Source organism: Meriones unguiculatus, assembly GCF_030254825.1.
Source record: "Meriones unguiculatus strain TT.TT164.6M chromosome 13 unlocalized genomic scaffold, Bangor_MerUng_6.1 Chr13_unordered_Scaffold_44, whole genome shotgun sequence".
NCBI classification, from domain to species: Eukaryota; Metazoa; Chordata; class Mammalia; order Rodentia; family Muridae; genus Meriones; species Meriones unguiculatus.
Window position 1 is genome coordinate 799,796 of NW_026843651.1, and position 63,412 is coordinate 863,207.

General features: G+C 37.8%; 2 protein-coding genes across 2 annotated transcripts in view; both read right to left on the reverse strand.

Annotated features, from left to right (window-relative positions):
- Positions 1-6,003, reverse strand: part of LOC132651257 (vomeronasal type-2 receptor 116-like) — a 26,028-nt gene extending 20,025 nt beyond the window's left edge. Inside the window, exon 1 of the mRNA XM_060376496.1 lies at positions 5,780-6,003. Coding sequence (XP_060232479.1) covers positions 5,780-6,003 — 224 coding nt within the window. The remainder of the gene's footprint in view (positions 1-5,779) is intronic.
- A 22,570-nt stretch (positions 6,004-28,573) lies between these two features.
- On the reverse strand, positions 28,574-46,871 carry LOC132651254 (vomeronasal type-2 receptor 116-like; the record flags this gene model as incomplete). Its single annotated transcript, XM_060376495.1, has 5 exons — positions 28,574-29,460; positions 37,890-38,013; positions 39,668-39,895; positions 44,530-45,374; positions 46,610-46,871. Coding segments are annotated over 5 exons (2,346 nt in total), but the record flags the coding sequence as incomplete, so codon positions are not given.
- Between the last annotated feature and the right edge of the window lie 16,541 nt (positions 46,872-63,412).

A 63,412-nucleotide genomic window follows, 5' to 3' on the forward strand; every position in this document is an offset into this window, starting at 1 on the left:
ACTGAGATGTTATGAGTACTTGATACACTTGTGGAGGACTCTGATTCAGTCATAGTAGCCACTTTTTGGATTACCATACCATTTAACACCAGTTCTAGGGGTCCTCCTCTCCCCTCTGCACACACCAAGCATACCTGTGGTACACAAAAAAACAAGTAGGCAAAACACTCATAAACACAAAATAAAAATACAAAAATTTTTTATAAAAATGTAAAAAGTAATAACTTATAGAAAAGTGCTTCTATAAGTTTTCAGACTAAATAGTTAATTTGAGTTTCCTGGGTAAGGTAAGGCAGTGAAGGAAAAGAAGTTAAACTAGCATAAAAAAAGGAGGAAAACACAAGTCCTATCAGGCAGTAAAAAATTACTCATTATAGGAGGAAATGTAATTTTGGTGCAGGTAGTTGGGCTGAACTGTCTCACTCATAGACTTCCATGTTTGGGGATGGGTCTTCAGATCCTTCTTTCCAAACTCCAGGTAGGTGAGAGGCTGCCTGGCACTAATAGAGGCAGAGTAACAGAAATCATTAGCATGAAGTCCACTGGTTTCTACTGAAGGAAAGATTCTGCCTTCATTCCAGCCATCACCAAGTAGAAATTCCATGTGGTTGCAATATATTAAATTGAGGTCTATGGCTAGATGCTGTAAAGAGAATCTATTGTTCTAAACCATGAAATTAGCAACCATTGACAGAGGGAGGATTAGTCTTTCCCAGGAATTACTCAATACCAAATATTCAACTGTGCGAATGTGTACATGTATGAATGATAACTGCTGGAAAGAGCTATGTTTGCAAAGACTGGCTATAAAAACTTCATTGATGATTTTAACCTTTGGCTACCTGAGATGTGACTTTGGATCCTAGTCCCTTAGCTGAGATGCTTTGTCTGCCCTCAGTGGGAGAAGATGATCCTGGTCTTGTAGAGATTTAATGTCCCAGGGCTGGCTGATGCCTATGTGGAACCTTCTGCTGCTGTGTAGAGGAGAAGGGAAAATGGGGAAAAGTGTGTGTGAGAGGAGGGACTGGAGGATAATGGGAGGGCTTCTATCAGAATGTAAAATTAATAAATATATAAATTAATGGAGAAAAACTTGTAGCTTATATATAAGCTATATATAAGATTTATATAAATTTTAAGATTTCTAAGAATATTTTTTATACATTCTATAACTCAGGATTTGTAAATTCTTGGGTGTGGTTTAAAACTCTGTAAAGTCATCAACAAAATGTCAGGTTAAAAATTGTAAGAAAAAAGATTAATAGGTAAAAAATACAACATGCTTGTGTATGATGTGCATTCAATTAATATTTATAAAAATAAACGTGTGAGAACATAGTGTATATGTTACAGGAATACAATTTCTATTTCTGGAAAATAGAACTTACTAACATCAAATGTTTGACAATGGTTTATAAATTTCTAAGGTCATAAATATCTATTCAGGTTAACAGAGACTGACTTAGAGATGTATGTCTAAGTTTTTAAGTGTCTAAAAACACACATATATCTCTACTAACTGTGTTCAAAATGAGGCTTGTAAAAACCTAGGTAAGGAAAAACAGATGTTAAATAACTAAGTTATGTTTTATAAATAAGGTCTATTGGAGGTTGTTCTGATGTGTGTTACTGGCACTCAAGGTCTGTTACAACTATCTTAGTTTTGAAAACCTGCCTAAGACATACCTGATTGTTTGATTAAATGTCCTATATCTGGGCAGGGCAGAATGGGTTAGGCATGGCAAAGATTCTGGGGCTTTTGGGAAAGGAGAATCATAAGACAGATGGTCGGGAAGTGAGGAGGAAGAAGGATGCCATGATGGGTTGTTGTGAAGAAAAGAACATGTGGGCTGAGGAAGGACTCTAATAATGGCACGAAAAGGCTCATATGTAGAATGCTACTATGTACCATGGAATTATAGATTGAAGGTGGACCAGATGAGGAGGATTAAGGTGGAAGGCATTGGATGAGGGCTGGGAGATGAATGGTGAGGTTATTGAGGCAGCATATGTGAAATATCTGTCTGGCGCAAAAGAAATAAGGCAAATATAAAATCTAACCAGTATCTGAGTCTTATTTGTGATACTGGGTTAAATAATACCACAGTGATAGTGTTATTGCAAATAATAATAAATAGTATAGAGCCCAACAATCATTTTTTTAATTTTCTGCAACAAAGGTCTATAAATTCCTAAGTTCTATCTAGGATACCAGAATTTTACATGAAGATGTAAATATAACCTCTCTGTCTTTTCTTAGTATGTTAGCGTTTAACTATCTGGACAAACTGAGTCATATAAGAAACTAATATTCTGTACGATACACTACAAATGGATCTGGAAAGTGACATTCCTAGTCTTTCTGTGAACTCTATGTTTTAAGGTTCTTTTTTGTTGTAAAAAATCTTTACCTAAATCTTCATATCAAAATGTTAAGGCTCAAACTTACCATGGGCAAAAGTGCAAAAGTCTAATCTTAAAAGCTGTGAGCTTGTTGAAAACTGTAAAAGATAATTAATATTAGGGATAATGGTCAGACACCTTACAGATGACCAAATACTTTAATATGTTCAAAGGTAGGCCTGTCATCATGCACAGTATAAACATAATGCCTACACAGAGATAAAAGTGTCTGTGTGTCCAATCAAGGACAAACCTTACACAAGTAACTAAATATCCATGACGTTTATTTAATATAAAATATGGTTAATAAATTAGATGTTGTTCCCCAAACCCTTCAGAGAGTTCTTCTAAATACGGATTTAAGAAACCTAAAGAAAAAGTCTCCCTCTAGTAGACAAAAATATACACTTCCAGTCATAAGCTAAGGCAATTCACAAATACTATGGACAGAAATGGCCTTTGTCTTGATCATATTTGAACTGTAGTAATGCTGACAATTGAACCAAGAATTGACATATGCTTTATTATATCTCTGACCAACCTCTGAACACTGTTGAGATGAATACCCTAATCTCCCTGGCCAAGACAGGTTAGTTTTCTCAAGTTCCTCTTCCATAAGACATCTCTCAGACTTTACGAGTCTGGTGCTTGAAAGCTGTTGATTCCCTATGTTGCAGCTGAAGTCTTAATGTTGTTTGGGTGACATCCAAAGAACCTCTGCTCACCACAAAGTATTTGAACACCATGGAGGAACCTAGACTGGGTTCTTTTTGACTGATACAGAGGCCATTTGGTTTTATACTACTTACTCAATTTAACCCTCTCAGATCTCTGGTGGTGTTGACAGCAAGTTGTCACTATAGAAGTTGAACAGCAACCAGGAAACCCTAGGCAGATCTTCAAAATGAGGCTGCAAATGCATGGTCAGTCCATACTATATGTGACAATCAATCCTTGTTCTTTCTACAGCTAGTAGGTCACCTGCTGAAGGAAGCATTATGCCAGAAAGGTTTGCCTTACTGACAGGCATCACAGTGAACAACATAATCACACAAAAATAGATACATATGAAAGTCAAACTAAAGCTATTATGTAATTAATATCCATCAATCTAATTGTTAGAATTTTTATTTAAAACAACGTGCTTTTCAAGCACTGCTTAATTAACAGAGTCTCCTGGTAAAGGTTTGGGGGGGAACAAAGTCTTTAAACCTGACATGAAATTAATGGTGGGCTCTTTGATCTCCCCATCTCCAAAGGGAGGAGCAGCCCTGCTAGGCCACAGAGGAGGACTTTGGAGCCAGTCGTGAAGATACCTGATAAAAAAGGGTGAGATGAAAGGGGAGGAGGTCCTTCCCTATCAGTGGCCTTGGAAAGGGACAGAGAAGAGATAAGGGAGGGAGAGTGGAATTGGAAGGGAAAGAGAGAGCGGGGTACAGCTGGGACACAAAGTTAATAAAATTAAACTAATAATAAAAAATAAATAAATATAATAATCAAAAACTTGATAAAAATTTTTACTGTCTAAGACAGTGAATGGTGGTACCTAAATGCAAGTTGTAAATATCTGAGACAGTGGTTTAAGGTATGAGAAAATGAGACTTTATGATTTCAAAATGTCAAAGTTTTAAAATATTAATCAGTGGAGTTCTGATATCCTATGGAAACCACCTGATGAAAGATGTGGTTCCTGTTTTCATAGTTACAGAATCTCATTTTAATGTCCTATCATTGTTTTAAAGACACAGTACTTCCCATTATGCAGAAATCTTATCTGCCATTACATATATATAGACAGAGGTAAGTCTGTTCATTTTTCATGACTTTAATCCAGAAACATCCTTTTTTGATCTCCAAGCTTTAGGTATATCTGTAAATCATGAATCTATCCCAGCTGTTTACAGACACTTGCTTTTCCTACAGTGAGGATTACAGTGTGTGTTCTGGATGGTGTTCATATTAATATATTTGAAATGTTCATCTCCTTAAGTAAAGTTTTAAAACATATTTTAAACTTCAAGGAATTGAGACTTAATCCCCCTAACACAGGTCAAACAGATTCTAGATTAAGACTTCTGACAATTAATAATTCATTCTTTCTGTCTCTTTCCTATCTCTGAGGAGGGATTCTTTTCTTTCTCTGGTCTTGGGACTATTTCTACCTCCTGCTGTAGGGGGCTAATGAACTATAGTTTCTCCCTCTTTTGAAAGCATTCGTAAGAGTACTTAACTTGCAAAATAAATCAGGCAACCTAGGATTTTTCTTTTCACATACTCCATAACAATACAACTACAAGATCAACAGGCTTATAGGTTTGTTTCCTCCTCACAGAGAGTTGCATAGAATGAGCCTTCCAGAAGATACTTCTCGGTAAAGTATCATCCTAAGCCAGAATCATTACTCAAGTGAACAAATATGCCAAGTATACCATGAATGGAAAAACAGGAAATATGGAAAACCCAAATGACTCCTCCATAATATCATACATAACCAACAAATGAACACAAATGTACTCAGAGAGATAAAGTGGCCAATGAATACTTCAGAAAGTAAAGAGGTGAATAACCCAAAGGAAGATGAAATCAAACAGTGAATTTGACTGGGCATTGAGACAAGAATCAGCAGTGCACAGGAGAATTTGGATGAGGGATCAAAAAGAATAATACAAATAAAACATTCATTACCAAAAAAAGAGAAATCCTAAGACAAAATTCAATTTCTAGAGCAGGAGAAGGACAAATGTTAATATTGAAATGAAAACTAGTAAGCCCCCAATCACACCACAAGGCACCGTTTCTAGCAGAACTAAGTAGACAACAGAATATCATGCATGAAGGACATGACTTTCAGAGCATTTCATTAAAGTATCAGTGAGAAATAAATAACTATGACTGCAGTGTCCAAACTCTGAGACACTTTAAAGAAACTAATGCCAGAAAATGTGAAACAGTAGATGCTGAGATTTGTATTAAGGAGGTGGAGATACTCAACTTCATTTTAGCTGAAATCTCCAAATCTGGGGAAAAAACATTCAAGCAAAAGATACTTAAATGCCCAAATAAAGGTGCACAGAGTGGAAAATTACCTTGACATATTAGAGTCAATGCGTCAAAAATATATAAGCCTGATCATGGAATTCTACAATGAAGCAAACATAAAAGGTGGTGGATTCTCTCACTGATTTCTTCCTCTCTTGACATAGAAGGAAGAGAAATATAAATATTTGTAGTTGTGTAATGAAGGAGGACAGTTTGAAACTTTCTTTTACATTTTTCTGGAAGTAGTTCAATATTGTCAAAGAAATTATATGTTCACAGAAGAGCAGGCACTGTCTTCAGGCCACAACACCCAATGCACATTCACACAAATACTCACAGAAAGATTTTCCATAGCAGACTTGGTTCGCTGTCAAAATTATTCATGAAGTTGATGTGTGCTTCTACTGTGGTGTAAATTGGGATAAATACATCTAGGATTATGTCTGCCTTCATGTATGTGTTGGGCTGCTGCCAGTAATCAAAACAACTGTGGTGAGTCCCCTCCATTGACGTAAATGGAGATTGCAGGAGTAGTAAGAGACATAGCAAAGGAAAGGACATGTCAGGGTCTTCACAACACAGAGACAATGCACTGCATCTATGTTGATCCAAGGAGATTATTTGCATGTCAGGGTCATGCAGCAGGCTCAGACCTCAACCTTGTCCAAGAAGTCTTTGTATGCTACAGCTGCTTCCTACTGTTACTTCAGGTTCTTAGTTTGTGCACAACCAATGGTTCTCATGACAAACCCACTCACAAACTGAAGCAAAGTCCAGACATTAGAATGTGGGTCACAGTGCTGAGATATTTCTTTAACTGTAACCAGAGTCACTCTGAATTTCCTGGCTTTTCATTATTCTATTTTCCTCTCATACCTGTGTTCTGGGGATCCCATAGCCCTGGGGCTCTGCAGCTGCATCCTCAATGTGGGTGAAAAACATGTTTGGTTTTTTCTTTCTTCCCCAACCTGCATGATTTCATCATGGTCCACAGTGACTTTGTAGAGTCCCATAGTCTGAAACAGAATTGTAGCTCATCTAAAACTAGCTTGTTTGTTTTGGATTGCTGTTGTTAAAGGTAGTTTGAACAGGGATTTTAAAATATAGCTGTATTCCACAAAACTGCACTTAAAATATTTCAAGATTGGCAACTGGTGGTGTCAGTCTCTTGTGTCTGCCATTCAAAAACAAAATAGCCTTGTATCTATCTTGACTCCCTTATCTGTTGTCTTCTCTTTTCACCAATAATTATAAAGTTTTTTTTAAAAAAATTAAAGATATTACATTAAGTAAAGATATTACATGATCATTTCCTATACCACCCATTCATAATATTAAGATACTCAAGCATTAATCTCACAATCTGTGCTCTGCTAATAGCACACTCATGTACTCCACAATTACATTTTTGAAATAAATCCAGTATTGAATTTTGAAGCACCAAAACAGTCCAAAAAGTCACAAAATCCAGGAAAGCATGATTTTTATTTGAATTATGCATCAAAAACTGACCAGTCTGGGACAAAAGCACAAATTTGGGTACTGACTGATTTTCTGAACATTCCTCATAGTAAATATGTAAGCAGATGACAAAAATCTTACTTCATTCAGGCCACTGATCAATTAGGGCCTCAGAACAGACTTTGTAGCTGAACTGCAATGCTAAAGTGAAATTGTACAGAATTTTTATAGGATGGAACTACAAATCAAGGGTGAGCAGGGAAGGCTGTAGCATTTTCCAATCATATTTTAACAGAGAGCTTTGATCAAAGAAGTAAACATTGGAGACTGAGCCCTATCCAGGACACATGATTTCTGGGTTCTTGACTCAGCTTTTGCAGTCACATTCCCTCCTGGCCTTACAGGAAGTAAGAGGGGAAAAGCTGTTCATAATCAATTTAAGTCATGACAGGCACACATTTACAACTTGTGTGCCTCAGTTTAGATGATCAGCAACTTCCCTCTTTACTTTCTTTACCTATTAACAGGTAACACCTGAAGAAGAAGGTTAAGAGTTGGGTCTGGGGCCTGGGAACATGAACTCAATTTTCACCCTGCCAGTAAGAAGCAGGTTGTTCCTGAGATGGCTTGACTCTGGCAACCATCTACTAACAACTAAAAAGAATAATACTTTACTTCTATACTTTTTTCTGCTATTCTTTAATACTGTTTATCATAAATATGCTGGATCTAATTTCATGGTTATATATTACTGTTACTATAATATAAACAAAATTTTGAAATGTTACTTATATAAAAACAGTTTATGAAAAAGTGGCCATGAATTTTTAAAAGACCAAAATGTGTGTTCAGGAGGCTTTGAAAGGAGGAAAGTGAAAGAAAAATGATTTATTTATAATTTAATATATAAATAGTATATGAATAAATGAAAGAGCCATGCCCAAAGGATCCTCAAATGACAGGAAAGTCACTGACATGGGCAGGCAGTGGTTTCTCTCAGGGTTTGGATACTCTTGACTTGGGCCAGGGTTAGGGTTAGGGTTGATGCAATCCCGCTGATCACCGGGGAGGAAGACAATCAACATTTCAGCTTGTGTTCTTATTTACTAATTGAACATTTAATTCATCAGTGTGATTTTCTATGATATGTATAGCCTTACATATTCTGATTCATGATAGTGCCAATATCATGAAAATTTTTATGAGTCTGAAATAGCAATATTTTGACTTCTTCCTCACTGATTTGTATGCCCTTGATCACCTTTAGTTGACCTACTTTAGTTTCATGAGGTCCTATTTAATAGTTGTTGATCTTAGAGACTGAGCAGTGGATATTCTGTTTAGGAATTTGTCTCTTGTGCTAATGAATTCAGGCTCCTCCCCACTTTCTAATCTAACATATTTAGTGTATCTGCCATTATAGTGAGGTCTTTGATCTACTTGGGCTTCAGATTTTTTGCAGGGAAATAAAGATGATCTATTTCATTTTTCTACATGCAGAAAAACAGTTAGATCAGCACCATTTGTTGAAGATGCTGTCTTTTTTTTTTTAATTGTGTGGTTTTGGCTTCTGTCAAAAATCAATTGACCAAAGGTATGTGTGTTTATTCCTGCATCTTTGATTCAATTCCAATGATCAATCATTCTATCTCTATTGCAGTACCACACAGTTTTTATTACTATTGCTTTGTACTATAGCTTGAAGTCAGGGATGGAGATAACTCTAGGGGTTCTATTATTGTATAGGATTGTTTAAGCTATTCTGTTGGCATTTTGATGGTGATTGCATTGAATCTGTAGAATGACTTTGGTGACATGGACATTTTTACTGTGTTAATCCTCTGGATCCAGGAGCATGGGAGATTTTTCTATTTTCTGATATCTTATTTAGTTTCTTCAGACACTTGAAGTTCTGTTCAAACAGATCTTTCACTTGTTTGGTTGCAGTCATACCAAGATAATTTATAGTATTTGTGACTATTGTGAATGGTGTAGGTTCCCTAATTTCTTCATCAGCTCATTTCTCGCTTGTGTACAGGAGGGCTACTGAAATTTTTTAATCAATCCTATATCAGCTACTTTGCTGAAGCTGTTTATCAGATGCAGGAGTTCTCTGGTGGAGTGTTTGAGGTCACTTACATGCATTACCATCTCACCTGCAAATAGCAATATTTTGACTTCTGCCTTGCTGATTTGTATGCCCTTGACCTCTCTTAGTTGTCTTGTTGCTCTAGCTAGAACTTCAACTACTATTTTGAAGAGGTATCTAGAAAGTGGATATCCTCTTGTCCTTGATCTTACTGAAATCACTTTTGAGTTTTTCTGCATTTAGTTTGATGCTTGCAATCAGCTTGTTGTATATGGCCTTTGTTAAGTTTAAATACGGACCTTGTGTCCCTGATCTCTCTAAAACTTTCATCATGAAGGGATGTTGGATTTTTGTTAAAGGCATTTTATGCATCTAGTGAGATGTTCATGTGATTTTTTTTCTTTGAGTTTGTTTACATGGTGGATTACACTGATGAAGTTTTGTATAATGAACCATCCCTGCATACGTCGGATGATGCCTACTTGGTCATGTTGATGATGTATAGGATGTGTTCTTGGGTTCAGCTTGTGAGTATTTTAATGAGTATTTTCCTTTGCTGTTCATGCATGAAATTGGTCTGAAAATTTCATTCTTTGTTGAGTCTGTGTGGTTTAGGTAACAGGGTGACTGTGGCTTCTTAGAAGGAATTTGTCAATTTTGCTTCTGTTTCTATTTTGCAGAATACTTTGAAGAGTGTTGGTATTAGCTCTTTTTTGAATGTCTGGTAGAATTCTGCTCTAAAACTGTCTGGACCTGGGCTTTTTTGGGGGGAGGGGGAGATTTTGATGACTCCTTCTATTTCCACAGCTGTTATAAGACCTTTTATACTGTTTCCTGATCTTGATATAGTTTTGGCATGTGAAATCTATCAAAAATCATCTGTTTCTTTATCCCAATTTGTGGAATACAGGCTTTTGAAGTAGAACCTAATTATTTTTTGTATTGCCTCATCGTCTGTTATGTCACCCTTTTTGTTTCTGATTTTGTTAATTAGGATACTCTCCCTCTGCCTTTCAGTTAGTTTGGCTAAGAATTTGTCTATCTTGCTGATTTTCTCCAAGAACCAGTTATTGGTTTTATTGATTCTTTGTATCAGTCTCTTTGTTTCCATTTTATTGATTGCAATCCTGAGTTTGAATATTTTCTGTCCACTACTCCTTCTTTGTGTGTTCACTTCCATGTGTTTGAGAGCTTTCAACAGTGCTGCTACATTACTCATATGGGATCTCTCCAATTTTTTTATGAAGGCACTAAATCCTTAAGCTTTTCTCTTACTACTGCACTCATTGTGTCTCATAAGTTTTGGTATGTTGTGTCTTCGTTTTCATTGAACACTAGAATGTCTCTATTTTCTTTCTTTGTTTCTTCCCTGAACCAGTAGGGTTGTTCAGTTTCCATGATTTTGTAGGCTTTCTATTGTTTCCCTTGTTGTTGAAGTCCAACTTTAATCCACGGAGGTCTGATAAGTTTCAGAGTTTATTTCAATCTTCTTATATCTGCTGAGGCTTGCTTTGTGAATGAATATATGTTCAATTTTGGAGAAGGATCCATGAGCTGCTGAGAAATGTTCTGTAGCTATCTCTTAGGTCCATTTGATTCATGATATTTCTTAGTTTCTTTATTTCCACATTTAGTTTCTGTCTTCACGATCCGTCCATTTAACATAAGGATATGTTCATTATCCTTAGATATCAAGAAAATTGAAATCAAAAGTAGTTTGAGATATAGTCTAGAAAGAGTCACAATGACCAAGAATAGTCATACACTGCTAATAGGAGTACAAATATGTCTAGCCACTAAGGATATGCTTGGGTCAGTTCTTCACCAGGATGGGATTTGTTCTGCATCAAGAACTAGCTATACAACTCTTGGGAATATATACAAATGATGCTTCATCCTACCACAGAGACATTTGTTCAAACATCTTTATATCTGCTCTAATCCACATAACCAGAAATTGGATATAATCCAGACACCCATCAACAGAAGACTAGATACAGAAAATGTGGTACTTTTACACAATAAAATATTACTTAGTCATTTTAAAAAGTAAATCATGTAATTTCAAAGCAAATGTGTATTTACAGGTAAACTAGAAAAAAAAATCAGTCTGAGTTCAAAAATACAAATATGGCTTGTATCTACTTACATGTTAACATTACTTGTAAAGTGAATGATAAGCATGCTACAGTACATAAAACCATGTAGTATTCCAACCAACTGGGATCCAAGAAAAAGAAGCAAATGGCTTTCCCTAGGATAAGACAATAAAAAATATATATTTATAGATGGATGCTGGGCTCAAAAAGAAGAATCAGTTGGAAGTGGGGAGGGAAGAGGGCAATGTTGAATGTAATACAAGGAAACACAGGTAAAATTAAATGTCATTTGAATGTTACTGTAGTAACAATACAGTAGAAGCTTCCTAAAATATTTACATTTCTGAAAGTCATTTGATGAAATAATATGAGAGTCCCAACAGGATTTTACTTTTAATCAAATGAAGATTTCAATACTGGGAATGGGTTATATCTACTTGAGGTTTTGGCTAAAGGAGTATTATTACAATGCCCAAACAATGCAGGTTTTGTCAAGATTTTAGGTCGCTCTCCATTGCAAGGCCTTATTGCTGAATACAACACTTATGCATCACACTGAACATAGAGAAATCGAGCATACATAGAAATTTCAGTGTGTGCATATATATATTTTTATATAATATAATTTATAAAAATATAATAATAATCTATAAATAATAGTACTTTATAAAATAATGATTTATATAAAACAATAATTTATAAAATAATAATATATGTTACATAATATTTATAATATGAATTATATATACATATTTATGTTTGAAATTATATATATACATATATATGTATAGAGATATATAGATAAATAGAGAGATAGATATGTTTTTGTGTGTAATCTGTATATATTTTAAAAACTCCATTAACCAAAATTTTGCAAGATAATACATAGAACATGTCAATTTTTTCATTTCATTTGTTTGTTTATGTAGTACACAATCATGACATCATTTTTTCTCATGTTCCTCCCTTCAAAGCCTCTTGAACTTTTTGCTGTTTTGGAAATTCATGGCCATGTTTTCATGAATTGCTTTTTCAAAAGCAAGTTATCAAAATTTAATTTGCATTATACTGTATATCTTGTATTATAATAACAATAATTTATAATACCATAATTATATAAATTATATTATATATATCAATTGTATTAATAAGAAATAATATTACAGGAGAGGAGAAAAAGCATATAGATGAAGTATTATTCTGTTGTTGTTGTTAGGAGACATCTGCCTGAGTCCCGCCATCTCAGGACTTCTGCTGCCATGTTCAAAACTAATTTCATACTCACAGTCCCCGGAACCTTCTCCTATCCTGATTTTTCATGTGTTTCATATTTGCTGTTAATCAGGAAAAAATGTAAAGAACGAAGTTGCTGATCATCTAAACTAAAGCACAGAAGTTGTGAATGTGTTTCCTATCATGACTTAAATTCACTCTGATCACCTTTCCCCCCTTTTGTTCCTGTGTAATTCTAAATTTGGTGCCAGATGTCCAGGAGGAGATTTTATGCAAAAGCTGAGTTAAAACCTTAAGCCCAGGTGTCCTGGATAAGGCTGAGTCACCAGTGTTTACTTTCTCAGTCAAAACCTCGTGTCAAAGTATTATTGGAAAATGCTACCACCGGCTCTGCTTCCCCTTGACTTGTGGTTCCATCCTATAAAAAAATTGTAGAATTTCACTTTAAGGTCGTATTTCAGCTCTCAAATCTGTTCTGAGGACCTGTCCAATCCCTAGCAGCCTGAGTACAATAAGATTTTGTCTTTGCATAAACATTTACTAAGATAAATATTCAGAGAATTAGTCAGTGCCCAAATCTGTGTTACTGCCCATGACTGGTCAGTTTTTGCCCCCTAGTTCAAATAAAGTTCTTGCTTTGATGGGCTTTTGCAACTTCTTAAATTGTTTTGGTGTTTCAGACCCCAACATTGTGTATTATTGTGTATTATTGAGAATGTGGAATGGCTGGTGCAAGAGTATACTAATAGCAGAACACAAATTGTGAGACGAAGGCTTAAGACTCATAATACTGTAAAAGGGTGAGGAAGAAAATCATCATCTGTACTTGGCTATAATATATTTACTTTTTTTTACAACTTTATTTTTATAGCTGCAAGGGAGTGCTTCTGAATGGCAGACACTAGAAACTGATATTACCAGTCTGCTTCTTAAAAAGCACAGAATTGAATATTTTTTGAATTTTGTGACCTTTATTATCTCTGCATTTTAAACATTCAGTCTGTGATTTGACAGAATTAACCCAGAAATGGTAGATGAAATAAAAATTGATGTTCTAAATGAAGCATTTTGAATTGCAGAATTTTTTTCTTTTTCTTTTTGATTTTATTATTATTTTTTTATCAGTTACATTTTATTAACTCTGTATCCCAGCCGTGTCCCGATCCCTCATTCCCTCCCAGTCCCTCCCTCCCTCCCTCATCTCCACCGTGCCCCGTTCCAAGTCCACTGATGGGGGGCCCTCCTCCCCATTCATCTAATCCTGTTTTATCAGGTATCTTCAGGACTGGCTGCAAAGCCCTCCTCTGTGGCCTAACAGGACTGCTCCTCCCTTCGGGGGGTGGGGAGACCAGAGAGCCAGTCATTGAGTTCCTGTTAGAAATAGTCCTTGTTCCCCTCACTTTGGGAAACCAATTGGTTACTGAGCTACCACAGGCTACATCTGAGTGGAGGTTCTAGGTTATATCCATACAAGGTCCTTGGTTGAATGTCAGTCTCAGAAAAGACCCTGTGCCCAGATATATTTGGTCCTTGTAGAGCTCCTATCCTTTCCCCATCAGACTAACTCCCCTTCTTTCTTATGATTCCCTGTACTCTGCCAAAGGTTTGGTCATGAGTCTTTGCTTTGAAAACACTGCTAGTTAGAGTCTTTCAGATGCGCTCAGTAGACTCCTGTCATACGTTCAATGCACATCCCATCTGTCTTTCTAAACGAGGATTGATCATCTTACCCCATGTCCGCTCAATTGATTATCTTTTTTAGGTGTATAGATTTCATTATATTTATCATATCTTATAGGTCTATATAAGTGAGTATATCCCATGTTTGTCTTTCTCCTTCTGGGATATTTCACTCAGACTGATCTTTTCTAGATCCCACCACTTGACTGCAAATTTCATGATTTCCTCCTTTTTGATTGTTGAGTAGTATTCCATTGTATAAAAATACCATAATTTCTGTACCCATTCCTCTATTGATGGACATCTGTGTTGGTTCCAGGTTCTGGCTATTACAAATAAAGCTGCTATAAACATGGTTAAGCAAGTATCCCTTCTGTTTACTTGAGTGAACTTTGGGTATATACCTAGGAGTGGTATAGCTGGGTCTTGAGGAAGCACTATTCCTAATTGTCTTAGAAAGCACCAGATAGCTTTCCAGAGTGGTTGTACCAGTTTACATTCCCACCAGCAGTGGAGGAGGGTTCTCCTTTCTCCACAACCTCTCCAGCATGTGTTGTCACTTGAGCTTTTCATCTTGGCCATTCTGATGGGTGTAAGGTGATATCTCAGGGTCGTTTTGATTTGCATTTCCCTGATGGCTAATGAGGATGAGCATTTCTTTAAGTGTTTCTCTGCCATTCGATATTCCTCTGTCAAGAATTCTCTGTTTAGCTCTGTTCCCCATTTTTTACTTGGATTACTTGGTTTGCTGCTTTTCAGCTTCTTTAGTTCTTTGTATATACTAGATATTAGTCCTCTGTCAGATAAAGGGTTAGTGAAGATTATTTCCCAATCTGTAGGCAGTTGTTTTGTTTTGATGACAGTGTCCTTTGCTTTACAGAAATTTTTCAGTTTCATGAGGTCCCATTTATTGATTGTTGCTCTTAGAGCCTGTGCTGTTGGTGTTCTGTTCAGGAAGTTGTCTCCTGTGCCAATGATTTCTAGGCTGTTCCCCACTTTTTTTTCCAATTGATTTAGAGTATCTGGTTTTGTGTTGAGGTCCTTGATCCACTTTGACTTTAGTTTTGTGCAGGGTGATAAATATGGATCTATTTTCATTTTTCTGCATGTAGACATCCAGTTGGTCCAGCACCATTTGTTGAAGATGCTGTCTTTTTTCCATTGAATGGATTTGGCTTCTTTGTCAAATATCGAGTATTCATAGATGTGTGGGTTCATTTCTAGGTCTTCTATGTGGTTCCATTGATCCTCCTTTCTGTTTCTATGCCAATACCATGCAGTTTTTATTACTGTTGCCCTGTAGTACAGCTTGAGATCAGGGATGGAGATACCTCCAGATGATCTGTTGTTGTACAGGATCGTTTTGGAGATTCTGGGTTTTTTGTTTCTCCATATGAAGTTGAGAATCTTTTTTTCAAGGTCTGTAAAGAATTGAGTTGGTATTTTGATGGGAATTGCATTGAATCTGTAGATTGCTTTTGGCAGGATGGCCATTTTCACAATGTTAATCCTACCAATCCATGAGCACTGGAGATCTTTCCATCTTCTGATATCTTCTTCGATTTCTTTCTTCAGAGACTTGAAGTTTTTCTCAAACAGGTCTTTCACTTGCTTGATTAGAGTCACACCAAGGTACTTTATGTTATTAGTGGCTATTGTGAAGGGTGTTGTTTCCCTAATTTCTTTCTCAGCCTTTTTTTCTTTGGTATACAGGAGGGCTTCTAATTTTTTTTGAGTTGATTTTGTATCCTGCCACTTTGCTGAAGGTGTTTATCAGCTGAAGAGTTCTCTGGTTGAATTTTTGGGGTCGCTCATGTATACTATCATATCATCTGCAAATAGTGACACTTTGACCTCTTCCTTTCCGATTTGTATCCCCTTGATCTCCTTTAGTTGTTTTATTGCTCTGGCTAGGACTTCAAGTACTAAGTTGAAGAGATATGGGGACAATGGACAGCCTTGTCTTGTCCCTGATTTCAGTGGGATTGATTTAAGTTTCTCTCCATTGAGTTTGATGTTAGCTATAGGCTTGCTATATATTGCCTTTACTATGTTTAGGTATGTGCCTTGTATCCCTGATCTCTCCAAGACTTTAAACATGAATGGGTGTTGGACTTTGTCAAATGCTTTTTCGGCATCTAAGGAGATGATCATGTGGTTTTTCTCCTTCAGTTTGTTTATGTAGTGGATTACATTGATGGATTTCCGTATGTTGAACCACCCTTGCATGCCTGGGATGAAGCCTACTTGGTCATGGTGGATGATATCTTTGATGTGTTCTTGGATTCGGTTTGCAAGTATTTTATTGAGTATTTTTGCGTCAATGTTCATAAGAGAGATAGGCCTAAAGTTCTCTTTTTTTGTTGGGTCTTTGTGTGGTTTAGGTATTAAGGTGACTGTGGCTTCATAGAATGAGTTTGGTAGTGTTCCTTCTGTTTCTATTTTGTGGAATAGCTTGAGGAGAATTGGAGTTAGCACTTCTTTGAAGGTCTTGTAGAATTCTGCGCTGAAGCCATCCGGTCCAGGGCTTTTTTTGGAGGGGAGACCGTTAATGACTGCTTTGATTTCCTTGGGAGATATAGGGCTATTCAGTCTTTCTACCTGATCTTGACTTAGTTTTGGTAGATGGAATCTTTCAAGAAAATTGTCCATTTCATTTAGATTCTCAAATTTTGTGGCATATAGGCTTTTGTAGTATGACCTAATAATTGTTTGGATTTCCTCAATGTCTGTGGTTATGTCCCCATTTTCATTTCTGATTTTGCTGATCTGGATAGTTTCTCTCTGCTTTTTAGTTAGTTTGGCTAAGGGTTTGTCTATCTTGTTGATTTTCTCAAAGAACCAGCTTTTTGTTTCATTGATTCTTTGGATAGTTTTATTTGTTTCTAGTTGATTGATTTCAGCCCTTAGTTTGATTATTTCCAGCCATCTGCTCCTCTTGGGTGTATCTGCTTCTTTTTTTTCTAGGGTTTTCAGTTGGGCCATTAAGTTGTTTGTATGTGATGTTACGAATTTCTTCTTGCAGGCACTTAGTGCTATAAATTTTCCTCTGAGCACTGCTTTCAATGTGTCCCATAAATTTGGGTATGTTGTGCCTTCCTTTTCATTGAATTCTAGGAAGTCTTTAATTTCTTTCTTTATTTCTTCCTTAACCCAGCTGTCATTGAGTAGTAAGTTGTTCAGTTTCCATGTGCGTGTCGGCTTTTTGTTGTTTCTGTTGTTGTTGATGTCTAACTTTAGTCCATGGTGGTCAGATAGTATACAAGGGATTATTTCAATCCTTTTGTATCTGTTGAGGCTTGCTTTGTGGCCCACTATATGGTCTATTTTAGAAAAGGTTCCATGCGGTGCTGAAAAGAAGGTGTACTCTTTTGAGTTTGGGTGAAATGATCTGTAGACGTCTATTAGGTCCATTTGATTTAGGGATTCTGTGAGTGCTTTTATTTCCCTATTTGGTGTCTGTCTAGTTGATCTGTCCCTTGGTGAGAGTGGAGTGTTGAAGTCTCCCACTATTAAGGTATTAGGATCAATGTATGATTTAAGCTTTAATAATGTTTCATTTACGAATGTCGGTGCTCTTGTATTTGGGGCATAGATATTCAAGATTGTGATGTCCTCTTGGTGGATTTTTCCTTTGATGAGAATATAGTGGCCCTCCTTAACTTTTTTTATTAACTTGGGTTGAAAGTCTATTTTATTAGATATTAGGATGGCTACTCCAGCTTGTTTTCTGGAACCATTTGCTTGAAAAACAGTTTTCCAGCCCTTTACTCTGAGGTAGTGTTTGTCTTTGTTGCATAGGTGTGTTTCTTGGATGCAACAGAATATTGGATCCTGTTTCCTTAACCATTCTGTTAGCCTGTGTCTTTTTATTGGTGAGTTGAGTCCATTGATATTGATAGATAATAGTGACCAATGCATGTTAGTTCCTTTTGTAATGGAGTCGATGAACTAACCCTGTTTCATTGCTTGTTTTCTTTTCATTTTTGTTGGGACATTATCTATATGCCCTGTTTTCTTGGGTGAATTTGTTTTCATTGGATTGGAGTTTTCCTTCTAGTATCTTCTGTAGGGATGGTTTGCTGTGTAGATATTGTGTAAATTTAGTTTTGTCATGGAATATTTTGTTTTCTCCATCTATGTTGATTGAAAGCTTTGCAGGGTATAGTAGTCTGGGTTGACATTTGTGATCTCTTAGAGTCTCCATGATACTTGCCCAGGCCCTTCTGGCTTTCATAGTTTCTGATGAGAAGTCCGGCGTGATTCTGATAGGTCTACCTTCATATGTTACTTGGCCTTTTTCCCTTGCTGCTTTTAATATCCTTTCTTTGTTCTGTAGATTTAGTGTTTTGACTATGATGTGACGTGATGTGTTTCTTTTCTGGTCTAGTCTATTTGGAGTTCTGTAGGCCTCTTGTATATTTATGGACATCTCTTTCTTTAGGTTGGGAAAATTTTCTTCTATGATTTTCTTGAAAATATTTTCTGGACCTTGGAGTCTGGAGTCTTCTTTTTCGTGAATTCCTATTATTCTTAGATTTTGTCTTTTCATAGCATCCTTGATTTCTTGGATATTTTGTGATTGGAACTTTTCTGATTTTACATTTTCTTTGAGAGAAGTATCCATTTCTGCAAGTGTGTCTTCAGCTCCAGAGATTCTCTCTTCCATCTCTTGTATTCTGTTGGTGATGCTTACTTTTGTGGTTCCTGATCTTTTCTCCAAGTTCTCCAGCTCAAGGGTTTTCTCATTTTGTGTTTTCTTTATTGATTCTAATTCTGTTTTCATGCCTTGCATCATTTCTTTCATGTGTTTGAATTTGGATTCCTGTCTCTCTACGATAGCCTCTACTTCTTTTTTCATTTCCTTCTTATATGCCACTAATTTTTCCTCTACTTGTGTATCTATTTGTTTGGCTATGTTTGCCTGTGTTTCTTTAAGGATATTGTCTATTTCTTCTTTCTTTGCCTCCAATTGACTGGCCATCTCTTTGAAAGACTTGTTCATTTCCTCCTTATGAGCCTCAAATAATTGGGCAAGCATGGCTTTAAAATCATTGTCCTGTGCTTCTGCTGAATTGGTGTATCCATCGATTTTGGGGTTTGCTGGTGAAGTCATGATGTCCTGATTTATGTTGGAAGTGTTCTTTCGCCTACCTCTGGCCATTGGCTTATCTGAAACCTTCCCTGTTTGTTTTTGGATTCTGCAGATCAGACTGGTGCTGTCTCTCTCTGGTGTCTGGAGAGTTCTTCAGGAAGCTGAGCACTCTCAGCGTGTGCTGAGGACTAGCTGTACCTGTGGGAGGAAAGTACGCAGGCGCAAACAGGGCAAATGCAAGCGTGTGTGTGCGTGCGCGCGCGAGCGTGTGTGTCTGTGTGTGCAAGTGTGCGTGGATGAGTTTCTCGAGGGACAGAGTGATGGCTAATGTTGAACCCTTGAGTGTGTGGGAGGGGCCTGCACTGTATATGTCGCAGGCGCTAATGCTGATTGCAGCGCAATTTCTGGCATTAACTGTCTTAGCTCCTCAATCAGGTCCACAGGGCAGGAACTTCAATGTCCCTAGTGCCCCTCTGTTTCCCAAAGTGGGTATGTGGGTGGGAGGGGGGTTCGATGCCTGGCTTCTGATTTAGAAGGACCCAGGATCTGGGGAACTGCAGATTCTCAAGGGTGCACTCACTTACAGGCAGGTCTCTTGGTCGAGATCGTGGTATCCGGGGCTCTCTGCTCTCTGGTTTGGCCCTGCTTCTTTGATGTGTTCCGCCAGTTCTGTGCTGCTGTCACTGCCAGGTTCTGAGGTCTTGCTGCAGCTGGAGATTTCAGGGTGGTCACTTCAGCAGGGATGGGGTAACCAGGCTCTCTGTTCTCTGGTTTGGCCCTGGTTAGTCTTAAACTGGAGGGCTGTGGTGCCCCGCCAGTTCAGTACTGCTCCGCTGCCACGTCCCGCTGTAACTGGAGACTAGCTTGCTAGTCCCAATGCTTTCTGGGAAGTCTTGGGATCTCTTCGTTGTGCTCTCCAAGCTTGGGAGGCCCAGTGCCTGGTGTGTCCAGGTTGTATGACGTTTCTGCCTGGTTTCGGTGAGTATATAGCGTATTCTCTGTCACTGTGGGATTGGGCGGGCCGTACCGTCAGTGATGGCGATCCTGCAGAGCTAGTATGGTGTCTAGCAGATTCGCGCCCTGGGAGGATGGTGTAGCGGCTGCGCGAATCTGGGACTCCGGGGCACGTACTGCTGGCTTTTGTCTGCCGCTAAAGTGCTTGGGGCTCCGTCTCAGCGGTTGTATACCCCAGGCAGTTAGGTCTGCGCTGAGAAAGATGAGTCCGCTGTGCCTCTGTGCCGAGGAGGAAGGAGGTCTGGGGGAAGGGAGTGCAGCAAGAACAAAGGATCTTTTCTCTCCTTCCCCAAGCAAGTCTCCGGGTGACCGGAGGCCAAAGTTTTCACCTCCTGCGATGTTCTCTGGTGTTCAGAAAGCCTCGCTGTGGTTTTCCTGGGTTGGGGGTCCTTCCATTCTCCAACTCAGAAGATCAGGTATCCCACCGCTCAGAAACTGTGTGTGCTAGTCGCCATCTTGGCTCCGCCCCGATTTTCAGAGTTTTTATGCATAACATATTTTACACATTTAATAAATTATTAAAGTGTATGCCTTTGCCATGTCAGACAACCCCTAACCAACTGTAATTCCAACTTCATGGGATCCAGTGTCCTCTTCTACCCTCCATGGACATACAGACACACACACACCCACACTAAGCACACATGGACATATGTCTTTTAAAAAGTAAATGTACAATCATCCTCACAACTAGAAAAGCACATTTTTAAGAGGTGCAGCTGAGAGGCACCATGATATTGTGGCCTTGACATGCAGAATATTTCCTTACGTGTTTTACACCTTGCTTCTTAAATAAAAGTTTTTCACATGTTCTCTATACAAAATAAAAATAGAACCCTGTGTCTCCCCACAACACCTGCCCTGTGGATCTTCTGTGGTTACTCCTACCTTCTTTAATTTCTTTTGTTTCAAACCCATTAAGAATTTCTTGTGATGGAGATTTAAAAAAAATGAAATAAAATGAAGTTTCACAACTTTCTCCCATCTCTATTTTTTTAATAAACAGTACTGCATGCCTTCCTTTTGAATGGAACTCAGCAATGGATTACAGGCATGTGCCAGGTGTGGTTCAGATTTTTTGTTTTAATATTATTATTATTATTATTATTATTATTATTATTACTATTATTATCATCATTATTAATTATCTTTTGCTTTTTTGAGACAGGGTTTCTCTGTGTAACCCTGGCTGTACAGTACTTTCATTGTAGATCAGGCCTGCCTGGAACTCACAGAGATCCACCTGCCTCTACTTCCTGAGTGTTGGGATTAAAAGTGTGTGCCACCATGCTTGTCATGATTTTCCTATAGCCCGGGTGAAGTCACACTTTGTGACTTAGGACATGTCCAGAGTTGTGAGTGAAGAGCTGGGAGGGGGTGCAAGCCCTTGTTTTTGGAGACAGGGTTTCTCTGTGTGACCTTGGGTGTCTGGGACTCGCTTTGCAAACCTGGATGACCTGGAACTGACACCTGCTTCCGTTTGCCCCACTGATAGTCACAGGTGTGTGACACCATACTTGGCTTTTTGTTATAATCTTTAAAAATGATTTATAATCTCTGATTATGTGTCTGCCTTCCTGAGACCATCCCTGTTTTGACTGGGAAAGTTGGCCCTCACTAAAAGAAAGGGGGCAGGGACCCCAGGATTCCTTCTCCAGTGATCAGGGACTGGCTAGGCTTTGGCTGAGCAGGAGAATTTAAACTGGACACATTTAAACTGGGATTAAGCTGGGGCCGAGTACGCAATAAACTAGCTTTACTTACTAATGGAGGGTTGTGCTTTTTTTTTCCTCTCCTAAAAAGTGTAAATCCCATTTATTTGTTTGTTTTTATATGTCTGAGTGTTTTGCCTGTGTGGGTAGGTGTGCCTGTGGACCAGGTGGATGCCTGGTGCCTGAAGAGTTCAGAAGAGGAAGCTGCATGCTTTGGAACTGGAGTTACAGATGGGGTGAACTTCCCGGGGGGGGACAGACCTGGTCCTTTGCAAGAACAAGTGCTTTTAACTTCCAAGACATCTCTATAGCCCCTGATCTATAAAAGGCATCCATGATATTGTCCTCAGTGTTGTGGCATATTGGTAGAAATCCTCTCACGATATTGACCATAAGTATAGAAGGCAGACACTGAAATTTCTGCGATCCTGCGACGCTCTGCAGCCAGCATGACCTTGCCCCTGGTGTTATGGGGATCAGTCAGGAAATTGGTCAAGACACTGCAAAACAACAGCATGCAGGGTGTTGGGAGCCTGGCTTCTGTAAATCAGTCAGGAAAACTCTAGCCAGAAAAGTCTGGTTCAGGGTGTGCAACTCTGTCAACATAGGGGATACATTCCACCAAACTCCACAGACCATAAGTGGAATCCAAGAGCAGATGACGAGGACAGACAGGTGACTGATACCAGCAACCACCTCAGTGTTCCTGAATTAGAATTATATTCACACACACACACACACACACACACACACACACACACACACACAGAGAGAACAATATTCTCTCTGTGTCTCTGTCTGTCTCTCTCTCTCTCTCTCAAACACCCCCCCCAAATGAATCACGAACAGAGCCTCGGAGTGGCCTGCTGTGTGATGCAGATGACTGTGCTGTGGTGACCAATGAAGAATAAAGAGCAGAGGAGCAAAAGAAGCAGACAGCTTAGAATGCTGGGATTGCCCTCAACAATGGCACAAGGGTTAGTACTTCACAAAATGACCCCAAACCACAGTTGTGATAATGTAGAAGCACAGAGCTGCACCAAAGCCATGACCAGTGGATTCTAAAAGGCGGGGCAGATAACTTGTTTGAGGAAGTGGCTTTATCTCACAGACACACACTTTTATATTTCATAAAGAGGAAATTGTCAGGCTCCAGTTTTACAGAAATTGTTAAAATGATTGATGTGTCTATTGTTATTAATAAAAAGAACAAAGAAAAAACATGAGGGATATATGTGTCTGCAGAGATACAGATGTTTGCTCACACAGAATACCATAAAAGCATGAAACCAGAAGCCATAATGTACGAAAAGGAACTATATATATATATGTACATATATAAGTAGATATATACATATGTACATATATACACACACATATGTAAATATATAGCATTGACACCCCACAAGTATACCCTTGATTTTTTTCTGTTGCCATATGTTGCTGCTCATGGGACCTACTGGTTAGTCTGGTTTGTTGCCCCAATTAGACCTCCTTGGAGAACACTAAGTTCTTCATTTATTATTATTATTTAAAGACGTAGTGAGTGTATTTTGGAAGGGAAGGGAACTTTATTGATGATCCGTGGTGTAGTTTTCTTTTCTGTGTGTGGAAGATTATTTGAACAGTATTCTGCCTGCACACAGAAGAGGGCGCCAGATTTCACTATAGATGGTTATGAGGGTGCTGGGAATTGAGTTCAGAACCTCTGGAAGAGCAGCCATCCCTCTTAAGCTCTCTGTCATCTCTCCAGCACCCTTATTCTTTATTTTTTAATTCGTTATTTTTTAATTCATTATCTATTTATTAATTTTACATTCCTGTCCTAGACACCTTCCTCCTCTCCTCCCAGTCCTACTCTCCCTATTTCCCATATCACCCCTCACCTGGCTCCTCAGAGAAGAGGATCACCCTCCTCCCCCATGCCCATTCACCCACACCAGCTCATCAAGTCGCATCAGGACTGAATGCATCCTCTCTCTCCTAGCCTGGTGAGGTAGCCCGGACAGGGGAAAGTGAGAGAAACACTAGCTTGTGGGTCAGGGTGCATTCTTATGTGTGTTGGTTCTGCTATGCTTACAAGGCCTTGTTGACCTCATGTCCTTCATCTACTCTGGAGTTTACACTCTGTGAACAGAGTTCCTTGAGCCCTTGGGAGAGGGATTTACTGGAGACATATCATTTAGGGTGTAATAGTCCAAGACCTCTCACTGTATCAAACTAGACATGGGTCTCTGGATTTGTTCCCATCTGCTGCAGGAGGAAGTTTCCGATGATGGCCGAGCAAGGCACCGTTCTGTGAGTATGGCTGTGCTCCTTTAGCACAATTAAATAGCCTAGCCTGTGAAGACGCAGGCTGCTGGCCACCCAAGCAGTATTGGATCAAGGTTCCTTCTCATGGAGTGGGCCTCCTGAAACCCAACCAGATATTAGTTTGTCAATTCCATGACGTTTGTTCCACAAGCACACCAGCAAATCTTGTATTCAGGTCATTGTTGGAGAGTGAAGGGCATATGGCTGGTTTGGTGTGTACTTTTCTCTTCCGGTGGAACGCAGCGTATGTTCCAGTATCATGAACAGTAGTCCATAGAAGGTGAAGGTTCTAGGTAGGCGCCCGCTGGGATTCTCTGTGTCCAATGACTTGCGGAGGTGTTGTCCTCAGCAACAGAATCTTACTATCAGGTTGAGGAGAGCACGAGAGGATGGATACAGGTTGGGTGGCCCCAGGCCCTGCTTTGATCTAGCACAGAGTCCTCCCACTTTCTGACCCCATGGGACTCTGGGAGGAGGCCGGCTCTCAAGACACTCCTTTGTGTGTTCTTATTAAATTGAAATGAATACATAGTATTAAATTAAGCACATCATAGTGACACTTGCACCACCAGAGGGCACTGGATCCCTTGACAGGTAGGTTGAGCGCCACTCACTGGGGATGGAACCGGCACCTTGGGAAATGACAGGGATTCAGTGTCACAGAGCTCTGGCAGTTTGGATGACAGGTGTGAGACACTGAGTCCGGATTTTTGTTTTTGTATTTTTAGATTCATTCATTCATCCAGCCATCCATCCATCCAGCCAGCCAGCCAGCTAGCCAGCCAGCCATTATCCATCCATCCGTTCATTCATTCATTCTACAGCATTCTGCCTGTGCACCAGATCTCCTTACAAATGGTTGTGATCCACCATGTAGTTGCTGGGAATTGAACTCAGAACCTCTGCAAGAGCAGCCAGCACTGTTAACCAACGAGCCACCGCTTCTGCCTTTGGCTTCTTCTTCTTCTTTTTAAATCTTTAAAAAGGATTTATTATCTGAATTGGCGCATTTCTGCCTAAACAATACAAGCCCTGCTTTGACTGGGAGACTCGAAATTTCTTTTAAAAAGGGGGCAAGGACAACAGGATCCCTTCTACATGGACCAGGGACTGGCTGAACTGCATCTGATGAGGGAAATTCAAAGTACACATTTTTTTTTCCTGCATACAAGCAGCTTCCAGCACCCGGGTGGGTTTACTTTCGGTACCAGGGGCGGGGCAATGACGCCATGATTCGGCTCCGAAAGGTGCGGAATTCTGAAGACAACGAGGGCCGCAGGGCGGGGACGTTAACAGAATACTGGGGACAGGGAAAACCGCTGTGTGCACTGTGGCAATGGAAAGGGCTTTGGGGGACACTTCTGGGTTCTGGCAAAGCTGCAGGAGAAGGAAGGACACAGAGGATGGCGTGAGAGGGTGTAAGCAGTGCGCACAGCATTCTGGGAAATGTATTTCCGCGTACGCGACTTGGTATAGCAGAAGAAAGACCCGGCTATGTGACTACAAATAATCCCAGAAGGCCTTGCTCCGAGGCCCGCCATGTTTGTAGTTCTCGCAGAGGCTCATGGCCGGCACAATGCACTCTGGAATTGTTTGTAGTTCCCTGACTACAGAGATCTCCAGGTCTGTCCTTCACGTCCGTGTCTGGGACATTTCATCATGAGTTCAGTGGTCTGTCGTAAGGATGTTCACAATCGTACGAGATAAAACAGATAATTTTTGTCTATAAGACACCTATAATACAACGTGAGTGGCTAGATTTGGGGCCGAAATGCAGTAGATAGATTTAGAGCCTGGATGGCTCCTAAGAGGGTGGATGGGGTGGGGGCTTTTGGACAGGACTGTGGTGAATGTTAAGTGGAACGCGAGCACCCACAAGAATACATGCCATGTCTTCAATGGCTTATGTACTGTTGAAAAAGCAGGCACTTGAGGAAAACTATAAGGTTATGTTCCAAGAACCTGACAGTCGGTGGAAATTGAAAGTTCAAGAGTTAGCAGGGCACCTCTTCGTTTTCCTAGTTCCGGAATCATTCTGTATCCTGTTATTTTCTGGTTATTTCAGACTGAACAAACAGCATCTTTACGGGCTGGAAATGGACCGTAGTTTTCAGGTCAAATAGGTAATAGCATATAATTTTGAGGATTCTCTTAGAAAACCCTTACCAATAACTCAAAAGCTAACTTCTCATGACTTGTGTTGGAGTTCTTGTTAGATGGAGGGACCATTGTCATCACAGGGGCAAAGGTTCATTTAAACTAAATTTTCATTTTATACAACTTATATGGATTATACATATCTTAGGTAGATTGTTACTAATGTGATTCCGTGTTACTTTTTCAGACATCCTTATTGTTATTTTACCTTCCTCCCTTTTGTATTTCTCTCAGTCTCACATCCTAATTATTATAATCCCCTCATGTTCTTCCCTTTTCCTCTTTCAAATCACTGAAACCCTTCTACTTCCTACTGTTCCCACAACAACTCCATTCTCATCTGGGAAATGCTCTCTTTCTCATTCCTTGTTATTGCAATTACTGCCAGATATGAACTCACATCTGAGTACATACATACTCAGATTAGAGCTAGGAACCTTAGAGGAGAGAATATGTGAAGTTTGTCTTTCTGTGTTCGGATTACCTCATATAACATGATTTTTTTTCTAGTTCCATCTCTTTACCTGCAAAATTTTTATACTACTCAATAGCAATTCATTTTAAAATCATGAGCTAAAGAGGTAATATTTAGTTCATTTTTCAGGCTATAATATAATTATATCATTTTGTGTCTTCTCTTTTCTTCCCTCCAAACCTTCCCACATACCTCCCCTGCTTCTCTCTTAAATCCATGGTATTTTTTTTTTCGTTAATTGCTATTATACTCTTAACATTAATTGCTCAGTTTAGTAATGTGACTTCCATGGATGTTTTCAGGGCTGATTGTTTGGTGTTGGATAACTGAGTGTATGCTCTTTCTTGGGAAGAATATTCATCCCACTCTCTGCCTTTATCAGTTTCCTGTAATTTTTGCATACGACTGAGGCCAATGGTTTCTTTCTGGAGCACGTTCACATGTCTTATATTTTTCAACTTCCAGTCCATGTTTATGCAGGTATATTGGTAAGTCTTTTTTTTTTCTTTATTTCTTATATTTGGTAAGTCTTATGGCTGTGGCTTCTGGTGTTATTAGGAGATACACTACCAAAACCTACTGTGATCCTCTGCCTCATATATGTTTTTCATCACCTGTGCTGCATGATCTCTGAGCCTTAGATCTGGGAACTGTTTTGTAGATATGTGTGAGTGTTCTCCAGAATTCTGCCTTATGATTGGTTGTGCTTTTCAGTTATGGTTGTTTGTGTAAAGAAAAGCTTCTTTCATCAGTCATGAAGTGACGAAACTTTACTTATCTGTGAACTTTACTTATCTGTGTGCATTATTAAAAATATTTAGGGTGCGATGTTTATATTCATGAATGGACTTACATGTATTATAGGGATTTTATGTAGATAATTCAGAGAATGGTTGCTTAAAACTCACAAATATTTACTGTTATTTCACTGACTTCCTTCTTTTATATAGTTATCCATCTTCATATTTAGAGTTCCTCCCCCACATTATCCCAGTCAGATCAATTATACCCTGCCATTGTATGTTTTCTTGTTCTACAGTTATTCTGTGGTGAATACTCACATCTGAACATTTGGAGCTAGATGCCCCAGAGTATAGAATGGGAGATATTTGTCTTCGGAATATGGTTACCTTAATTATAATTTTTTCTGACATATATTTATGTGTGATATTTTTCTTATCGATTTATCATGTTAAAGATATTTATGAGTTTCTATTTCTTACCTATTGTGAATAGAATAATAATGAACATGACTGAGCAAGTATTTCTAAATGGGATAGCTAGTTATTTTTACATATGTAAAGGAAAAGAGAACAGGGTCATGCTGTAGATTTATTTATATCTTTTGCAAAATTCTCTATACTGATATCTGGAATGGCTCAAACTGTTTAAAAGTCCGTCCTCTTAGCAGAGATTGATTTTTTTGCCTGTTATAAAGAGAATCTCAAATGCCACCCAATGCCCTGTTATACTCCCCAAAACAAGAAAGAGAAGAACTAATTAGTTCTTGTACTCCTTATCTCAGTTACTGTCGTGTAATTACATTTGGAATATTTATATTGTTTATGAATTGAATTCATAAGTAACATGCATAACATACTAAAATTTTAGCAGCAGCTTCTCTTCTGAAATAAAATGTCTGTGATTGTGAGACAAAGTGAGGGGCTCTTCTTTTTGTTTAAATATACATTTCAGAAAAAGTTTCTGAAGAGTAGGTAAATACTTTATTTTTAGTATACTAATGAGTTTTATTAGAGAAACCAATACATCAAAATGATCAGTTTTTGTATGCTATTTTTTGTTTTTCAAACATCTCAATGAGTTTTTATCAGGTTTTAAGAGAATAATGTAGCACTTTGGGAAAAAGATGCACCCCAACAGCCCTGCACTGGAAGCCAAGATGGAGAAGACCTCCACAGCCACCATGGCTTTGCCCTTGGTGCTCAGGTAGACTGGGATGAAGGTGACCCAGACACTGCAAAACACCAGCATACTAAATGTCAGGAACTTGGCCTCATTGAATGTGTCAGGCAGGTTCCTCACCAAAAAAGCCACAGTGAAGCTGCCTAAAGCCAGGGTTCCTAAATAGGCCAGCACACAGTAGAAAGCAGTAACTGAGCCCTTGTTGCATAAAATGATGATATGATCATATTCAGAGTGTGCATCTCTGTCAGTATAGGGAGGTGAGGTTCCCAGCCAGACTCCAGAGAGAACGAGTTGGATCAGGACACAGATCGGGATGACAGCATTATAGATGCCTGAGACAAACAACCTTCTCATTTTTCTTCCTGGTTTCATGACTCTAAAGGCCAGGATTACAGTTATAGTTTTTGACAAAACAGTGGAAGTAGCCAAGGTGAAGACAAGTGCAAATGTTATCTGTTGAAGTATGCAGGAGGTTGTGTTTGGGCGGCCAATGAAGAGAAAGGAGCAGAGGAAGCAGAGTAGGATGGAGATGAGCAGTATGTAGCTGAGAGTCCGGTTATTGGCCTTAACAATGGCTGATTCTCGGTGTTTGAGAAAGATCCCCAGAACTGCAATTGTGCTGACAGAGAAGCAAAGAGCTGTGCATGCCAGAGCTATGCCCAGAGGATCCTCAAATGAAAGGAAGGTCACTGCCTTGGGCAGGCACTGGTTTCTTTCAGGGTTTGGGTACTCTTGAATTGGGCAAGGGATGCACTCCTGCTGATCTGTGTGGAGAAATTGGATCAGTATTTCACCTTATACTAGTACATATTCATTGTACATTTAATTCATTAAACTGCTTTCCAATGATGTGTGTAACATGTTGTATTCTGCTTCCTGTTATTGCCAAGGACATAAACTCTCTATAATTCACATTTCTACTTTTTATCTTGTTTAATTAAAAATAAGTTTTCTGCTCAACAACTTATCACTGTTTCTCTAGAGTAGTGAAACCTATTTTACTCATATTCAGATAAATTAATACTGTCAAGTAAGCCTTCAAATTCTTTCATACTTTCAGTTTCTAAGTATGTGTACATTGTATTTTGATGACATCAATGTATAAAAATGAACTTCCTTGTTTCCATCATCATGGGTTCTTTTCATTTTACTTCTTACTCACTGTTTCAGTGGTTATTTCTTAATCTGACTCCTATAATTTTTCTAAGGTAACATGATGATAAGTTAGGTCCCATTTCCATGAACTATGGAACAGTTCTGATTTGGTGGTAAATATACAACCCTTGCATCAACAAACACCAGCTATAAGCTCAGACCAATTATTACTGATCTCAGCTGTGAACGTTGGAAATAAATTTCTATAGTCTTTGACATCCTTTGACTCAGGACAGGACTCTTTCTCTTTCATTATTAATTCCAGAATAATCCTGGGAATTGTTCTAATTTACACTCTTGTTCTTCCAGTAATATTTTGAAGACTAAAAAAATAACCTACATGACATAAATACCATAAATCTATAAAAATGTTAAATCAGAAAGGGAGAATGACACAGCCATTTTCATTGAAATTTCTGAGAGTCATGAAGCACAGTTCCTTGGTGCTATTCCAGCAAAGCTGTGCAGATTGTTACAATCATTGTTCTTCCGTCTCTAACTTCTGGTTTTTGTTGGATACAATCATTGTTCTTCTATCTCTAACTTCTGGTTTTTGTTGGGTTTTTTTTTGTGTGTGTGTGTGTGTTGCATTACTGTGGACTTTCTTCACTATGATTTAATTTCTGTTTTTTTCTACAGGAAAATTATGTCTAAGTCTTTTTAAAATTAGGCATTTTTAAATTAATTGTACTTTATTCACTTTGTAGCTTGGCTGTAGCTCCCTTGCTCATTCCCTCCACACCTTCCCACCCTCATTTCCTTCCATTCCCCTCTCCAAGTGTGCTGATAGTGATGTCCTCCCCTTCCCTCTGACCATAGCCTATCTGGTCTCATCAGGACTGGCTGCATTGTAAGGAGAACAGGGACTGTCTCTGACATAACCTCAGTGGCTGGCTCTTGGATCACCTCCCCTGAGTGGGGAGCAGCCTTACCAGGCCATAGAGGAAGACAATGCAGCTAGTCCTGATGATACCAGAGTCTTATGAAAATACTAAACTTAACTTTATCTGTCCACTGTTTGCAAAACTTCTTTATGCCCTGGAGATTATTAAGCAGAGGTAGCCATATAGGGAGATGAAGCCATTATTTCAGGAGTTTTCTTGGAGTATGTGCCCCTAAATAGTATATTGGTGCAGGGTAAACAAAGGCAATATGGGAACCCTGAGAGGCCTGGAGATTCAGGTATTGATTTAAGATGCATTTATTATAGGCTTAGACCTCCTGGAAAATGTAGCTTAAAGATTGAATATCAAGGAGGGTATACTCCTCATGGAATGAAACCCAGTAAATAAGATAGATTGACTTAAATAAACATTTTTCTACATTGTAGCATAGATGATGATACATATAGTAAAAGGAGCTATTTGTTTGTATTTGCTACGCATAAAAAGATCAGTTAAAATATTTTCTGTTTCTCTGGACTGCACTCATACTGTAAACAATTCCAACCTAAAAGCAGGCTTTTACATATTAAATGTGTTTTCTTTGAAGGAGACATTCTTTAGATTCCTTAAAGTACAGTTATAGGGCTAATAATGATAATCAAATATGTTCTGTATGTTCTTTTAAAATTGTAACTTATCTTTTATCCCTGTATAATGAAAAAAATCAAACACCCATTCTGTACCACTTGTATAATCATTAATCTGTGTTTGTACTGTGAAACTTCTATAAAGAAACAAGAGCCTTGTCAGCAATAAGTCAGAGCCAATAAAACGTCTAAATTTTAGGAGTCAGCTTCTATATTCCCCTAACCACCTCAGCTGACTAATTCCCTGTCCTCGCTGACCCCTGATCTGCTCTCTGGAGCACCCTGTAGACAAACACCTCTCCTTTCAATGCTTAGGATTGCCCCACAGAAAGGCTCCTGGAACAAGCTCACAGAGAATGAACTGCCAACAATAGAGCATGCATGGGACAGATCTGGGCTCCCCGCACATAAAGACTAAGTTGTGCAGCTTGGTCTTTATGGGAACACCTAACAGCAAAACTAAAGCTGCCTTTTGTAGCCTCAATAACAGAAGTTGTAATAACCTTATTGCAACTTTAAATGCCAAGGCTGGTTGATATCCATGGGAGACTTCTATATGCTTTTTGAAAAGAATGGTAGAAGGGGCATATTGGGTTGGGAGGTGAGGTGAGATAGAGGGTCTGGGAGGAGAGGTGTGAACAGAAGCTTGATAGTACACCAACAAATTAATAATATAATAGAAAGAAATAATAACATTGTAATAGAAATGAATGAAACAGAAACAAAGAAAACAATACATAGAATTAAGCAAAGGAAGAGCTGGCTCTTTCTGAAGATAAACAAAATTGACTGACCCATAGCTCAAGTAAATTAAAGAAAAAAATAGAGTACTCAAATTAACAGAATCAAAATTTACAGAAAAACATTACTACAGAAACCAATAAAATTCAGAATATTCTAAGGAAATATTTTTAAAACATACTATATTCCAGTAAGCTTAAAAATGTACATGAGATGGATAAGAAATATTTTTAAGACATACTATATTCCAGTAAGATTAAAAATATACATGAGATGGATAAGTTTTAGATTTGCCCAAGCAATCATTATTCAAAGATAAATTTGAAAAAAAAATCACAACCCAAATAGACCTGAACAGACCCATGAGGAAATTCAAAAGGTCACAAAAGGCTCCCACCAAAAGAGAAAAGAAGGATGAAAGATCAAGAAATGGAAAATTTAGTATGGTGGAGACCACTGTGCCCCATATCTGAGGGGCAGAGATTGAGATAATCTGAGACCAGTGTATGGACAGGTGGTTAGATCCAGAGCATCAAGTTTGCTGCTTCCTGATCTGGACAGGTCATCCAGGGAATTGAGTTGATCTGATCTAGGCCCCCTGTGGCCATCTCATGGATCCAGGAGTAGTAAATTTTGGACCACCTGCCCCTTCACATATTCCAGTGAGTTTGGATCCCCATATTTAGGGACTCTGTGCTCTAGCAGCCAGATTTCAGATCCCTCCTGCTCCCTGTGTGCCAGCTTCATGATTACTGGGAGAGCATCCCACCCACCAAGCCACTGTACTTCTAGTCACCACATGGAGAGCAGGTGAATAATAGAATTTCAGAAATCCCAGATCCAAGAAGACAGATCTCAGAGGAATCTGAGTACAGGGAACACAGTTTGGGGCAGGCCTGTAAGTGGCAGCACAGATTTATTCTGAGGAATCCCAGGGATGCCACCTGGGGCACCTGCACCTTGATAATAATGAATAACAGTACCTGCACCCCAAAATTCAGGGTTCCAGTGCATGCACACCCCTGTCCTTCAATTCACCAGCCTCTACACGTTTACACTGCCCTGTACCTTGCCCTTCAAGATGCTGTCATCTGAACCATCAGCACCCATTGAGCCACTGTACATTTGACATCTTCCTGAATACTACTCTAAACTCCAAAGACAGGAGGATCCAGTCTTTGTTGCAGTTTCCAGGAAAAAAAAAAAAACAGGTAAGGCTACAGACCAGATGGCTAAAGGCCAGCATAGAAACACAGTCAACAAAAACTGAGACATCCTGACTCCACCAGAACCCACCCCCAAGAGCAATGGATATTCTAATAAAGCTGAAACACAGGAAAACAACATTAAATCTATGTTTATGCAGTTATTAGAGACATATAAAGAGGAAAAGAACAAATATCTCACAGAAATACAAATAAAGACAAGGCAAACAAAGGGTTCCAGTGCATGCACACCCCTCTCCTTCAATTCACCAGCCCCTACATGTTTATGTGTCCGTACACTGCCTTGTGCCTTCCCCTTCAAGATGCTGTCATTCTTTGTATCTTAAGATGGACCCATTCTTGAGCCACTGCACATTTCACATCTTCCTGAATACTGCTCTAAACTCCAAAGACAGGAGGATCCAGTCTTTGATGCAGTTTCCAGTAAGAAACAGGTAAAGCTACAGACAAACAGATGGCTAAAGGCCAACAGAGAAACACAGTCAACAAAACCTGGGACATCCTGGCTCCATCAAACCCCCCTCCCCTGAGAGCAATGGATATTCTACTACAGCTGAAACACAGGAAAGGGACATTAAATCTATGTTTATGCGGTTATTAGAGACATATAAAGAGGAAAAGAAAAAAAAAATGTGTCACAGAAATACAAGGAAAGACAAGGCGAACAGAGAGGCCATCATAGACAAGAAACCACAGTTAAACAGGTGAAGTGAATTATTAAAATCTTGGAAAGAGGCAGGGAGGAGATGAGGGAGGGAGGGTAAGATTGGGGAGGGAAGGAGGGATACAGCTGGGATACAGAATTAACAAAATGTAACTAATGAGAAAAATAAAATAAAATAATATTCAATTCTTGAAAATGGAATTTGAATAAATAAGGAAACACACAGAAAACCCTGGAGATGGACTACGTAGAGAACAAATCAAGTACCACAGAGATAAGCATGACCCACAAAATATAAGAAATGGAGGAGAGAATCTCAGGCATTGAAGATACAATTGAAGAAACTGATCTATCTCTTAAAGAAAACATAACAATTAGAAAAGTTCAAGGACTCCTTGAAAATGTGAAACACAAAAACAATAGGAATAGACTAAATAGATTATTCCAGACTCCAAGGTGCAGAATATATTTTTAATAAAATCAGAAGAAGATTTCTCCAACCTAAAGAAAGAGATAACCTTAAACATCCAAGAGGCTTACAGTACACCAAATAGAGTAGAGCAGAAAAGAAAATCCTTTTGCCATAAAATAATCAAAACAATAAATCTACATAATGAAGAATAAAATATCAAAAGCAGCAAAGGAAAAAGATCAAGTGACATAGAAAGGCAGACCTATCAGAATCACACCAGACTTTCCAACAGAGATTATGAAACCCAGAAGGGCCTGGGAGAATGTCATGTAGATGCAAAGAATTCACACATGCCAAAGCAGACTACTGTACTAAGCAAAACTTACAATCAACACAGATGGAGGAAACAAGATATTCCATGACAAATCTAAATTAAAACAATGTCTATGCACTCTCACTGACTGTAAGAAACTACTAGAAGGAAAACTCCAACCAATTGAGATCAACTACAACCACAAAACACATGATATAGATAACACCAGAAAAAAATCAAAAGAAAACAAGCACACAAACAAACTATCTGCAATAAAACCACAATAAAAGGAACTGAAATTCATTGATGACTAGTATCTCACAACATCAATGGAGTCAGTAATCCAATAAAAATACACATGCTAACAGAATAGTTATGGAAACAAGATCCAACATTCTGCTGCATACAATAAACACACTTCAGCCCCAAAGATAGACACTACCTTAGAGCAAAGTGCTAGAAAAAGGTTTTCCAATCAAATGGACCCAAGGAGCAGGACGATCTTAATACCTAATAAAACAGTCTTCCAACCAAAATTAATCAAAAGAGAAGTGAAGGATACGTTGTTCTCATTATAGAAAAATCCATGAGGACAACAATATCTTGAATAACTATGCGCAGAATAGTAGGGCACCTGCATTTGTAAAAGAAACATTATTAAAGGTTCAATCACACATCAGTCCCAACATCAGTAATAATGGTAAACGTCCACACCTCACTCTCATCAAGTGACAGATCATTGTCACAGAAGCTAAACAGTGAAATAATGAAGCTTACATAGGTCATGAATCAAATACCTAATAGAAGTCCTCAGAAATTTTCACCCAGACACAAATATGCCTTTTTCTCCGCAAATCAAGGAACTATTTCCAAAATTGAACATATGTTCAGGCACAAAGCAAGTCTTAACAGATACAATAAGACTGAAATAATCCCTTGGATCCAATTATACCACCACGTTCTAAATCTGGACCTCAACAATGACAGAAAGAACAAAATGCCTACACATACAAATGGAACCTGAACAACTCAATAACAGGTGTCATTGAAGAAATAAAGTAATTAAAGATTTTCTAGCATTCAATGAAAATTAAGGCACAACATGCCCAACTTACGGGACACAATGAAAGCAGTGCTAAGAGGAAAATTCATACCACTAAGTGCCTTTGTATACGAATTTGAGGCATTTTATACAAACAATCTAATGATACAACTGAAAGACCTAAAACAAGAAAAGAAAAAAAAAGATGTACACAGAGCCAAAAGGAGTAGACTTCTGGAAATAATCAAATTCAGTGCTGAAATCAACATACTAGAAATGAAATGATTCAAAGAATCAACAAAACCAAGAGCTGGTTCTTTGAGAATATCAACCAGAGAGACAAACTCTTAGCCAAACTAACTAAAAGGCAGAAAGACACTATCCATATGAACAAAATAAAAAACAAAAAGGGTGATAGGACAGAAACTAAGGAAATCAGAGAAATCATTAGGTTTTACTTCAAAAGCTTATACACCACAGAAATTTATTATCTATATAAAATGGACAACTTTCTTGATAGATTCCACTACCAAAGTTACATCAAGATCAGGTAAATAAAATGTCCTATCTTCCCTAAGAAAATAGAGGAAGTCATCAAAAGTCCCCATCCAAAAAGGCCCAGGGCCAGATGGTTTCAGCACAGAATTCTACCAGACCTTCAAAGAAGAGTAAACACCAATACTCTTCAAACTATCCCACAAAAAAGAAACAGAAGCAACATTGACACTTTAATTCTATGAGGCCACAGTTATGTCACAGTCAAGACCGAAGAAAGACATGAACTTCAGACCAATTTCTGTCATGAACACTGACACAAAAATACTCAGTAAAATACTCACAAACCAAATACAAGAACACATAAAAGATATCATCCACCCCTATCACATAGGCTTTATTCCAGGCATGCAGGAGTGGTTCAGTATATAGAATTCCATCAATTTCATCTACCACATAAACAAAGAACAACATGATCATTTCTATTAGAAGCCAAAAATCCAATGCATGTTCATATATAAAATTTTGGAGAGATCAAGGACACAAAGCACATACCTAAACATAGTAAAGTAAATATACAGAAACCCTATAGCCAACATTAACCTAAACAGAGAGAAACTCAAATCAATCCCACTGAAATCAGGGACAAGGCAAAACTGCCTGCTCTCTTCATATCTTTGTAATATAGGAATTGAAGTCATGTGTCATTCTGCATGGAATTTGACCCATAGTAGCATTAGGTCTTTGAATATAAAGAATATTTAATTAATTTTTCAACATTTTATCATTTGCTATAATAGATAAAAATCCTGTTTGTATTATGGTTGTCAAAGGATTGGCCTATTTAAATATAATAAATAGTAGGTTCTCATCATTATATTGATGTATTTCCCTTCTGACTTTTTAATTTTTTCATAAAAATTTTCATTTTAAAAATGATATAATTACCTCTCTATGCCTCTTCTTTTTCATTGCTCTAAACCTTCTGCCTGACCCAACTTATATTTATTCTCTCTCAAGTACATGGGCTCTTTTGTCATTAAATGTGTTTGTGTATTTGTATATAAAAATGCAACCTGCTCATTCCATATGATATTACTTATATATGTTATCACACAGTTGACCACAACCCTAAAAGGCAGCCATATTTTCATTCACAAAGACTTGCTTTTTCTATTGTTGATACTTAAAAATGACAAGTGAGTTGTAAATGCAGTTCAGTTTCATGTGCATTCAGAAACAGAAATATACTTTTCCTGGAGTTATTTTGAGGCAGGAATCATTAGGTTTGCTAATCACAGAAATACAAATCAAACCTGGACAAGAGGAGATCTCACATTTAATGGGGAACTCATAGCATGGAACACTGCAAGAACTGAGATGGCCATTCCACATATCAAAAGGCAGTTTTTTAAAAGTAGGGTGCATATGACACAACACCATGAGAATTGACACTCTAAATTCGCACATTGTGTGGCTTCAGCAATGATTAATTGATTTGGGGATGAGTGTTAGAGACATATGGAACAGCACTACATTATGACACCAAGGTCACTTCTTAACTTTCCCCATCTTCATTCCCAAGCAGTTTGAGTAAAAGTATTATTTTTCTACCTGTCTGGTTGGAAATGTGCTGATCTGGACAAAATGCACAAGAAAAACAGCAGACTGGTCTTTCTTTTTGTAGAACTTTCCAGAATCCTGGACCACAGCTCTGTGTACATACAGATTGAGGCGTCTGAAGGCAGCACAGAAAAACTGATCATGATATTGAACATCAGTTTAAAATAGTTTAGGCTAAATACATGTAACCTATAGAAATTGTATTTGTTTATGAAGAACTCTGAGGATTTAATGTGGGAATATAGAATGGAGATTTAAACTTACCACACTTTCCAATACTAAATGTTCAACATCCCTTTTTGGTGACCAAACTATGACTCACTACTGTGCCTATTCTGTGTGAAATGTGTAGGACATCAAGATATTCTCTTCTGTGAGGCAGTAAGCCAGAACTCATTTTATTGTATGAATTTTGGGACAGTTGGATTTTAAGATAAGAATCCATTCATACTTGCCTCCAAGCACACTTGCTTCTACCTTTATATTTCAGTCCTGTAGTAATTCCCATGCACTCTGATTCGGCTGCAAAAGGAAGTTTAATTTTCTCATGAAAATGGTTTTGCCATTGGTGAATTATAATCTGTTACTGTGACTTTTACCCTTGACTCCCAATGCTAGGGATTGTTCTTTGCCTTTCTTTTCAAACGTTAGTGTAGTTATCAAATGGGATTTTCACCAGTTGTATTCTTAGATAATCACATAACTAATAAAATTCTAATGCAATTTTAGTTTGTTATATGTTAGAAATTTTGTAGGACAGGAAATATTTCTTGGACTTCTTTTCTGCCTTGGTTTGGATTCTGATTCTTTCTAATATGTACATAATAACAGTAATGTGTTTCTGGATAACTGGATCAGCTGTTAAGAGTGCATACAGCTCTTGCACTGAAATATGAATTCAGTTCCTGACACACATTTTGGGCAGCTCATATACATTGTTTACAGAAATGTCTTGTGTCCAAATCCATAATTTATTGTTTATGTTAGCTCACAACCTTGTGGAATTATTGATATGCTTGAACATGAGTTGTGTGAATGGAAGAATGTTTGAGCATCAGCTAGCCTGTATAATTAACATATGTGAAAATTTCATAAGTTTGTGTGCATGTGTATGTTTACATATAGAAACACTCATACATACCACTATATAACCATGAGCTCTCAATTATTCATTCACTGCATAATGAACAAACACAAACATTCAAATTCAATTCATCTAATTCTTGCTAAGGAATTAACTGACCTTATGTGTGCATTTGTATGTGTATTTATGTATATATACATATATGTAATTCTGAAATATTGGTTCATTTCTGATTTAAAGTCACAAAACAGAACTAAAGAGATGTTTTAGTATTTAACATGCTTGCCACATAAGCAGGAAAATGTGAATTTGATCATGATGAAAGGATGGAAGACAAGCTGGGTGCAGAAAAATGAGCCTGTAATCCAAACTTTATGATCATGAAGACAGAGTGAGAACCTAGGAAATGCTGGCCACTGAGTTCAGCAAAATCATAAAGTAAGGGTTTCACACAGATAAAAATAAAGTTGACAGTAACTGAAGAAGATAACCACAGTTTACTGTGGACTTAAGAAGCACATGTACTCGTGTGCATGAACACCCACACACAAGCTCACAGTCACAATAGAGCTAAGAATTAAAATCTCACAATTATTTTAAAAGTTCAAAGAATCATTACACAATCATTTTTTATCATTCTTTACAAATAATTCCCTTCATATTAAATACTGAAAAATTTCCAGACCTGTTTGTAGTTGCTTGGCCATTGAATCAGAACTTCATTGATGAAAAAGCCTTGATCTTGTGCACTCTTGAAGACAAACTCTCCCACTTTAAGTAATAGTGCATTTCGAAAACTATATGCAATAAAGTTTTGTATGTCATACATTTCCCTAATATTCTTGTTCTCATCAAAGCTTATTTCATCTCCAGCAGCATTTCTAAATTTAATTTTCCTCAGAAATGGATGAAGCTGAAGAGAGACATCATATGACATGAGTGGCCCACACAGATTACTGGCTGACTTTAAAGAGAATTTCATTTTCCCTCTCTCTAACATGGCTTTCTTTTTGAAAGTGCTTAGTTTGTTTATTTGTCTTCCCAGGTTTTTAGTGAGATTAAAATTATTTACGATAGAAATAATGCAAGAGCTACTGAACACAAGATAGATGAGATACAAGATAGTATAGTGTGTAGCATGTCCTTAGTTGAAAAAAGGTCCTCTGTCTTTCTCTAGGACCAGAAAATAATATTTCCATTTAGAAGATGTAGATTTGAAGAGGATCCAAAATGGTGACACCCAGTGTATATGGTTACTAAGGATTCGACTATAGCGACTTCACAGCAAGTGAGAGGTTGTGCTGTGGACTCGAAAATGCCAGTGTCTATGCTTCACAACTGTACAGAAGATACTAGAAGGAAAACCCCAACCAAAGGAAGTAAACAACACCCAGAGAAACACAGAAAATAAATAACACCGCTGCTGCAAAACCAGAACAGAAACACAAAAACTTGCTGCAATCTTAAAAATCAAAATAACAGGCACTAGCAATCATTAATCATTAGTATCACTCAACATCTATGGACACAGTTCCTCAATAATAATAATAAAAAAAAACAGAGACTAACACAGTGGATGCATAGACAGGACTTATCAATCTGCTGCATACAAAAAAATCTTAAAAACAAAGGAGGACATTACCTCAGAGTGAAGGGATGGAAATAGGTTTTTTAAGGAAACTGACCCAAGATGCAAGTTGAAAGAAGCCATCCTAATATCTAATAAAATGAACTTTTAACTGAATGTATTCAAAACAGATATGAGAGGACACATATCATAGCAAAAGGATACATATGATAGAAAAAATCCACCAAAATGATGTCTCAATTTTGAATATTTTGCTCCAAATACAAGGGCACCTGCATTTGTAAAAGTAACAAAGAAGCTTAAATTATACACTAATACAGCCACAGTAATAGAGGGAGACTTCAAAACCCCACACTCACCAAAGGACAGGTCATGAAGACAGAAAATAGAGAAACAAACTAACATATGCACAGATCAAGGAGATTTAACAGACATCTACAGAATTTTTACCCAGACAAAAAGAATATACCTTCTTTTCAGCAACTTACACAACCTTCTCCAAAATTGCCCATTGACTTGGACAGAGAGTGATCCTCAAAAAGTACAATAAAGTTGAAATAACCTTTTTATCTTATCAGACCACCATGGATTAAAGCTAGATATCAATAACAATGGAAACAAAAGAAAACAAAAAAAAAAAAAAAAAAAAAAAAACCTCATGGAAACTGAGTGACTACAGAGTCAGGGGAGAAATAAATTAAAGATTTTCAAGAATTCAATGAAAATGAAGGGTAAACATGACTAAACTTCTGGGACACAATGAAAACAGTGCTAAGGAGAAGTTCCATAACATTAAGTGCCTTCCTAAAAGGAATTCAGGAATTCTCATAGTAGCAACTTAAAAACACCTGTAAAATCTCTAGAACAGACAGAAGTAAACACACCCAAGATGAGTTGACAGCAGGAAATAATCAAACTCATAGATGAAATCAGTATCATAGTAAAAACCAAGAGCTATTTCTTTTGAGAATGTCATCAAGATAGACATACCTCTAGACAAACTAACATAAAGTCAGAGAGACTGTATCCAAATAAACAAAAGCAGAAATGAAAAGGGGGAATAACTCCAAAGAATCATTAGATGTTATTTCAAAAGACTGAATTCCACAAGTTTCAAAAATCTAAAGAAAATGGAAAATTTTCCTGATAGGTTTCACTTACCAAAGTTAAATCAAGATCAGGTAAGCAGGTTAAAGAGTCCTATAACCCCTAAGAAAATAGAAGCAGTCATCAGAAGTCTACCAAACAAAAAAATATCCCAGAACCAGATGGTTTTAGCATGGAATTCTACCAGACTTTCAAAGAGGAGCTCACACCAATACTTCAAAAACTATTGTACAAAATGAAACAGAAGGAACATTGCCAAACTCAGTCCTATGAATCCACAGTCACATTGGTACCTAAACCACACAAGGACCCAACAAAGAAAGAAAAGCTCAAATCCATTTCCCTTATGGACTTTAATGCAAAAATACTCAGTAATATACTGGTAAAACCAGTCCAAGACCACATCAAATACATCATCCACTATGATCAAGTAAGCATCATCGAAGGGATGCAGGGATGGTTCAACATATTTAAATCCATTACTGTAATTCACTGAAAGAAAAAAAATTAAATAAACATGTTCATCTCTTTAGATGCAAAAAAAGCCTTTGATAAAATTGTACACCACTTCATGATAAAAGCCCTGTGAAGATCAGGGATTCAAGGCACTACATAAACATAATAACAGTAATATACAATAATCCGATAACCAAAATCAAATTAAATGGGGAGAAACTCAAAGCAATTACACTAAAGTCACAGAAAAGTACAAAGCTGCCCACTCTCTTCATAGCTTTTCAGTGTAGTACTTTAAGTTCTAGCTAGAGCAATAAGACAACTACAAAACATAAGGGTCCAAATTGGAAAGGAAGAAGTCAAAATATCCCTATTCACAGATGATACACTAGTATATATAAGTGACCCAAAACATTTTACCAGAGATGTTCTACAGTAGGCAAACCCCTTCACCCCTTCAGTAAATTGGCTGTTATAAAATTAACTTATAAAATCAGTAGTCCACTCGACTATAAATGATAAATGGGCTTATAAAAATTAGGAAAACAATATATCACAATAACCAGAAATAATATATTATATCTTGGTGTAACTACCCAAGTAAGAGAAAGACCTCTATGACAAGAACTTCACATCTCTGAAAAAAGAAACTGAAAAAAATATCAGAAGATGGAAACATCACCCATGCTCATGGATTGATCAAATTAACATAGTAAAAATGATAATCTTACAAAAAGCAATATACAGATTCAATGCAATTACTATCAAAATACCAACACAATTCTTCACAGACGTTGAAAGAACAATTCTAAACTTCATATGGAACACACACACACAGACACACACACACACAAAACAAAATAGCTAAAATTTTATGTATAATAAAAGAACTTCTGGAGGTATCTCCATCCCTGACTTCAAGTTGTACTACAGAGCAATAGTAATAAAATCTTATGGGACAAAATGAAAGCAGTGCTAAGAGGAAGGTCATAGTAAAGAATCAATGAGACCCAGAGCTGGTTCTTTGAGAAAATCAACAAGATAGACAAACCCTTAGGCAAATTAAATAAAAGGCAGAGAGAAATCATCCAAATTAGCAAAATCAGAAACTATAAAGGGGACATAACCAGATACTGAGAAAATCCAAACAATCATACAAAAGCCTGTATGCCACAAAATTTGAAAATCTAAACGAAATGGACAATTTTCTTGATAGATTCCATTTACCAATATTAAATCAAGATTGGGCAAATATATTAAATAGTCCTATATGCCCCAAGGAAAAAGAAGCAATGTCAAAAGTATCCCTTACAAAAAAGCTTAGGGCCAGAGGGCTTCAGTGCAGAATTTTACAGACCTTAAAAAAAGATAACTCCAAAGCAAATGCTTAGCCTGATGGCCAACTGACGGGCAGAGTGAATGGAATTTTACGTAAGAAGTGGGAAATAGTAAGAGCTGGAAAGGACAGGAACTCCACAAGGAGAGCAACAGAACAAGAAAATTTGAACACAGGGAACTTCCTAGAGACTCATACTCCAACCAAGGACTATTCATGGAGATAACCTAGAACCCTGACAATGCAGCCACTTCTGATGAGAACTGATAGACTAAGATCAGAAAGAAGGAGAGGAGGACCTCCCCTATCAGTGGACTTGGGGAGGGGCATGCATGCAGAAAAGGGGGAGAGAGGGTGGGACCGGGAGGGGAGGATGGAAGGGCTTATGGGGGGATACAAAATGAATAAAGTGTAATTAATAAAAGTTAAATAAAAAATAAAAAAAAACTAACTCCAATTCTCTTCAAACTATTCCACAAAACAGAAGAAGAATGAACATTACCAAACTAATTCTATGAGGCCACAGTCACCTTGATACCTAAACCTCATGAAGACCCAAAAACAACAAAAAAGACTTTAGACCTATCTCTCTTATGAACATTGATGGAAAAATACTCTATAAAATACTTGCAAACCGAAACCCAGAATACATAAAAGATATCATCCACCATGACCACGTAGGCTTCATCCTAGGCATGCAGGTTCAATATACAGAAATCCCTCATTGTAATCAATCATATAAACAAACTGAAGGAGAAAAAAAAACGCATGATCATCTCTTTAGATGCCAAAAAAGCATCTGACAAAATCCAGTACCCATTCATGTTTAACTAAGTCTTGGAGGCATCAGGGATACAAGTCACATCCCTAAACATAGTAAAGACAATATACAGCAAGCCTATAGCCAACATGGAACTAAATGGAGAAAAACTTAAACCCTTTTCCATTTTAACTTATACTTTTAATTATAAGATGAAAATGTTCTATTGGCTTGACCCCAGTAAATTACTTACTAATAACGTAAGATTCTAAGCTTCCCCTGCTTATGAGTGAGGCTTACCTGCCATGGTAGAAGCCAGTCTGTGTTTCTGTCTTCTTTAGATCCCATTTCAGTTTTGCTCAATAGCATTTTATGTAGAGCATAGGCCACTGCATACACTGCGTTCCATATGGAATAGCTGGGCTCAGAAATAGTTATCATATCGTTTATTTTATCCTTAGTCTTTAGGGAAATATTCACTGGACAGTGTTTATGATTTCCACACCGGGAAGCAGGAGGTGAACAATTAAAATTATCAATCCAGAATTTAGAGACGTAAACATCTCCTGGGTAATGGGAGGGTGTAAGGGCCTCAAGAAAGTGCTTGAAACCAGGGATAGTTCTCTTTTTTAAAAATGAGAAGCTTCCACTGAATAGGTTTATCAAAACATGCTTTTCACTTGTTATAGTCTCTAAATATGTCGAGTGTGGCTTTGCAAAGATCCACACCTTCCTTCTGGTTACAAAGATATTATGAATGTCTACACAGAAGAACAGCAAGTCATCTATTTCACCATAGAATAAATTCACATTTACTCGTGTATGTTGTTTCAAGTTCTGCAAACCATAACCATATTTTACGTTTTCATTAAAATTATCTAGGAGTTTTTCTGTAAAGGCCACACAGATATCTTCTGATACCATCTTTACTTTCAGGTCAGAGAGGAACTCCTTTCCTCTCTGATCATCAGACACAATGAGCCCCACCCACTTCCAGCCAAAGCGGAGCAATAAAGAGATCAGCCCTTGGGCTAGACCTCTGTCTTTAGTAGACATCTGATAAAGGGATGGGGATGTATCTTTGTCACTAAGCACGGAATCAAATGGTCCATATGTGACCTGAAGAAGCAAAGAAAAAAGTGATTCTGAGTTTCAGGCATGTGGAATCATCACCCTGAGTGAGGAAGTGAATTCATAATTCAAATATGAGGGTTAAAGGACTGAATATTGTTAAGGAGATTGTCTTCCGTGAGATTAGCTTGTCCCTAAATTATGTGGTGGAATACAGTCTTTTACAAATACCATAGGCTCCAAAGTTATTAAGGTGTCTGAAGCAGCCAGTAAGTTGTTCACTGGCTTTGAAAGGCAAGATAGCTCTCTCTTGTTGCAGTAACAATGCAAAAGAGTATCTGATGTAGAGAAAACTGCAGAAAGCATTAACAGGTACTTTCTAGTCACCATATTTCTAAGAACCTTCATCTTTAGAAAAGCAAACACAGAAAGAGACTAACACAGTTTTTAGAGATTCAGTTTCTTATGTTAAAATGTTTCAAGTTGTGATGACCTGGGGCCTCATTGCCAGGGTTTACTCTATCATCCCTCTAGATAGAGTTGATAGAGATAAAACTCAGACAGATGTAAATAATTGTCTTTTATTTTTTATTACTTTAGGTTAAAACACATTTATGAATTGTTTAACTGAGTGATAACAATGAGAGTTACCATGTGGGTTTTTTTAATCTTGATTATTGCTGACCCTTGTGCTCACCAAGTATGTTCTCTGTTTGTATTAATGACTGCTGATAGATGCATTTCTTAACTGTAGCCTCACAAGAGTCAATTGTATGATACAGCTAAGTGGTTGGTCTCTGTAGGTGCTATTCTGGGATCTACTTTCCTGAATGAGATCATTAATTCCTTGAAAGTTTTACATCGGTGATGGCATTAAACATTGTTCCAAACTTAGTTACATGTCCTGGACTTTCTTTTTCCATATGTGAGGTATTGACAACTGTAGGAATTTTGAGATGTTTATATGCTAGATTGGGTAGTTAGGTATCTTTGCTGTAGAATTTGACTTATGATCAAATACAGACTGAGTATCTGCAGTAAATAATCCATTGTTTGGAGATAGAATCATGGATACTACTAAGTGAACTTAGAAATTCCCAGAATTTCCTTTCCAGGCTTTTCACCACACTCTGTCATCTGTTAAGTATTGCTATATCAAAATAATTCATTCACTGCTATTTGAAATCTGCCTACACTAAACATAATCCACTTCTCTTTTTTCTTTTGTTTGTTCTGTTATTGTTTTTCATTAGTTTCTTTGTTTTGGTCAGGTCTGAGATGTGATTGTGCTTAAAAGTATGTTTCTAACTTACTTGTGGGACATTGTAGAGCTCTGACAGTGTTGCAATTGCAGCAGAAAATTCCGGCTTGTTTCCTGAAAGAATTCCTAGAGCTTTGTGTCGAGTGTTGCACTTGTAGTTAGGAATATAATCACTCCTTCCAGACAGCCACATCAGAGGGCCCTCCAAAGTTTTTTTGTTAGAATTAAAGGCATTGTAGATGTGGGGACCCAAAGTTATATTGGGAAGCAGGTTTGAGTCCTTATTAATCTCTTCAATGGCAAAGTATAAGGTCAGCAAATATTGATAGTTTTTCCAATTGTATCTAAACCAGAGGAACAGAATGATTGGTATTATCAGTACACTTTTCTCAAAAAGTCTTTTATCAAATACAGGAACCTAGAGGTCCTAGCCTTTAACTTTTCTTGTGACATGTAAATCTTGTGTGAATAAGCCCATGACAACCCAGGAACATCATCGAACAGCTCCTAAACTCTCAGAAGTTTAACTGTTTCTAATGTTTTTTGGTGTAAAGTGTGTGCATAAAATATCACTTGTTTGTATCCTATGAGTACTGAATATATAGGTGCTTATGGTGTTTCGGCTCATGCAAGCACAGCATTATGGAAGGGTCACTAACATTTTCACTACGGATATAAGTAAGAGCTTCATGTCCATGTATATGGTAATTATTCTATTTCATACTCACTTGCAAAAGTTCTAACAAGTTTATATGTGCTCTTAGTGTTAAAGTGTCTCTTTGTGGTATATAGATGGACCACTTTGAATAAAAGCTAGCATCAGTTCTCAGTACCCAGAGGGTGGCCTTGGGAACATGTTTAGCTGCAGTTCATAAGAGCCCTTCTGGCATCTTTGGGTACCAGGCACACCTGTGGTATTCACACATAAATAAGAAGGTGAGTTCTCAAGTACATGTAATAAGAATAAATAAGCATGTGCATATAGGATTCTTGGGTTTGAAAAATGATATGTTATGACTAGTTGCTGCTCTTGTGGAGGACCCTGAAAACAGTAGCCAGTTTTAGGATACAATAGTGTATAACCCCATTTCTAGGGGATCACTGGCCTCTGAAGAGACCATGCACACAAGTGGGACACACACAAACATGTAGGCAAAACACTCATAAACATAATGTAAAAAATTAATAAATCTTTACAAAAATTCAAAAAGTAGTAAAAAAAAGTAGTAAAGGAAAGGTGTTTCTCTAAGCTTGCAGATTAAATAAATGAGTTGAGTTTCCTGGGTAAGGCAGGGGGAAAAAGTAAGTTAAAGTAGCATATAAAAGAGAGGAAAACCTCCAAGTACATTAAGACAGTACAAAAGTGCTCACAATGGGAGAAAGTGGAACTTTGTTGCAGGTAGGTGAGTTAAACTGTGTCACACATAGCCTTCAGTGCTTGGGGATGGGTCCTCAGAAACTTGTTTCAAAACCTGTGGTAGATAAGAGTCTGGGTGACTCTTACAGAGGCAGCTTAACAGAAATCATTAGCCTGAAGTCCACTGGGTTCTACTGAAGGAAGGATTCTGCCTTCTGACTTGCCATCACCAGGAAGAAATTCCATTTGGTTGTACTACATTAATCTGGGCTCTGTGGCTGAATGCTCTGTTAAGAGAGAATCTATTGTGTAAAAGCAGGCAATTAGCAACAACCGAGAGAAAGAGAATTTGTCTTCCTTATGGATTATCCCATACTAAATATTGAATTGTAGGAATGTATACATGTATCAATGAGAACTCCTGGAAAGAGCTGTGTCTGCAAAGATTGGCTATTAAAACCTCATTGATGTTGAGAGATTGCAATGTTGTAGTTTGAGAGGCTCATTACTATAGTGTGGGCTACCTGCAACACCCTGAGTAGCCAATTCTTGGACACCTCTGTGGTTAAGATTATATCTATATATATATTTTTAGTTGAAAATATTTTTTAATTTAATTTTTTCTTATCAGTTACATTTTATTAACTCTGTATCCCAGCCGTGTCCCGATCCCTCATTCCCTCCCAGTCCCTCCCTCCCTCCCTCATCTCCATCATGCCCCTTTCCAAGTCCACTGATGGGGGGACCTCCTCCCCATGCATCTGATCCTGTTTTATCAGGTATCTTCAGGACTGGCTGCAAAGCCCTCCTCTGTGGCCTAACAGGTCTGCTCCTCCCTTTGGGGGTGGGGAGGCCAAAGAGCCAGTCATTGAGTTCCTGTTAGAAATAGTCCTTGTTTCCTCACTTTGGGAAACCAATTGGTTACTGATCTGCCACAGGCTACATCTGAGTGGAGGTTCTAGGTTATATCCATACATGGTCCTTGGTTGAATGTCAGTCTCAGAAAAGACCCTGTGCCCAGATATATTTGGTCCTTGTGGAGCTCCTATCCTTTCCCCATCACACTAACTCCCCTTCTTTCTTATGATTCCCTGTACTCTGCCAAAGGTTTGGTCATAAGTCTTTGCTTTGAAAACACTGCTAGTTAGAGTCTTTCAGATGCGCTCAGTAGACTCCTGTCATACGTTCAATGCACATCCCAATTGTCTTTCTAAATGAGGATTGATCATCTTACCCCATGTCCACTCTCTTGATTATCTTTTTAGGTGTATAGATTTCATTATGTTTATCATATCTTATAGGTCTATATAAGTGAGTATATACCATGTTTGTCTTTCTCCTTCTGGGATATTTCACTCAGAATGATCTTTTCTAGATCATGAAATTTGCAGGCAAATGAAATTTATATCTATATCTATATCTGTATCTGTATCTGTATCTGTATCTGTATCTGTATCTGTATCTATATCTATATATATCTCCTATAGCGGATGAATAAAATCATTTTAGAATGTAGTAACCCAGCACACTAACAGCTTTTGCCAATCAAAAAGACAAGAATGACATCACATAGTCATCTTGGGCCTTTATGATAACTTGCCCCATTTTGCTGCTAATGTCCTCTCTGAGGAATCCAGTGCTATATTGGATATATAGTTTTCTTTATTTATTCTGTTACTATGAAAATTCATGAAGCTGCTTCCACATTGTATCATGGAAGTTGGGATAACCTAAATTGTGTTCACAGACTCTCAAATTTATAGAAGAAATTCCATCTTTTTTTCCATTTGAGCTGAGGGCTTATGTTTTTCCAATCACATAAAAGCAATAGTAAAAACTAAAGAATCAATTTAGTTGGTTATATCTGTATACTTATTCATTTATATTTGTGTGACAGGGACACCACAAGAAAATCACCAGGGCCAATCAACCAGTGCCCAGAGGGTCCTAAGGAGTCTGTTGCACCCACCAAGGACAATGCATGGTCTCAACCTAGCTCCTATACCTATAAGTAGCTGATGTGCTGATTAGGCTTCATGCTGGCCTGCCAGTTAGTGGAGTGGACATAGACTATATTTTATGTTTGTTGGTCACTTTACCCTGATGGAACTGACATAACTGACCACAGGGGAGTAACACAAACTCAGTCATAATAACACTACAGGGGCTGGGGTGTGTAGATAGGGGGCAGAAGAGTGGAAGAGGATATATATGGGAGAGAGAGTAGGATTGGGAGGAGAAGAGGGTGGGACCTATGACCAAGATGTAAATTGAATTAATAAAAAATATTCAAGTGAAAAATATTGCAATAAGTTAGATGCTCCCCCTCAAAGCTCTCAGAGAGTTCTGTTGAGTATGGATTTAAGGAATGTAATGAAAACCATGTCTCTGCCAGACATCTTTAGTTGGTAGCTATGACAGGCAAAAAAATGGCCTTTCCTTTGATCATATTTCGACTGTGATAATGATGACAACTGAACCATGAATTGCCACATGCTTCACCCAACAATAAATCCCTGCCCAGCATTTGGACATTGTTGAGTTAAATGCTCTACTGTGCCTGGGAAAGGTAGGGTACTTTTCCAAGTTCCTTCTCCATAAAAAAATATCTCAGGCCTCACAATTCTGATGTTTGGTGAGTCATGATGTCTTGTGTGGCAGCTGAAGACAATGTTGTTTTGTGTAGCATCCAAGGACTGTCAACCTCTGCTCCCTACAAAGTCTTTGAAAATACCATGGAGGATCCCAGACTGGGGTCCCAGGTATCCAGTAAGTCTCTGTCATTTTGACTGATATAGAGGCCATTTGGATTTTACTTCATGCTCAAATTTACCCCTCTCAGATCTCTTGTCATATTTTCAGCAGGTTGTCACTATAGATGTTTATCAGAGGTTATGAACCTTTAGGCAGCTCCTCTGAACAAGGTTGTACCTGCATGTTCAGTCCATATCATGCATGAAAGGCAGACCTTGTTCTTTTCTACAGATATCTAGATTCCCTGCTGAAGAAGACATTACCTTGCTGGATTCACAATGAAAAATCTAATCTCACAAAATTAGATTTAAATGAGGTTCAAACTGAAGCTACTAACACTTAACAGTTTACATTGTATGGTTCTTTCACTTAAAAGAACTTGCTTGTCAATCATTTCTCCCAGATATCAAACAAATCTGTCTCCTGGTAAATGCATGGATGGGGGAATCAAACACTTTAAAGTTGATGGAAATTTTGAATGTCTAAAAAAGGGATTTAAGATTTATAAAGGCAAGTTGTAAATGTCTGAAAAAGTTGTTTAAAGTATGTGAAAATGAGACTTAAAGAGTTTAAAATTTCAGAGTTTTAAAATATTAATCAGTGGAGTTCTGATATACTGTGGAAACCACCAGGTGAAAGCACTGGCTAGTTTTCTCATAGTTACAGGATCAAAGTTTTTAATGTCCTTTCATTCCTGCTGAAGATATACTTCAATGCTTCTCATTGTGCTGAAATCTTATCTGTAATTACATATTCACAGAGAAGAAAGGCTGTTCATTTTTTTAGCCCAGAACCATCCTTTATTTGGTGTCCAAGCTTATCTGTAAAGCATCAGTCTACTCCAACTGTTTATAGACACTTGTTACCTGCTTTTCTTACAGTGAAAATTTCAGTGTAGATTATAGAATGTGGTCATGTTAATATATTCAGAACTTGTATAACATTGTGTAAACTTTAAACAACTCTGATTTAAACTTCAAGGAGTTGAGACTTGATCCACCTATCACAGGTCAAACAGAATCTAGATTAAGACCAGTCAATTAACAATTCAGTCTTTTCTGTCTTTTATCTATCTCTGAGGATAGGCTCTTTACTTCCTTGTATGTTGTGGTTTCTTCTCTCTCTGGCTGAAGTGAGCTACTGAACTATGCTTTCTCTATCTTGTGAAAGCATTCCTAAGTGTTCTTTACTTCCACACACACACAAAAAAATAGGAATCCTAGTGTGTGTGCATGCACGTTTTTTTTTCCTATACAAATACTCCATAACTATACAACTACCAGGAACAGAGGCTTGTATGTTTATTTCCTGCTCAGAGAGGAAATATGTACTGAAGTTTCAAGAAGGTACTTTTCTGCAAAAGACCACCTAATCCCAAAATTGATGTTAAAATGAACACATGTACCAATTATAGCATCACCTGAAAAACAGGAATTTGAAAAAGCCTAATGAGTCCTCCACAGTATCAAATAACCAATGACCGAACTCAGACTTTCTCAGAGAGATAAAGTGGCAGATGAATACTTCAGAAAGTAAAGAGATGAACAACAGAAAAGAAGACAGAACCAAGCAATGACTTCAACTGGGCTTTGAGGCAAGAATCAGCAGTCTCCACCAGAACTTGGATAAGGGATAGAATAAACAGTTGTACACAGTGAGGACTGAGTACCATAAAAGACAAACAATAAGACAAAATTGAGATTGTGAAGGAGGAGAAAGACAGATAAAAAGGTTGCAAATGAAAATCATAAAACCTCTAATGAAATCAGAGAACATTGGGATTCCAGCAGAGCTAACTAAGCAGAGAACAGAATATGGGCATCAATTACATGAATTTCAGAACACTCCATTACAATATCAGTGATAAATAAATAAGTTATAAGTATGACCACAGTATCTAAACTCTGAGATACTTTAAAGATACTAAAGCCAGAACACGTGAAACCGGAGATTCTATGATTTGTACTGAGCACATAAGGATATTCAAGTTCACTTTAACAGAAACTCTCCAAGTCTCTGGAAACAGATACTCAAACATAAGACATTTAGATGGCCAAATAAACCTGAGAAGAATGGAAACTTATCTTGACATATTAGAGTCAGTGTGTTAAAAATTTGTAAGTATCACCATGGAATCACACCATGGAGCAGACACAAAAAATTGTTCTTTTTTTCTATCCCTGATTTCTTTCTGACTGAAAAAATAACAGAGAGAAGTGGAAATGTTTGCAGAGGCACAATGAAGCATAAAAAAATGTGAAACTGTTTTTTACATTGTTCTTTATCTAGTTCATTATTCTCATTGGAATTACATGTGTTTAGCAGGTCTTATACTATCTTTTAACCAGAAGCATAGTACATTCAAGCGAGTACTCACAGGCTGACATTCCATAGTTTACTTGGTTCTCTGTCAAAAATGTTCTGGCGGTAATGGGATAGGTCAATTGGGATGGAAATGGGGATAAATGTAGCGAGGTTAAAGTCTGCCTCCACGTAGGTGTTGGTCTCCCTGTAATAACCACAAGTGAACAGAGACATCTCCATCGATGCATGCACAGGTTGCAGGAGGAGGCTGAGGCAAAGCAAAGGAAGGGACATGTCAGGCTCTTCACTACACAGAGACAGAACCCTGCATCAAGGCGGATCCAAGGAGATTATTGGCTTAGGTCCTGCAACAGGCTGAGACCTCAACAATGTCAGAGAAGACTTTTAATGCTGTAGTTGCTTCCTCCTGTTGCGTCAGGCTCTCAGTCTGTGCACACCCAATGGTTCTCATGATGGGCCAGCACATACACTGCAGCAAAGCCCAGCCATTGTGGATCACAGTACTGTGATATTTCTGTCTCTGTAGCCACACTTGCTCTGAATTTGCTGTCTTCTTATTGTTCTATTTGCCTCTCATCAATGTACCCTTGGAATCCCATAGCCCTGGGGCTTTGCACCTGGTTCCTCTATGTGGGTGAAAAACATGTTTGGTTCTTTCTTTCTTCAACAACCTGTATGATTTCATCATGGTCCACAGTGACTTTGGAGAGCACCAGAGTCTGAGACAAAATTGTAGGTCATCAAAAAAAACCCGCTTGTTTGTTTTGGATTGCTGTTATGAAAGGTAGTTTAAACATTTGATTTCCTCTAGTAAGGGGAGCAGGGGCAGTCACTCTTTGATCACTTTGCTACCTCTTTGATCACTTCCACCAGTCAAAGTGGCTAAACTAAGTAACAGGGAAAATAGTTTCAGACAGTTTTGATGAGATCTGATAGGCTACAGTAACATTGTAGAGGAGGAGGACATCCCTTATCAGTGAACTAGAGGAGGGACATCAGGGTAGGGGCTTCAGAGGGAGAGATTTCAGTCATACTTTGACATGGGGTTTTGACCAAGAAAGTAAACACTGGTGACTCAGCCTAATGCAGGACACCTGGGTTCATGATTCTCAACTCAGCTTTTGCATTCAGACCTGGACGTCTGGCACCAAATTAAGAATTATACAGGACCAAAAGAGGGGGCAAGATGCTCATAGGCAATTTAAGTCATGACAGACAACACATTTACAACTTGTGTGCTTAGCTTATATTATCAGCCACTTTCCTCTTTACATTCTTTCCTGATTAAAAGACAGACATTAACCACCTTAAGAATCAGGATAGGAGTAAGTTTTGGAGCCTGAGATTATGAACTCAGGTTTAAACCTGGCAGCAGAAGTCTTGAGATGGCTGGAGTCAGTCAACTAACTCATAATAACAACCAAAAAGAAAAGTACTTCATCTCTATACTTTTTCTACTTTATGGTTATCATAATTACTACTGATATAATTTCATGGTATTTTTATTACATATATTTTTATAATAAGATATATACAATATAATGCAAATCAAAATTTGATATATAACTTATGTAAAATCCATTCATGAAAATGCAGCCATGAAATTTCAAAAGAGCTAAAACTGCAAGAGTCTTTGAAGGTAGGAAAGTGAAAAAAATGATGTACTGTTAATTCTTCTATATAAACAAACAAAATAATTAATTGATGCCTCCTATGTATAATCTTGCAAAATTTGTTAACTGGAATTAAAAAATATATAGTGATTACACACGAATCTATCTATCTATCTATCTATCTATCTATCTATCTATCATCTATCTATCTATCTCAATCCAGATATAGATAAATATACCTACACAGTGAAATTTCTATGTAGGTACCAGCTTAATTTCTCTATGTTCAGCGAGTTGTGTAAGTGCTGTATTCAGCAAAAGAGACTTGCAGTGAATTTATGGAGAGCAAAATATAATCTTGATAAAAGTGTGCATTGTTTGGGCATTCCAATAAGACTCCTTTGACCACCACCTCAAGTAGATATAACCCATTCTTCATTTGATGACAAGTGACATCCTGTTGGGATTCTCATGTATTATTTCATTTGGATCACCTTCAGATATGTATATATTTTAGGAAGCTCCTGCTGTATTAGGTTACTACAGTAACATTCAATTGACATTTCATCTTCTCTGTCTCTCTTCATATTACTTTCCTTAATGTCCTCTTTCTTCCCCACTTCCAACCGATTCTTCTTTATGAGCCCATCCTCCATCTATAAATAACTATTTTACTGACCTATCCTAGGGAGATCTAGTTACTTGTTCTCGAACACTAATCCCTTATTCTGTGTGTATCCTACATGGTTTTATGTACTGTAGGTTGCTTATCATTCACTTTAAAATAATATTAACATGTAAGAAGATACATGCCATATTTGTATTTTTGAACTTGTGTTACTATATACTCAGACTGATTTTTTTCTAGTTTGCCTACAGATATGCATTTACTTTCAAATTTCATGGTTTACTTTGTAAAATGACTGAGTAATATTTTGTTGTGTAAATGTTCACATTTTCTTTATCTATTCTTCTGTTAATGGACATCTGGGTTATACCCAATTTCTGGAAGTGTTGATTAGAGCAATCATAAACATGTTTGCATAAATGTCTCCATGGAAGGATGAAACATTCTTTGGATATATGCCCAAGAGTAGTATAGCTGGTTCTTGAGGCAGAAGAATTCCGACCTTGCTGCGGAAAAGCCACAAGTATGTCCTTAACTAAACATGTTTGTACTCCTACTAGCAATGTCTGAATATTCTTAGTGATTGTGACTCTCTTTAGACCATACCTCAAACTACTTTTGATTTCCATTTCCCCAGTGACTATGGATCTTGCTCATATCTTTAAATGTTTCTCAGCCATTTGAATTATTTCTTTAAGAATTTTCTTCTGATATCTTCTATTTCTTTCTTCAGAGACTGAAGGTTTTTTTTTTCTTACAAGTCTTTCACTTGCTTGGTTAGAGTTATGCCAAGGTACTTTATGTCCTTTGAGGCTGTTGTGAAGTGTATTGTTTTCCCAAATTCTTTCTCATCCCTTTTGTCTTCTGCATATAGGAGTGCTATTAAATTTTTTGAGTTGATTTTGTATCCAGCCACTTGGCTGAATGGATTTATCAGCTGTAAGCGTTCACAGGTAGAATTTTTGGGATCACTCAGGTATACTATCATATATCATCTGCAAATAGTGACATGACATGAACTCATGGGCTGGCTCTTTGATCACCTCCATGTGAGGGGATAGCAGCCTTACCACTCCACATAGGAAAACAATGAAGTCAGTCCTGATGAGACCTGATAGACTCGTGTCAGATGGAAGGGGAGGAGGTCCTACCCTATCATTTGATTGGCGGAAAGGCATAGGAAAAGAAAAGGGAGGGTAGGATTGGGAGAGGATAGGGGAGGATGCTACATCTGGAATACAAAGTGAATAAACTGTAATTAATAATAGTAATAAAGAATCCTTTATTTAGAATTACATGTGTGTTTTATTTGTAGTTTATATATTCTTTATATCTAATTTTTCTTTTGACTTATTTATGCATTTGAATATTAGCCTTTATTTGGGTGTGCAATTGATGAAAGTATTTTAGCTTTCTGTACACTTTTACATTTTCAGAATGATGGTAGTTCTTTGTTATGGAGAAGATTTGCAGTTATCTGCTGTATTTTTGAAGATGGTTTATCTTTATGCCTGGGCAAGGTCTAGGAAGCTCTCCCCTGCTCATTGATAAGTAAGATTAATAGAGTAAAACTCTCCATCCTAAAAAAAAAAAACCAAACAATCAACATTAACATTCAGTGCAATCCTCATCAAAATTCCAGACAATTCTTTCTAGATGTTGAAAGGACAATTTTCAGCTTCAAATAGAAGCACAAACAAACCATGAAACCTAAAACAATCCTAAATAAGGACTGCGAGAGGGATCCCCCATCCAAAGATTAAATTGAACTAAAAAATATATAGTAGTAAGTAACAGGATGGTATTGGCAGAGTTACAACACTTTGGTCGATGATGAGATCGAAGACCCAGGCAGAAATCCAAATACCTATGGACAATTGATATTTTTAAAATAAGAAATCTTGAAATAAATACTGGAAAAAAGATAGCATCTTCAACACATTATTGTGGTCAAACTAGAAGTATGCATATACAATAATTCAAAAGATCCCTATGTATCACTCTGCACAAAACTCACCAAAATAGATTAAAGAGCTCAGTAAAAGTCAAGAAACAGAGAATCTTATGGATGAGAAATTAAGGAATAACATTTTATCTAGTCATGAGAATGTCTTTTTCATGTTTTGGACAGTGTTGGAGAGGCTTATCACTTGAGTTTTGTTCGACTTCTTCAGTTTTTTATTTCTAGATACAACTTAGTTTTTAATTTTATCGATTCCTTTTGTAATAAAATGTCTTCAACTATATTCAGTATTTTATTTCACTTTTTTGTTTTCACAGACATCATTTAGGTTTTATCCACATCCTCTGTTATATCCTTGATTTATTTATGTTTTGAAATCACTGTCTTGTTCTGTGGCTATATTGAATTTCTCAGGGTCTCCTCTAGTAGGGTTGTGGTGATTTGCTGTCTTGGGTGTTAATGATTTTGATTTCACTCTGGTGTCTATTTATCTGGGTTTGGGATGATTGTGATTATAGTTGTTGCTATCTGCACTTGTCTATTTTAGGTTTATGGTGTTTAATTTCTTCACTTCTGTTTCTCTCTCTCTGGATCTTAGGAAAGGGTGTTGGCTTTGTATTGTCTTGTAGAGAATTCTTCTGAGTGTATGCCTTGATAGGGCATTAGGGATACTATCGAGAGCCTGTTCTTAGGTGTCGGTGATTACACTAAAAAATAATGATGAATAAAGATAGCCTTTACCTCAGAGTATAGGGATGGAAAAGGTTTTGAAAGCAAATTGACCCAAAAAAACAAACAAGTTGAAGTAGCGATTTTCATGTCTCAAAAAATAAGTTTTCATCAAAATTAATCAAAAGTGATGGGGAAGAACACTTTATACTCACTGAAGGAAAAACCCATGACTAAAACCATTCAATAATGAACATCTATGATGTAAATGTAAGGGTAGTGTCATTCATAAAAGAAATATTACTAAAGCTTAAATCACACATTGAATCTCACACATTAATAGTCAGAGACTTCAGCACAGACTTTCTCCAAAGGACAGATCAAGACAGAAAGTAAATGGGAAATAAAGAAACTAACAGACATCTTGAATCAAATGGGCCTAACAGATATATATACAGAACATTTCTCAGTGGGTCATGAAACCTTCTGCAAATTTGACCATAAAATCAGTCACAAAGCAAGCCTCAAAAGATATAAGAAGATTTAAATAACTCCATGAATCTTATTAGACATCCATGGATTAAAGCTAGAATTCAACAAGAGAAACACCACTTGATCATGGAAGAAACAAAGGAAGAAATAAAAGACATTTTAGTTTTCAATGAAAATGAAGGCAAAACATACCCAAACGTATGAAACACAGTGAAAGTAGTGCTAAGAGAAAAGCTCACAGCTTTTTTGATAAATGAAGTGCCTTCATAAAGAAATTGGAAAGATCCCATACTAGTACTTTAGCAGCACACTTGAAAGCTCTCTAACAGAAGGAAGCAAACACACCAACATGGAGCAGTTGACAGGAAATATTCATACTTGAGTATGGAATCAATACATTGGAAGCAAAGAGACTGATACAAAGAATCAATAAAACCAAAAGCTGATTCTTTTAAAATATCAACAAGATAAACACACCCTTAGTCAAACTAACTAAAAGACAGAGGGAGAGTATCCAGATAAACAACATCAGAAACAAAAAGGGGGACATAACTACAGACAATGAGGAAATCCAAAAAAAAAAAAAATCATTAGGACTTACCTCAAAAGCCTGTATTCCACAAAATTCAAAAATCTAAATTAAACAAATGATTTTCTGGATAGATTTCACCTACCGAAGATAAATCAAGATCAGGAAAAAGTTTAAAAAGTCGAATAACCACTAAGAAAATAGAAGGAATCATTAAAAACCTCCCAACCAAAAAAAGGCCAGATCCAGATGGTTTTAGTGCAGAATTCTGTCAGACATTCAAAAAAGAACTAATATAGATACTCCTCAAATTGTTGCATAAAATATAAACAGAAGGAACATTGCCAAATTCATTCTATGAGGCCACAGTCACTCTGACACCTAAACTACATAAAGACCCAACAAAGACAGATAATTCCAGACCAATTTCATGCATGAACTTCCATGTAAAAAAACTCAATAAAATACAAACTGAATCTAAGGACACATCATATACATCATCCTGGGGATGCAGGGATGGTTCAACATACAAAATGTCATCAATGTAATCAATCACATTAAAAAATTTGAAGAAAAAGAATCACACGGTCATCTCATTAGATGGAGAAAATATGCTTGACGAAAGCCAACATCCCATCATGATGAAAGTCTTAGAGAGATTAAAAATCCAAGGTCTATATTTAAACATAATAAAAACTATATACACCAAGCTGATTGCAAGCATCAAAATAAATAAATGTAGAAATATTGTAGAAAATAAATGTAGAAAAATTCAAAGCAATTCCACTAAAATCGGGGACAGGAGAAGAATGCCCACTCTCTTTGTTCCTCTTCAATATAGTACTTTAAGTTCTAGCTAGAGTAATAAGACAACTAAGGGAGATCAAGGATGATCAGCAAGGAAGAAGTCAAAATATTGCTACAGGCAGATGAGGTGGTAGGGTATGTAAGCAACCCCAAACGTTCCACCAGAGAATTCCTTCAGCTGAGAAACAGCTTCAGCAAAGTAGCTGGATACAAGATTAATTTTTTAAAAAATCCGTAGCCTTCCTGTACATAAAGGTCATATGTGCGGAGAAAGAAACTACACCATTCATAATATCTACAAATGCTAGAATGTATCTTAGTGTGACTCTACCCAAATAAGTGAATGACCTGCATGAAAAGAACTTCAGGGGTCTGAAGAAAGAAAATGAAGAAGATGTCAGAAAATGGAAAGATCTAATCTTCTGTATCTGTAGAATTAACATAGTGAAAATGGCCATCTAACCAAAGGCAATCTACAGATTCAATGCAATCAAATCAAAATACCAACACAATTCTTTTCAGACCTTGAAAGAACAATTCTAAACTTCATATGGAAGAATAAAAAGAAAAACAGAACAGTTTAAACAACCCTAGACAATAAAAGAACTTCTGGAGTTATCTCCATCCATGACTTCAAGATACAACACCCAGCAATAGTAATAAAAACTGCATGGTACTGGCATAGAGATAGACTGGTTGTTTGATTAATGGAATTGATTCAAAGACCCAGAAATAAACCCCCATACCTTTGGTCAATTGATTTTTGACAAGGAAGCCAGAATCGTACAATGGAAAAAAGACAGAGTCTTCAACAAACCATGTTGGTCTAACTGTATCTCTGCATGTAGACAAATGCAAATAGATATATATTTTTCTTCCTGAAAAAAACTCTCAAATCCAAGTGGGTCAGAGACCTCAGTATAACTGCAGACACACTAAATTTGTTAGAAGAGAAAGCTGGAAATAGCCTTGAACTCATTGGTACAGGAGCAACTTCCTGAACAGAACACCAACAGATCTATAAGAAGTAGATACTACCAATGGAACTAAATGTCAGTGTACACATTAGGAAATTTTCACATCAATCCTATTTTCAACAAAGTGGTAATATCCAAACTATACAATGGACTCAAGAAATCAAACTCCAATAAAAAATGACCCAATTAATTAATTTTCACAGAACTAAACAATTTTCAACAGTGAAATTTTGAATGGCTTAGAAGCACTTAAAGAAATGCTCACCTTCCCTCATCATCAGAGAAATGCAAATCAAAATGGCTCTGAGATTCCATCTCATACCAGTCTGAAGGATTAAGATCAGAAATCTCAAATTGTAGCACATCCTGGTGAGGATGAGGACAAAGGGTAACACACTTTCCTTACTGGTGTGAGTGTAAACTTTTACAAGCACTTTGGAAAACGATCTGGCGCTTTCTCAGAAAATTGTGAAGACCTAGCTATACCACTACTGGATATATACCCAAAAGAGGCTCTACAAAAGGACACCTAATCAACTACGAGATTCATAGCAGTTTTATTTGTAGTAGCCAGAATCTGGAAACCACCTAGATGTCCCACAACTGAAGAATGGATAAAGATACCGTGGCACATTTACACAAAAGATAATACTCAGCCATTAAAAACAAAGCAATCAACTTCCACTGCTTTCCCCAGCCAGCGGTGAGATTTTTTTTGAATTCTCTGTTTCTTATCAGGCAAAGAAATCTTGCATTGAGCATGCACAGACACACCTTACCCACTCCACCCCATTCCTTCCCCCCATATCGGCTGCATATGACAACAACTTCACCTTTGGGTCGGGACCTCTGGGGGGGGGCAAGTTTCTGTAGGATTATAGTTGCCAGATTAGAATAGGATAGAATAGTGTCATAGTGATTATGGTATTTAAGGAGACCACAGGCCACAAATGCACACCCTCATGGTTTTATAAATGGCAAATGCGCCCAGGTCAGGCCTGCACAGTTAGATGATGAGAGACACTAAGGGTGAGGAAAGGAAGACCCCCTCCTCCTCTCCAGAGATGCTCTCCAAGCTCAGACACACCCAGGAACCTTTGCGGAGGAATTCATCCCAACCCTTCCTGGATGAGAAGGAGTTCTGGAGGAGTTTCAAATTCCCTGCAGTCACCAGAGCGGTTAGTGCCACCTGAATTCACTGTGCCAATTGCTTGAGAAAAATTTGAAGGCACTGCTGAACTGATGACCCTTTGGAGTCTATGAGTTCACAGCTCTAGTCACTAGCTTTCTGCTAGTCATTGGCAGAGGGTTTAGGTGTTGTGCTAAGCACATTGGCATCTACCATATACAATATATTAAGGATAAAACCCCTCAGCAAATGATGTCTTCACTGAGATAATTTCTAAACCAAAGTTTCTGAAAACTTCAGTCTTAATTTGCATACATATTCTACTACTAAAACTTCATAATCATTAATAAGTGACAAAGTAAACTCATCCAAGTGTTGTGCCAGCCAAATCTGAAAACATCAGTAGTGGATATTTTGGGAACAGGGACAGTCTCTGACATGAACTGATCGGCCTGCTCTTTGATCACCTCCCCTTGAGGGGGGAGCAGCCTTACCAGGCCACGGAGGAGGACAATGCAGCCAGTCCTTATGAGACCTGATAGACTAGGATCAGAATGAATTGGAGGAAAACCACCCCTATCAGTGGACTGTTAGAGGGCCATGGATGGAGAAGGGGGAGAGTGGGTGAGATTGGGAGAGGAGGAAGGAGGGAGCTACAGGGGGGATACAAAGTGAATAAATTGTAACTAATGGAAATTAAACAATAAAAATAAAGAAATAAAAAAATAAACTCAATCAACTAGGATAATCTCTAGACTGGACAAAGAACCCCATGAATTTATCTGATTGCACTTTTGCAATAGAGCAATTTGGAAGTTAATACCTGTTTCAGCTACCAGAGCTTTGAAACAAAAATATCAGTGAAATTCAGGTGGGCAGGGCTCCCTGGGGAGCGACAGGAACATTTCAGGAGGATCCTAGGGATGCCCTGATGCCCTGTTCCTAGGAGGAACCCAACTCTCTTGGGCACTCAGAGGAAAGCCCAAGGTGAACATTCCCAGCCAAGGAATCCCAGAAACCGTAGGCGCCTCTGAAGATTGCGCAAGTCTTTTCCTCCCCCGCCCGCTCGGTGGCATGTTTCTAAAATCCCAATCTGCACAACATAAACAGGAAACGTGCAGCCAGAAAGCCTTGGCGGTGCAAATTCCAAGCTTCCAGCCGAGGGCGGGAGAATCTCTGCTGCGCGGCCAGTGGCAAGCAGGCAGCAGAAAAGAGCAAACTTTGCAAGTGACCCCGCGCCCCTCCACGCCCTTATCCTCCTACAGCAAAAGGGAGAGAGAAGGCGGAATGAAAGACCCCCGCTCCAGGAGAATAAAGAATAGGGGAGGGGGGCGTTGAAGCAGAGGCCCGGCCTCTAAGAGCTCAGCCTTGGTGGCAAGAATGCGCCCGGCAGCCCACTTCCCTAGCAGCGTGTCCGAGCAGCCTCGGAGGAACCCTAAGGCCGAGCCCTCTGAGGGTGGGGCGGGGTAGGGGCAGGCGCAGCCGCAGAGCGCTCCTCCATTGTCAAGCGTGACGGAAGCGCCGTCGCTATAAATACAGACGCTGAAGGGTTATCGCTGAGCTCGCCTGGGCCTGGTGGGCGGCGGCGGTGAGGGCGGCGATGGCAAT